We start from the raw sequence: 72,089 nt of genomic DNA on the forward strand, positions 1-72,089 counted from the left end.
GCCGTACAAACAGCCACGCCAGGCCCAGCGCAAGGCCAGGCCCAGCAGGCTGCGCGCAGCGCGCAGCGCGCACAGCGCGCACAGCGCGCACAGCACGCGCAGCGCGCAGCGCGCGCGGGCGCTGAGTGGGCTGCTGCTCGCGCGCACGCATGGGGCCCATCGTGGCTGCCGTGCGTGTGTGTGCAAGTGTTTGTGTTCGTGCACGTTTCCTAAAACATGCAGAGTTCGGTTAATGATTAAATTCCTAATTCTATTTGATAAATTAATTAAATTAGAGTTCTTGTAGGATTCTAGGTTTGATTAATTTGTATCTGAATAGGATTTCGATTCCCTTTCCATACCGCTATAAATATGAGGCTAGGGCTCACAATTTATAACACAAGTTTCAAAGTATTCAAAGTGATTTTTTGAGAGAAAAATTCAGTCACACATTTGCCTATAAAGTGCCGAAAATAATAGTACCTTAAGGGTGATTCTAGTTGGTCAATCTTAAGGCGGATCCGGACGTGCTGTGGACTATCTACGGAGGGACGACACTTGGAGTCCTAAAGACTTGTTCTTGTTCGGTTCGGGCGCAGCTAGGGAAGGCACGCAACAAAGAGTATGCATCTAATCTATGCTAAATGATTATGTGTAAATAATATGTTTTCCTGGGTTTATGGTTTTTCCGCATGATTTATGAATTGTCATATGAATCATAACCTAACAGTGGTATCACGAGCCCCTTATTATTTTCATAATCTAAATTGCATGAACATGGTTAAATATTACAAATTTGCAAGAATTAAAAGGGGTGATTAATTTTCGTAATTGTTAATTAATTGCAAATTGCGTTTATTTAATTATACGTACGCAGTTTTTCGGCAGTTTCTTCGTTACTCATCCGAATTGAGTGATTTTTGTGTCAATTCCGCATGTAAAAGGCATTCTAAAATTTTGACAAAAATAGTATTTTTCTGCCGAACCCAGAATTCTCAAATTCGAAGCCTAACTATGACTTTTCGAAGGTTTTAGTTTTTCGAATGCAAAATTTCGTAAATTTAAGATGTTAAATTAAATATTTGCGATTCTTGTTGATAAATCTTGAATTTTTGATTGACCTACTGCATATGTTTAACAAGTTTGAATGCCTAGTCTTGTTAATTATGCAATCTAATTTGTAATTATGATTAATTTGTTGAAAATTAGAATAATTTAGAATTAATTTGATTTTCATAATTAACTGTAATTTAATTAGAAACCTATGATTAAAAACCACCATAAAAATTGTAAATTTACGATAAATTTTAAATTTTTATGACCTAGACTTGAATCCATAACAATCGAAAATCAATTGGATAATAAATTTTCGATTTTTCGCCCTAAAATTATGAAATTAATATTATTTATTAATTTGTCATTAATTTTAAATATAAATTTTAAATTTTTATGCGATTCGTTCATATAACTTGCACGCACGAAGCAATGGACGCTTCGTGTTACCCTTAAGGGGTGTTGTATAATGCGGGCATGCGACGACGAGCAAGGGAGCTCGTCGCCCATGCGGCACGAATGCAATGAGCAAGGGCGTAGTGCACGAGCACAAGGCAGCAGCCCTGCCTTGTGTCGTGTGCCACGACCAATGGACGAATGGGCATGGGCGTAGGGCGAGCCAAGGCAGTCGCGTGTGGGCAGCAAGCGAGCTGCGCCACAACGCGCGCTGCCTCGCACAAGAGCGCGCAGCCTCGCGCGCAGCGAGCGCAAGCTCGCGTGCCACGAGCGCTGCGCCTAGCATTGCTCGCGCGCACAGCGAGCGATGTCGCCCGCCCAGCGAGCGATGTCGCGCGCCCAGCGAACGATGTCGCGCGCCCAGCGAGCGATGTCGCGCGCGCACTGCGAGCGATAGCCCGCGTGCGATGAGCGCTGGCGCGCGCAGCGAGCACCAATGCGTGCGGAGGCTTGCGATAGGGATGCAGCAGCTATGCGACGAGCGCATGGGCTGCGCGCACATGGCCAGCAATGGTTGTGTGCGTGCGGCCCATGGGCGTGCAACGCGTAGGGTGTTTGCGTTACGATTAGATCGTTTTGAATGTTTAATTTGAAAATTTCAGTTCACGTAATTTTAATTAATTTTAAAATTAATAATTTAAATTATTTTCTTGGATTTTAATTTTGAATATTATAATTATAATAAATGTTATTTATTCTAATTATTTTACTAAAATTAAAAATCATGAATTAATTTAAATGCGACTGAAATTAAATTAAATTTTTTGGATTCAATTATAAATTTATATGAGCTTTAAATTTTAATTAAATTTGTATGTTTCCGGTTAGACTAGAAATACATTTTTATGTTTAAAATTGGTAAAGCATATGAATTTATTGGTTTAAGTGGGAGCGCTTTTTAGTCATAAACTCTTGATTAGGTCTACAAATCCTTAAGGTTAAAACAACTTGATTAGAATTAATAAGGACTGAATAATTGGTAGATTATTGGTGCCCTTGATTAATTGCTGCAAATGTTTACGTGATGCATAATGTGTTTTACTAACCAGCTATGTGGGCCATTCATGATAATGAATGGGTGAATGGTATATATTGTATATGTACTGTTTTGCAGGTTATGAAGTGACTAGTATGGCCCAAATAGGATAGAAAATATGGTCTGCGTACCATTAATTTGAATGTAATTGGTCTAAAGTACCAAAGTTATTTTTCAATTCAAATATGGTCTGCGAACCATCAAATAGTTGTAATTAGTTATAGCTTATCCTATTTGAAGAAAATGGTGCCTCCCACGGAGATTTTCAAGACGGACTTTGAAGTCAAAGCTTCAAGATGAAGTCGGGCCATACTAGATCACAAATATCTTATGCATGTTTTAAGTTATTTATTGCTTTAAATATGTCTTAAAATGCATGAGATCAAAAGCTTGATTATGTTGCATGATTAAGGATTTTAGTTCACTTAAAATCTAACCAACATAGTAAGAGCCTTAAGTTCCAAACTTAAAAATTGAGTTAAAAGGTGCCATGCCAAAATATACACTTGCTTGGATATCCTTTACATCAATCTAGTAATAGTTTTCGCTCAGCGAGGTGTTACTTATTGGTCCTAAAGGGGCAAGGTACACAAATAATTGTGAGTACATGTTAGTTTTGGTGAAACTCAACGATATAAGTAAGGAGTCCTTTTATGTCGTGGCAAATTCGATAGGTTTACCTAATAAGTTCTTAGACGTACCTATCAACCAAGAATAGTTTCTAGACTATTAGCAAAAGGCTTTTGCTTACCTAAGATGTTCTAGGATTAAGTCGACAAACTGTGCTTAGTTCTTCAATGATTTTAGGATCTTGGAATCATTTTATTCACACCTGCCGGAACACATAATTTGAATAAAATGCTTAATAAACATTGAATTATGCATGTATGCTAGAATTTAAGTTTATTAAGTGAAACTGTGAATGGTTATTTATTTGTTTATTCTTTTCAATTGTAGTTTTTAATATGGCAAACAACAATTCATTCAACATTCGATCAATTCTCGAAAAGGAGAAGTTGAACGGGAAAAACTTCCTTGACTGGCAAAGGAACTTGCAAATAGTTCTTATGCAGGAAGAAAAGGAGTATGTCCTAGATGAGGCGATGCCCGAAGCTGCAGGCGACGGGGTCACTCAGGCAGCCCTCAATCGTTGGATTGATGCCAACAAGGATGTGAAATGTCTAATGCTCGCCACCATGAGTGCGGATCTGCAGAAAACGTTCATCAACTCAGATGCTTTCACAATCATCAGTGAGTTGAAGAACATGTTCCAAGATCTGGCTCGAGTCGAAAGATTCGAGACTCATAGGCAAATTCTTGAGACCAAGCTTAAGAAAGGCGAGCCCGTAAGTCCACATGTTCTCAAAATGATTGGACTCATTGAGAATATGAGTCGGCTGGATCAGCAATTTTCTCAGGAAATGGCTATAGACACCATCCTCCATTCTCTTCATAGCGGGTATGATCAGTTCAAACTGAACTACAGTATGAATAGTCTGGACAAAACGCTCACTGAGCTTCACGGTATGCTGAAGACCGCTGAAAAGACGCTCAAAAGTGATAAGCAGGATGTGCTTATGGTGCGTGGGGGCAAGTTCAAGAAATCTGGAAAGAAGAGGAATGCTAAGAAAGGTGGCAACAAAGCCAGCCCAACTAAGCAAACTGGCGCCAAATCTGCAAAGAGAAAGGTCAGTCAACCCACTTCCGAATCCGAATGCTTCTACTGCAAGAAGAAGGGGCATTGGAAGAGAGATTGCTTGAAGCTAAAGGAAGATCAGAAGAACGGAACAGTCGTTCCATCTTCAGGTATTTTCGTTATAGACTGTATACTTGCTAATTCAACTTCTTGGGTATTAGATACAGGTTGTGGCTCACACTTATGTTCCAATCCACAGGGACTAAGAAGAAGTAGAAAGTTAAGCAAGGGTGAAGTCGACCTACGAGTGGGAAATGGAGCACGGATTGCTGCATTAGCTGTAGGAACTTACTATTTGTCGTTGCCCTCCGGGCTAGTTTTGGAACTGGAAGAATGTTTCCATGTTCCAAGTCTTACTAAAAACATCATTTCAGTTTCTTGCTTAGATGCTAAGGGATTTTCCTTTATAATAAAAGACAATAGTTGTTCGTTTTATTTTAAAGAGATGTTTTATGGATCTGCTAGATTAGTCAATGGACTTTATTTATTAGATCACGACAAACAAGTATATAACATAAATACCAAAAAGGCCAAAAAGGATGATTCAGATCTCACCTATCTGTGGCATTGTCGATTAGGCCATATAAACTTGAAACGCTTAGAAAGACTTCAAAGGGAAGGAATTCTAGAACCATTTGACTTAGAGGATTATGGTAAATGCGAATCATGTTTACTTGGCAAAATGACGAAGCAACCTTTCTCTAAAGTTGGAGAAAGAGCAAATGAACTATTGGGTTTAATCCATACAGATGTATGTGGACCAATGAGTACAAGTGCTAGAGGTGGTTTCAGCTACTTTATCACTTTCACTGATGACTTCAGTAGGTATGGTTATGTCTACCTAATGAAGCATAAGTCTGAATCCTTTGACAAATTCAAGGAATTTCAGAGTGAAGTAGAGAATCAATTAGGCAAGAAGATTAAGGCACTGCGGTCTGATAGAGGCGGTGAATATCTGAGCTATGAATTTGATGACCATCTGAAAGAATGTGGAATTCTATCAGAATTGACTCCTCCTGGAACACCACAATGGAACGGTGTGTCAGAACGGAGGAACAGAACCTTGCTAGACATGGTCAGGTCAATGATGGGTCAGGCCGAACTTCCATTAGAATTTTGGGGACATGCACTAAATACAGCTGCACTCACTATAAATAGAGCTCCGTCTAAAAGCTGTCGAAAAGACTCCATACGAATTATGGTTTGGAAAGCCTCCAAATGTGTCTTTTCTTAAGATTTGGGGATGTGAAGTATACGTCAAACGATTAATTTCAGACAAACTTCATCCAAAATCTGACAAATGTATCCTTGTGGGCTATCCAAAGGAAACAAAGGGGTATTACTTCTACAATACATCTGAGAACAAAGTGTTTGTTGCTCGAGATGGTGTCTTTTTGGAGAAGGATCACATTTCCAAAATGACAAGTGGGAGAAAAGTAGACCTCGAAGAAATTCGAGTCGAACAACAAACTCTAGAGAATGCTCAAGATGACATTCAGGATGAAACTCAGAGATCTTTAGAAGAATCTGGTGAGAATCATGGTCAATCTAGAAATGTTACCCCGCGTAGATCGCAAAGATATAGATCTCAACCGGAAAGGTACTTAGGTATTTTGACGAACGAGAGCTATGACGTTCTATTACTTGAAAGTGATGAACCTGCGACTTACAAGCAAGCTATGACGAGCCCTAGCTCCAAGCAATGGCAAGAAGCCATGCAATCTGAATTAGACTCCATGTCTGAAAACCAAGTATGGGATTTGGTCGATTTGCCAGATGGCTACCAAGCCATTGGAAGCAAATGGGTTTTCAAACTGAAAAAGGACAAGGATGGGAAACTTGAAGTTTTCAAAGCTAGATTGGTTGCAAAAGGTTACAGGCAAGTCCACGGTGTGGATTACGATGAAACCTTTTCACCAGTTGCAATGCTAAAGTCTATTCGAATAATGTTAGCAATCGCTGCATATTACGATTACGAAATATGGCAGATGGATGTCAAAACTGCTTTCTTAAACGGCGTTTTAACAGAAACTGTGTTTATGACACAGCCTGAAGGTTTTGAGGATCCAAAGAATGCTAAAAAGGTATGCAAGCTAAAGAAGTCAATCTACGGATTGAAGCAGGCATCCAGGAGCTGGAATATACGTTTTGATGAAGCAGTCAGTGACTTTGGTTTCATCAAGAACGCGGACGAATCTTGTGTATACAAGAAGGTCAGTGGGAGAAAAATTGCTTTCCTAGTATTATATGTCGACGACATATTGCTTATCAGAAATGACATTCCTATGTTGAACTCTGTCAAGATTTGGCTTGGGAAATGTTTTTCGATGAAGGATCTAGGAGAAGCACAGTACATATTGGGCATCAAGATTTACAGAGATAGATCTAAAAAGATGATTGGACTTAGTCAAAGCACTTATATCAATAAGGTGCTTGATAGGTTCAAGATGGCGGACTCCAAGCGAGGCTACCTACCCATGTCTCATGGAATGACTCTAAGCAAGACTCAGTGCCCAAAAACACTTGATGAGCGTAGACGAATGAATGGGATTCCATATGCATCATTGATTGGTTCAATAATGTATGCTATGATATGTACACGCCCGGATGTTGCGTACGCACTCAGTGCTACGAGCAGATACCAGTCAGACCCAGGAGAGGCGCATTGGACTGCTGCCAAGAACATTCTGAAGTACCTGAAAAGGCACAAAGATGACTTCCTGGTCTATGGTGGAGATGATGAATTAATTGTTAAAGGCTATACGGACGCAAGTTTCCAAACCGACAAAGATGATTTCAGATCACAGTCTGGGTTTGTCTTCTGCCTCAACGGAGGAGCAGTAAGCTGGAAAAGTGCTAAGCAAAGCACCATTGCGGATTCTACAACTGAAGAGGAGTACATTGCTGCACATGAAGCAGCAAAGGAAGCTATATGGCTAAGGAAGTTCATAGGAGAACTTGGTGTAGTCCCCTCCATTAAAGGACCAATAGCCCTGTATTGTGATAATAACGGAGCTATTGCACAGGCAAAAGAGCCTAGACACCACCAGAGAGTCAAGCATGTACTTCGTAGATTTCACCTTCTACGAGAGTTCGTTGAAAGAAAAGAAGTCGAGATAAGCAAAATTGGAACTGATGACAACATATCAGATCCATTAACTAAACCTCTGCCGCAGGCGAAGCACAACTCGCACACTGCAGCTATGGGAATCAAGCATATTGGAGAATGGCTTTGATGTCTCTGTTTAATGTTTTAAAGTTTTAGAGTTTAAATCTTTGTAAAACATTATTGGTTAATCATTCACAATAAATGAAAGGAATTCATTTTTCCATTTAATTTGTGGTTTATTAAATGATGAGTCCCTTCAATTTGACGATATATTCAAGATAGACTGTCAGGACCAGTCCTGTGACTAAGAAATGTCTATCAAGTGAACTTGAATGTCAAAGGTTGAAAATGGTCCCTAATCGGAGTTTTCTATAAAATTGGACGCATAGAAAACGTTAGACGATTAGAATGCAAGATGACTAGTAGTTCTGTTTCTTGAACTATGTGGACATGGCAATGTCATAATCATTTGCATAGATACTTACTTTGGGAAGACTAGTATCGGACGAGACCTATGAAACTTTACTGTAAGAGATGAAAGTCTGTCATAAGTAAATTTCATTAAATTATTAGACACTAAATCCTCAATACCTGAGTGATTTGAGATTACTTGTTTGAGAACTGGTTGCTTTGACGTTGACCAACCGTCGCACCGTAAAAGGAGGCTATAAAGGCAACGCTCAGGTAATCACCTATCAAACGAAGTCTAATCTCAAGATCGCAAGATTGGGATTGTCCTCCCATAAATCGGGATGAGATGCTTAAAAGTTGTACAAGGCCACTCGGAGAGCTAGAAACTGTGAAATGCATGGCCGTGCTCGGATGAATCATAGGCTATGATTATCTGTTTATTTGATCAGTTGAACTCTGAAACCGAGGAACACCTCTGGACATAATAAGGATGACAACTCTTACCTTATGTTCAAGAGCAAGCATCGAGCGACAAAGGAATTAGGAAATGCACACTTGTCCCTAAGGACAAGTGGGAGACTGAAGGAAATAATGCCCTTGGTCCAAGTATGCATTCTATGTTAAGTCTAATAAATGCGGTTCAGTATTAATTAACAAGTTAATAATTCAGTGAGATCAAGTGAGCTGAATGCCTAGCTAGAGGCCGCTTCAGTTCAAGTGGAATTAATGATATTAATCCACAGCTTACTCTTGACTGAACCCGTAGGGTCACACAAATAGTACGTAAACAGATCAAGTATTTAATAGCATTAAATACTCCATCTATGAATATTCGGAACCGACGGATCTTGGTTTCAGTGGGAGCTAAGATCGTCACAGGCAAGGAATGAATACTCCGGAAACGATGATATTGCCGGAAACGGAAATATGGATCGTATCGGAAATATAAATATTATCCAAGTCGTAGATGTTGCCGGAAACGGAAACATGGTACGTGTCGAAAAATATTATCGGAAATGGAAATATTGCCAGAATCGGAAATATTGCCGGAAACGGAAATATTGTCAGAATCGGAAATATTACCGGAATCGGAAAATAATTCCGGAAACGGAAATATTAAATATTTGTTCGAAACGGAAATTAATTCCGGAATCGGAAATATTAAATATTGTTCGTATCGGAAATGAATTCCGGAATCGGAAAATTTAATCGGAAGCGCATCGTACGAATAAGCATCGGACGAGGCCTGCCGGACGAGGCCCAGCACGAAGCCAGGCCATCGCCCAGCAAGCCAAGCGCGCCGCACAAACAGCCACGCCAGGCCCAGCGCAAGGCCAGGCCCAGCAGGCTGCGCGCAGCGCGCAGCGCGCACAGCGCGCACAGCACGCGCAGCACGCAGCGCGCACAGCGCGCACAGCACGCGCAGCGCGCAGCGCGCGCGGGCGCTGAGTGGGCTGCTGCTCGCGCGCACGCATGGGGCCCATCGTGGATGCCGTGCGTGTGTGTGCAAGTGTTTGTGTTCGTGCACGTTTCCTAAAACATGCAGAGTTCGGTTAATGATTAAATTCCTAATTCTATTTGATAAATTAATTAAATTAGAGTTCTTGTACGATTCTAGGTTTGATTAATTTGTATCTGAATAGGATTTCGATTCCCTTTCCATACCGCTATAAATATGAGGCTAGGGCTCACAATTTATAACACAAGTTTCAAAGTATTCAAAGTGAGTTTTTGAGAGAAAAATTCAGTCACACATTTGCCTATAAAGTGCCGAAAATAATAGTACCTTAAGGGTGATTCTAGTTGGTCAATCTTAAGGCGGATCCGGACGTGCTGTGGACTATCTACGGAGGGACGACACTTGGAGTCCTAAAGACTTGTTCTTGTTCGGTTCGGGCGCAGCTAGGGAAGGCACGCAACAAAGAGTATGCATCTAATCTATGCTAAATGATTATGTGTAAATAATATGTTTTCCTGGGTTTATGGTTTTTCCGCATGATTTATGAATTGTCATATGAATCATAACCTAACAGAATTAGCATCGGACGAGGCCTGCCAGACGAAGGCCCAGCAAGCGGAAGCGCAACAAACACACGTCAGCCGCGCCAGGCCCTGCGCAAGGCCAGGCCCAGTAAGGCATGGCGCGCGCGCGGGCTGATGCTCGTGGGCTGCGAGCAGCGCCAGCTCGTGTGGGCCGCAAGGCCTGCGCGGGTTTGTGCGATGCTCGTGCTCGTGCAACGTTTGTGTTTCAATACAAATCCTAAAGCTAATGGAATTTGTTCTATGATTAACTCCTAATCCTAATAAAGATAGAATTTGTTTAATAGAGTTTTAATAAGATTCTAATTAAATAAATTAGTATCCTAATAGGATTCTAAGTCCTTTTCCATAACTCTATAAATAGGTGCCTAGGGTCACATATTTACATCGAGAATTGAAGTATTCAAAGGTAAGATTTTCAAGCAAAAATCAGCCACAGACACTTGCCCTATTAGCCGAAATTTATAGTACCTTAAGGGCGATTCTAGTTGGTCAAGCTTAAGGCGGATTCGGACGTGCTGTGGACTATCTACGGAGGGACGACACTTGGAGTCCTAAAGACTTGTTCTTGTTCGGTTCGGGCGCAGCTAGGGAGGGCACGCTACAAAGTGTATGCATCTGAATTATGCTAAATGATTATGTGTAAATAATATGTTTCCTGGCTTTATGGTTTTTCCGCATGATTATGTTTATTCATATGTACCATAACCTAACAGTGGTATCACGAGCCTCTTATTATTTTCATAATCTAAATTGCATGATGTGAGGGGGTCGAAAAAGCACAAGGCTAGTGCGTGACCTCGTCCCTCGTGGGCGTGACGTTTCTTTTTGTCAAATCAAGTGTAATTGGATTTCCTGTGAGTTTACACCCAATTGACTAGTAATATAGGAGTCGCCATTCAGTTTTTAACGACAATAAGAAAAACTGACAAAACCCGGTTATCGTGACATAAAGGGAGTGCAATTATGTTTGACCACGACGACCATAGGTTCCCTTGTGATCCTTGGTGTGGGGATCGCTCAATGTACACCCGCAGGGTAGAGATTGAGGGTTCGGGGGACTGTGACTACCGAGAGGAGTACTCGCTCTTCGATAACTCCAGAGGCAGGATATCCTTACTAGCTCAGCATAAATAATTGAAGGGACATGCGTTAATTATTAAACTAATCTGAATTGATTTTAGCAATATGCAACACATAATACTAGATCGATCGTGATTATCTGGTTTAGATTGATTTAAGGGACCTAGCATGATAGTTCAATTGTCCCAGATATTATCTTTGTTAGGCGTGATAGAACAATCAGATTAATAGTTTAACAATTTTATAAAAGGGCGAGGAAAGCGATTAAATCATGCGAAGGGACACATTACGACGCACCCTTGAGAGGTGCGTCATGGTTCTCAGAAAACTAACCACTTTGGCTTTGCTATTTCTCCTTTTATTTAAAGAATCTCAAGTTTCCGGTCTTAATTCTTCAGCTACAAGGGACAGGATACGTTCTGTTCGATTTTTGGATCGATTGCGACAGAACGCGGGATCAATTTCGCAGCGTGAGGCTTAGGCTTAGGGGTTGGAGTCAATACTCAGAACATGAATTGTGTGTGTTCTCTTCACGACGAATTTGGGGTTGTATTTATAGGGAAGAGTTCGTGGAAAGATAGAATTTTAGAGCACTAATCCAAGAATAATTAGGAGAGAATACGTACCCAGGTAATTTCAGCGCCCAGGGCTGGGCGCCGAAGATTTCGGCGCCCAGAGCCAGGCGTTGAAAATAGGGTTTGGGCCGTATTTCCTTGTTACATTTGACTCGTGGAATACGGAGTCTTTGAGACTTATCCGGGTTTTTTAGTGCGTATTAACTTTATGACGGAATGCGTCTTGGCCCGTTACGAACTCTAGGTTCGTTAGGATTTTAATTAATACGTAACTCTTATTTTCGAATTATACTAGGAACAGGATTCCTCTTGCAAATTCTATCTCTTTTAGAATTTATGTTGGAGTGCAACACCTAATTCTGACAGGTTTCTATCTTTTATGTCTTGCCACTTTTAGCAACTACCCGTTACGGCAGTTACTATTTTTAGCAGGTTTCTATAAATAGCAGGTTCGGGTGAAATGAAAAGGGTGATCGAGATTCGTTATTTTATAGGAGATGCGTTGCCAAGTGGAGATTTATGTTCTCATCATCGAACCTTCCCTTTCGGGAATGGGGACAAAAGTAGGTGTCTACACATGAACATGGTTAAATTTTACAAATTTCCAAAGAATTAAAGGGGTGATTAATTTTTGTAATTAATTGCAAATTGCGTTTATTTAATTATATGTACGCAGTTTTTCGGCAGTTTCTTCGTTACTCATCCAAATCGAGTGATTTTTGTGTCAATTCCGCATGTAAAAGGCATTCTAAAATTTTGACAAAAATTGTTAATTTATGTTAAATTTTAATTTTTTATGACCTAGATTTGAATCCATGTTAATCGGAAATTAATTGATTAATAAATTTTCAATTTTTCGCCCTAAAATTATGAAATTAATATGATTTATTAATTTGTCGTTAATTTTAAATTAAAAATTTTAAATTTTTTTATGAAAACACTCATAAATGTTGCACGCACAAAGCAAAGGAAGCTACGTGTTACCCTTAAAAGGGGTGTTGTATAGTGCGGGCACGCGACGACGAGCAAGGGAGCTCGTCGCCCGTGCGGTACGAATGCAGCGAGCAACCTAGCGCATGGCGCGCGCACGAGGCAAGGCAGCCTGTGCGTGTGTGCTGTGTGCTATGGGCGATGGGCGAAGGGCGATGGTGTGGCACATGGAGAGGCGCGCGCACGAGGGCGAGAGCTGGGTCGCCCAGCGATCGCTGCTCAGCGCACCAACACGCGATGCCTCGAGGGCTTGCTTGCGCGCGAGCGAGGGAGCGCTCCTTCCGTAGCTGTTGCGATGCATGCGGGCAAGCAGGCTGCGCGCAAGTGTGGTTTGGCTTGCTGCGTTTGCGCGTGGCTGCTACTGCGATGTGCCATGGGCCAGCGATTGGTCGTGCGCATGATGGGGCTTGGGCGCAAGCCCAAGTGCTCGTCGTGTTACGATTGACGCGTTTTGAATTTTAATTTCAGATTTTCAGTTCGGAAATAATTTTAATTAATTTTAAAATTAATAATTTAAATTGTTTTCTTGGATTTTAATTTTGAATATTATAATTATTATAAATTTTATTTATACTAATTATTTTACTAAAATTAAACCTTGAATTAATTTAAATTCATTTAATTCAACTGAAAAATAAATTAAATAAAATGGATTCAATTATAAATTTATATGAGCTTTAAATTTTAATTAAATTTGTATGTTTCCGGTTAGACTAGAAATACATTTTTATGTTTAAAATTAGTAAAGCATATGAATTTATTGGTTTAAGTGGGAGAAATTTTAGTCATAAACTCTTGATGAGGTCTACAAATCCTTTAAGGTTAAACAACTTGATTAGAATTAATAAGGACTGAATAATTGGTAGATTATTGGTTCCCTTGATTAATTGCTGCAAATATTTATGTGATGCATACAATGTGTTTTTACTAACCAGTTATGTGGGCCATTCATGATAATGAATGGGTGAATGGTATATATTGTATATGTACTGTTTTGCAGGTTATGAAGTGACTAGTATGGCCCAAATAGGATAGAAAATATGGTCTGCGTACCATTAATTTGAATGTAATTGGTCTAAAGCACCAAATTTGTTTTTCAATTCAAATATGGTCTGCGTACCATCAAATAGTTGTAATTAGTTTAATTATAGCTTATCCTATTTGAAGAAAATGGCGCCTCCCACGGTGAAATTCAAGACGGAGTTTCCAATCCATTTTCAAGACGGACTTTGAAGTTGAAGCTTCAAGATGAAGTCGGGCCATACTAGATCACATTTATCTTATGCATGCTTTAAGTTATTTATTGCTTTTAAATATGTCTTAAATATGCATGAGATCGAAGCGTGATTATGTTGCATGATTAAGGATTTTAGTTCACTTAAAATCTAACCAACGTAAGAGCCTTAAGTTCCAAACTTAAAAATTGAGTTAAAAGGTGCCATGCCAAAATAACACTTACTTGGATAACCTTTACATCAATCTAGTAATAGATTACGCTCAGCGAGGTGTTACTTATTGATCCTAAAGGGGTAAGGTACACAAATAATTGTGAGTACATGTTAGTTTTGGTGAAACTCAACGATATAAGTAAGGAGTCCTTTTATGTCGTGGCAAAATCGATAGGTTTACCTAATAAGTTCTTAGACGTACCTATCAACCAAGAGTAGTTTCTAGACTATTAGCAAAAGGCTTTTGCTTACCTAAAATATTTTAGAATTGAGTCTAAATACATAATGTGCTTAATTCTTCAATGGGTTTTAGGATCTTGGAATCATTTTATTCACACCTGCCGGAACACATAACTTGAATAAAATGCTTAATGAACATTGAATTATGCATGTATGCTAGAATTTAAGTTTATTAAGAGAAACTGTGAATGATTATTTATTTGTTTATTCTTTTTCAATTGTAGTTTTAATTATGGAAAACAACAATTCATTCAACATTCGATCAATTCTCGAAAAGGAGAAGTTGAACGGGAAAAACTTCCTTGACTGGCAAAGGAACTTGCAAATAGTTCTTATGCAGGAAGAAAAGGAGTATGTCCTGGAAGAGGCGATGCCCGGAGCCGCAGGCGAAGGGGTCACTCAGGCAGCCCTCAATCGTTGGATTGATGCCAACAAGGATGTGAAATGTCTAATGCTTGCAACCATGAGTGCATTCACGATCATCAGTGAGTTAAAGAACATGTTCCAAGATCTGGCTCGGGTCGAAAGATTCGAGACTCATAGGCAAATTCTTGAGACCAAACTTAAGAAAGGCGAGCCTGTAAGTCCACATGTTCTCAAAATGATTGGACTCATTGAGAATATGAGTCGGCTGGATCAGCAGTTCTCTCAGGAAATGGCTGTAGACACCATCCTCCATTCTCTTCATAAGGGTATGATCAGTTCAAGCTGAACTACAGTATGAATAGTCAGGACAAAACGCTCACTGAGCTTCACGGTATGCTGAAGACCGCTGAAAAGACGCTCAAAAGTGATAAGCAAGATGTGCTTATGGTGCGTGGGGCAAGTTCAAGAAATCTGGAAAGAAGAGGAATGCTAAGAAAGGTGGCAAGAAGGCCAGCCCAACTAAGCAAACTGGCGCCAAGTCTGAAAAGAGGAAGGTCAGTCAACCCACTTCTGAATCTGAATGCTTCTATTGCAAGAAGAAGGGGCATTGGAAGAGAGATTGCTTGAAGCTAAAGGAAGATCAGAAGAACGGAACAGTTGTTCCATCTTCAGGTATTTTCGTTATAGACTGTATACTTGCTAATTCAACTTCTTGGGTATTAGATACAGGTTGTGGCTCACACTTATGTTCCAATCCACAGGGACTAAGAAGAAGTAGAAGGCTAAGAAAGGGTGAAGTCGACCTACGAGTGGGAAATGGAGCACGGATTGCTGCATTAGCTGTAGGAACTTATTATTTGTCGTTGCCCTCTGGGCTAGTATTGGAACTGGAAGAGTGTTTCCATGTTCCAAGTCTTACTAAAAACATCATTTCTGTTTCTTGCTTAGATGCTAAGGGATTTTCCTTTTTAATAAAAGACAATAGTTGTTCGTTTTATTTTAAAGAGATGTTTTATGGATCTGCTAGATTAGTCAATGGACTTTATTTATTAGATCACGACAAACAAGTTTATAACATAAATACCAAAAAGGCCAAAAAGGATGATTTAGATCTCACCTATCTGTGGAATTGTCGATTAGGCCATATTAACTTGAAACGCATGGAAAGACTTCAAAAGGAAGGAATTCTGGAACCATTTAACTTAGAGGATTATGGTAAGTGCGAATCGTGTTTACTTGGCAAAATGACAAAGAAACCTTTCTCTAAAGTTGGAGAAAGAGCAACTGAACTATTGGGTTTAATCCATACATATGTATGTGGACCAATGAGTACAAATTCTAGGGGTGGTTTCAGCTACTTTATCACTTTCACTGATGACTTCAGTAGAAGCATAAGTCTGAATCCTTTGACAAATTCAAGGAATTTCAGAGTGAAGTAGAGAATCAATTAGGCAAGAAGATTAAGGCACTGCGGTCTGATAGAGGTGGTGAATATCTGAGCTATGAATTTGATGACCATCTGAAAGAATGTGGAATTCTGTCAGAATTGACTCCTCCTGGAACACCACAATGGAACGGTGTGTCGGAACGGAGGAACAGAACCTTGCTAGACATGGTTAGATCAATGATGGGTCAGGCCGAACTTCCAATAGAATTTCGGGGACATGCACTAAATACAGCTGCACTCACTATTAATAGAGCTCCGTCTAAAGCTGTTGAAAAGACTCCATATGAGTTATGGTTTGGAAATCCTCCAAATGTGTGAAGTATACATCAAACAATTAATTTCAGACAAACTTCATCCAAAATCTGACAAATGTATCCTTGTGGGCTATCCAAAGGAAACAAAGGGGTATTACTTCTACAATACATCTGAGAACAAGGTGTTTGTTGCTCGAGATGGTATCTTTTTGGAAAAGAATCACATTTCCAAAATGACAAGTGGGAGAAAAGTAGACCTCGAAGAAATTCGAGTCGAACAACAAACTCTAGAGAATGTTCAAGATGACATTCAGGATGAAACTCAGAGATCTTTAGAAGTATCTGGTGAGAATCATGGACAATCTAGAAATGTAACCCCGCGTAGATCGCAGAGATATAGATCTCAACCGGAAAGGTACTTAGGTATTTTGACGAACGAGAGCTATGACGTTCTATTACTTGAAAGTGATGAACCTGCGACTTACAAACAAGCTAAGACGAGCCCTAGCTCCAAGCAATGGCAAGAAGCCATGCAATCTGAATTAGACTCCATGTCTGAAAACCAAGTATGGGATTTGGTCGATTTGCCAGATGGCTACCAAGCCACTGGGAGCAAATGGGTTTTCAAACTGAAAAAGGACAAGGATGGGAAACTTGAAGTTTTCAAAGCTAGATTGGTTGCAAAAGGTTACATGCAAGTCCACGGTATGGATTACGATGAAACCTTTTCACCAGTTGCAATGCTAAAGTCTATTCGGATAATGTTAGCAATCGCTGCATATTACGATTACGAAAAATGGCAGATGGATGTCAAAACCGCTTTCTTAAACGGTGTTTTAACAGAAACTGTGTTTATGACGCAGCCTGAGGGTTTTGAGGATCCAAAGAATGCTAAAAAGTTATGCAAGCTAAAGAAATTAATCTACGGATTGAAGCAGGCATCCAGGAGCTGGAATATACGTTTTGATGAAGCAGTCAGTGACTTTGGTTTCATCAAGAACGCGGACGAATCTTGTGTATACAAGAAGGTCAGTGGGAGCAAAATTGCTTTTCTAGTATTATATGTCGACGACATATTACTTATCGGAAATGACATTCCTATGTTGAACTCTGTCAAGATTTGGCTTGGGAAATGTTTTTCGATGAAGGATCTAGGAGAAGCACAGTACATATTGGGCATCAAGATTTACAGAGATAGATCTAAAAAGATGATTGGACTTAGTCAAAGCACTTATATCAATAAGGTGCTTGAAAGGTTCAAGATGGCAGACTCCAAGCGAGGCTACCTACCCATGTCTCATGGAATGACTCTAAGCAAGACTCAGTGCCTAAAAACACTTGATGAGCGTAGACGAATGAATGGGATTCCATATGCATCATTGATTGGTTCAATAATGTATGCTATGATATTTACACGCCCGGATGTTGCGTATGCACTCAGTGCTACGAGCAGATACCAGTCAGACCCAGGAGAGGCACATTGGACTGCTGCCAAGAATATTTTGAAGTACCTGAAAAGGCACAAAGATGACTTCCTGGTCTATGGTGGAGATGATGAATTAATTGTTAAAGGCTATACGGACGCAAGTTTCCAAACCGACAAAGATGATTTCAGATCACATTCTGGGTTTGTCTTCTGCCTCAACGGAGGTGCAGTAAGCTGGAAAAGTTCTAAGCAAAGCACCATTGCGGATTCTACAACTGAAGCGGAGTACATTGCTGCACATGAAGCAGCAAAGGAAGCTATATGGCTAAGGAAGTTCATAGGTGAACTTGGGGTAGTCCCCTCCATTAAAGGACCAATAGCCCTATATTGTGATAATAACGGAGCTATTGCACAGGCAAAGGAGCCTAGACACCACCAAAGAGTCAAGCATGTACTTCGTAGATTTCACCTTCTACGAGAGTTCGTTGAAAGAAAAGAAGTCGAGATAAGCAAGATTGGAAATGATGACAACATATCAGATCCATTGACTAAACCTCTGCCGCACGCACAACTCGCACACTGCAGCTATGGGAATCAAGCATATTGGAGAATGGCTTTGATGTCCTTGTTTAATGTTTTAAAGTTTTAGAGTTTAATACTTTGTAAAACATTATTGGTTAATCATTCACAATAAATGAATAGAATTCATTTCTCCATTTAATTTGTGGTTTATTAAATGATGAGTCCTTTCAATTTGACGATATATTCAAGATAGACTGTCAGGACCAGTCCTGTGACTAAGAAATGTCTATCAAGTGAACTTGAATGTCAAAAGTTGAAAAAGGTCCCTGGTCGGAGTTTTCTATAAACTTGGACGCATAGAAAACGTTAGACGACTAGAATGCAAGATGACTAGTAGTTCTGTTTCTTGAACTATGTGGACATGGCAATGTCGTAATCATTTGCATAGATACTTACTTTGGGAAGACTAGTAACGGACATACCTATGAAAATTTACTGTAAGAGATGAAAATATGTCATAAGTAAATTTCATTAAAATTATTAGACACTAAATCCTCAATACCTGAGTGATTTGAGATTACTTGTTTGAGAACTGGTTACTTTGACGTTGACCAACCGTCGCACCGTAAAAGGAGGCTATAAAGGCAACGCTCAGGTAATCACCTATCAAACGAAGTCTAATCTCAAGATCGCAAGATTGAGATTGTCCTCCCATAAATCGGGATTAGATGCTTAAAAGTTGTACAAGGCCACTCGGAGAGCTAGAAACTGTAAAATGCATGGCCGTGCTCGGATGAATCATAGGTTATGATTATCTGTTTATTTGATCAGTTGAACTCTGAAATCGAGAAACACCTCTGGACATAATAAGGATGACAACTCTTACCTTATGTTCAAGAGCAAGCATCAAGCGACAAAGGAATTAGGAAATGCACACTTGTCCCTATAGACAAGTGGGAGACTGAAGGAAATAATGCCCTTGGTCCAAGTATGCATATAATGTTAAGTCTAATAAATGCGGTTCAGTATTAATTGACAAGTTAATAAATTCAGTGAGATCAAGTGAGCTGAATGCCTAGCTAGAGGCCGCTTCAGTTCAAGTGGAATTAATGATATTAATCCACAGCTTACTCTTGACTGAACCCGTAGGGTCACACAAATAGTACGTAAACGGATCAAGTATTTAATGGCATTAAATACTCCATCTATGGATATTCGGAATCGACGGATCTTGGTTTCAGTGGGAGCTGAGATCGTCAAAGGCAAGAAATGAATACTCTGGAAACGATGATATTGCCGGAAACGGAAATATGGATCGTATCAGAAATATAAATATTATCCAAGTCGTAGATGTTGCCGGAAATGGAAACATGGTACGTATCGGAAAATATTATTGGAAATGGAAATATTGCCGGAATCGGAAATATTGCCGGAAACGAAAATATTGTCAGAATCGGAAATATTATCGAAATCGAAAAATAATTCCGGAAACGGAAATATTAAATATTTGTTCGAAACGGAAATTAATTCCGGAATCGGAAATATTAAATATTGTTCGTATCGGAAATGAATTCCGGAATCGACAATTTAATCGGAAGCGTATCGTACGAATTAGCATCGGACGAGGCCTGCCAGACGAAGGCCCAGCATGAAGTCGGGCCATCGCCCAGCAAGCCGAAGCGCAACAAACACACGCCAGCCGCGCCAGGCCCAGCGCAAGGCCAGGCCCAGCAAGGCATGGCGCGCGCGCGGGCTGATGCTCGTGGGCTGCGAGCAGCGCCAGCTCGTGTGGGCCGCAAGGCCTGCGCGGGTTTGTGCGATGCTCGTGCTCGTGCAACGTTTGTGTTTCAATACAAATCCTAAAGCTAATGGAATTTGTTCTATAATTAAATCCTAATCCTAATAAAGATAGAATTTGTTTAATAGAGTTTTAATAAGATTCTAATTAAATAAATTAGTATGCTAATACGATTCCAAGTCCTTTTCCATAACTCTATAAATAGGTGCCTAGGGTCACATATTTACATCGAGAATTGAAGTATTCAAAGGTAAGATTTCAAGCAAAAATCAGCCACAAACACTTGCCCTATTAGCCGAAATTTATAGTACCTTAAGGGCGATTCTAGTTGGTCAAGCTTAAGGCGGATCCGGACGTGCTGTGGACTATCTACGGAGGGACGACACTTGGAGTCCTAAAGACTTGTTCTTGTTCGGTTCGGGCGCAGCTAGGGAGGGCACGCTACAAAGTGTATGCATCTGAATTATGCTAAATGATTATGTTTAAATAATATGTTTCCTGGCTTTATGGTTTTCCCGCATGATATATGTTTATTCATATGTATCATAACCTAACACTAAGTTGGGAAAATATTTTCAATATGTTATAGGGCATAAAAAATTTCACCAACTAAAAAATACACTTTTCAACGTGTATTTTGATAAATATTACATATTTTTGTTCTCTTCTGGAGATCAACATTGATTATGGGGAGTAGACATAATATGCAGTTATTTTCTTCATATTTTCTCTTTTCGTGCTGATGTATGATTGCCCCAATCAGGAGATTTGTGATGCTTATTTATGATACTTAAATCAATCAAAACACTTGTAAACTTATTGGTGATCTTCAAGTCACCTACTACCATTCGGGTGAACTTTGGGTCACTTACTATCATGGTGAACTTTAAATCACATATCATTATACAATTTTTCAAAATCATTAATATCTCTTGTATTTATTTTCTCAATCGATTCTTTATAACTATTCGATTGAAATAAAACTCAACCTCATCATTTTGTCCTGCCTTTGAATATATACAACATACGAGGGAGTGTCAGCACATAAAATTTTATTAGACAAGAATTTTCAAGTTCTCATAACGGGTGTTCTTAAACCCGGATGGCCTGGATTATCACATCATGCGTATATAATATCATATAAAATATTTCATTCGATAACTGCTGGTTATCTTCTCAAAGTGATCACTATAATTATAAAATACTATAATTTAAACATATTGTGATGTGATATAACGACACAAACTGGTGTCTCAATTTTAACAGCAAGACAATCTAAACAAAACTTATGGAAGATAGCTTGTACTCTTCAAGAGTATCCATTACAACTTTGGTACATATCACAAAAGTATACATCTTCATAATGTAGTATAGTACTCATGCTCATAGAGCGAGTCAATAAGACATGATCAAATATTTGTACCAAGTTTAACATATTGTATTATAATCCTGATCATATACTAATAATTTTATTATGTTGAGAGCTATCTCCCCCTTATCCTTGCATGTATATAAATTTGGTTCGGAGGGCATGCTACAATGTCTATTAGACATATGTTTTCATTGTCTTTATACACCACGTTTATCTATAATTTATTCCCTTGTGATGAGTACTAATAAAGCTCAACAAGATGTTTTGGTGTAATGGGCCCAACTTTTATTTAACATTTTCTCCGCAACCAACCGAAAATATAAAGTTTGAGTTTTCTCATCATTAACTTTTACCTGATTTTCATCATTTACAATCTCACTTCTGGTGTATTTTGAATTGCATTTATACTCATTTATTCCGCCATGATTATACTATGTTTTACTTTCACATTCGATCTCGATCATGACTATTGACATTATCTTTACCATTTTTATTCATACATTTCTCATTCACTTCTGGGAATGGTTTACCTAGTTGAATGTGAGAATAATATTTTTCTTCAGGATTTCGGTATTTTGTTCATCCATCAAAAGACAATATATGAACTATCTTGTCTGCAGGACCACACTAGTTTCATGAAAGAAATGTAAGGTATCTTGACAACAAGATTTAGAAACTATTATAGTTTTCTAGGTCATATTTTCTTGTACATCTCCAAAAGAATTCGTAGGCCTTTAATGGTCAAATGTCCAAACTTAAGTCGTGAACCTATTTCAACTTATAAACAAAAGTCAAAGCTATATATTTGCATTTCAATCTATAATAGCTTTGATTATAATTATCCTCAAAGAAAAGCAAGACCCACTAATTTATGTTTTCAACAATATATAGTAAATTCTTATAAATTCTTCCCTTGTTTCCATAGACCAATGCCCTTTTCCTCCACAGCGGTAAAACATACATTGGTCACATTCTCAATTTATCTTTCTTTTGTTTGTTATCATCTTTGTCCCACTTCTGGTAGGAATATGAGTTATTGAGAGGACCACCTCGACCTCGACCTCGACCATATTCATATCAACGTCTACGTCCTCGACCACTACTGTTGGCATGATATTTTTCTTTTCCATAATGGGATGTCGCATTCGCTTCAGGGAATAGAGTAGAACCAGTTGGGCGTGATTCATGATTTTTCATCAATAGCTCGTTATTTTGCTCCCACAAGGGGACAGGATATAAGTTCAGAATATTTCTTAAATCCCTTTTCACGGTATTGTGTCTGCAGGACAACATTATTTGCGTGAAGGTAGAGTGTGTTTTTTTTTTTTTTAGTATTTCTGCATAGGAGATTTTCTCTCCACGTAGTTTCAATTGTGAAGTAATTCTGAACATAGCTGAGTTATATTCACTCACAAACTTAAAGTCTTGTAGTCTTAAATGTAACCAATCATAACGAGTTTTGGGTAATATAACGATTTTCTAGTGGTCATATCTTTCCTTTAGATTACTCCAAAGACATGTGGATCTTTTACGGCCAAATACTCAATCTTAAGACCCTAATGGAGGTGATGACGAAAAATTATCATAGCCTTTGCCTTGTTTTGACTTGTTGACTTATTTATTTCTTTGATTGTATCAACGAGCTCCTTTACATCTAGGTGAATTTCACCTAAGACATAATATTTTTCAATTATATCAAGAGCCGCAAATTCATGTTTTGTAAGGTTTGACATAGTACACACTACAATTGAATATTCCAAATTAGGACTTAGATAATAAACATATATTCCCATATCAAGTTGTAATTCAATACAATAATTCAAAAGATCGAATTTATACACATAAATTATTTAAGGTAGTGACTGCAAAAGAAATATAATTCGAAACGTAATAAACTATAATATGAGTGTATCTCACATATTGCAACGGATCAATATTTCGGGAAAAATAAAATTCCGGCGGACCAATTTCTTTGCCCATCAACTAAAATATATACTAAAAGTTAAAACGGATCAATCACTGATTCACTGTACACTAATCATAATATATGCAAAGAAAGCAAGTGACTGTGACTAATTCATACGAAGTAATAGATTATAATTAATGCATACGAAGCAATTATCATCTAAAGTGTGATATCATCTAACGCGTGTTAGTGCGGAGAAAATAATAATAAGGTATAAGAAACCAATGAATCATGAATCATGGTGGATACGGATATGTATCCTTGAATAATTGGCCCACAAAAAGTAATAGCCATGAAACTAGTGGGAATGAGTAAATAGGTCTGGAGGTTCCTTAACTTTGCCAAAAGGAGCAGTTAAGTCTCTCAAGTTTCAAAAGGAGCATTTAGGTCCCTCAAAATGGATGGAATAAGCTATTTTTATTAACACCGTTACATTTTCCGTTAAGTTCAATTAAATAATAATAAAACTGATTTTAAATAAAGGGAAATCAATTTACATGTGTATAAATGATTTAAAATAGCTTCTTTTGATTTTGACTTAGCTTTTTCAAGTTCCTTAGCCTTTTCATTTGCTTTTTCACCCTACACATTTCATAATAACAGAGCAATTTAACCCTATACAACTACAATAAAAAGTAACAAAATATATTAAAAGAGATGCTAAAATATTTGATCTTGATTAATTCCGAGAAAGAAAAAACTGAGATCTAATCCCCCCAAACAAATAGATTGATCATTTGGTGGAAGATGGCAGTGTATTCCATTGAACAATGATATAGGGATTACAATATGATCGAGTCCTAATTCATTAATATGACTAGAAGTCTAATATACATCAAATATCCCAAGGCAAAATCCTATGAGATATCTAAGTAGTTAAAAATCAAGTGTCGATGTGATTACAAATAGTTCTTACACTTAACTTATTAAACACAAAATCACAACATATATTAATAAAGGATAATCTAGTTACATGACAATGGTCCTTCCCCACTGTACAAGGCTAGTAAATACCCGTTGCCAACCCAATCCTCAAAAGGGTAATACACTTGAACCATAACATAAGACCAACCGAGTAACGGATACCATTTATGCACAATTTGATCCGACTCACGTTTGTTCGGCCCGGGATACAGACATTTTGGGATACAGACATTCTGGGATACAGACCAACTGCCTCGCGTACCTTATGTTCACATGCCATCCATTCGTTTCATGTACTGCTTGAAGCCTTGGTTTGATGGCCATCATCTAGAACTCTCGAGGTGAGGCCCCACGAGGTGGATCCCTTCACAACACGCCTTTGTCGAACCCAAGCTTCACTTCATCGAAAAATGATTTCCTCACCATTCGATGATCTGCTTTTCAGGATTCTCCAACATTCACAACCCCTTTGAGAATGACTCAACAAGGGGTCATGGAAGCATGACATTGGAAGGCTACTTAGACAGAGAAACTACGGTCGTGTTTTTTTTATGACTAATTTTTATTTTCTGATATGGGGGGTGATATTTGTATACGAAATCTTCTATGGTTAAGAAGATATTCATTGTGTTGTGATGAATTGAAAGGAAAAAAAACTGGGTTGTTGAGTAGAAGAAGAAATATATATGGAGTATTGAATACAAACCAAGATATAAGAGATGAATATTGTTGTAATGCTTTAAGCCAACCCCCTTGTGTTTATATAGTCAAGGAAGACCAATGGAAGATAAACTGTTTCTCACATCTCAATGCTCCTCATTAAATACTTAGGAGTAGTTAGTAGACCAAGGAAGACCAAATTAAATATAGTCTTGTTGTAATGCTTTAAGCCAACCCCCTTGTGTTTATATAGTCAAGGAAGACCAATGGAAGATAAGCTGTTTCTCACATCTCAATGCTCCTCATTAAATACTTAGGAGTAGTTAGTAGACCAAGGAAGACCAAATTAAATATAGTCTTGTTGTAATGCTTTAACCCAACCCCCTTGTGTTTATATAGTCAAGGAAGACCAATGGAAGATAAGCTGTTTCTCACATCTCAATGCTCCTCATTAAATACTTAGGAGTAGTTAGTAGACCAAGGAAGACCAAATTAAATATAGTGCGTCTGAAATGCAACTTGTATCTAATACAAATGTTTAAATTTCCAGAACAGTGGATACATACTCCGTATATGTGCCTAGTTTGAACACATACTCCGTATTAAGGTTCATTACCTTACTCGGACGAAGCTCTTTTACGTCCTCTTATCTAACGAGTATGACCATTAATTGAATTTCGTTAAATAATACTCTGATGAGCGAGCTTAGCTTTGAGACGAGATAGAACACAAAATGAGGCTCATTAAACAAATCAGTTTGGACATGATCTGAACACAAACATGCTCCTTCATGTTACAAGCTCGTGAACAAGCTCGTTTATGTTCATTTATTTAATTAATTAGACGGGCTTGAACACACATCTAAACTTGATAAATAAATTAGATTCAGGAGCATGAAATATTGGACATATCGGTAAGTGCAACGTCTAATTGTAAATTTTAACAAAATTCATAATTCACGTTCTACAAAATTTTTAAGTGTTTTATTTGCCATGGAATGTTAAATACTCTGTTTTTTGAGAGCCTCAACGGCTATATTTTTGTAAAAAGCTAACTGAAATGAATTTCCCTTTATTTAATTATTGGTAAATGGTAAATGTAACTGTTTTTTTGTCGTTTAGTGCCTTTTATTTAGTTTCCTTTTAATTTAATTGAATTTTAACGGCCGTTAGTAACAGAAGTCAAAAAGCAGCGGTTTCCATCCATTTTGAGGGACCTAAATGCTCCTTTTGAAACTTGAGGGACCTAACTGCTCCTTTTGGCAAAGTTTAGGGACCTGCAGATCTATTTACTCCAGTGGGAATAGAAATCTAATAACTTTACTGCAAAACACCAAGTATTATTCATCAAGCAAATCAATGAATTATGAATCACTAAATATCAATACTTGCGGCGCATCCATCAATCCAATCACTAAATATTACCCATCCAGCAAATAAAAGAAATCATGAATCGCTAAATATTGATACTAGTGGCAGATCAATAATACGTACCTCAGTGATGGATGACTTTATTTGTTTCTCACTCACTCGGTTAGGGTCTAGGGCTGATAATGTGTTGTGAAATACATTGAAATTGGAGGTGAAATCGGGAGAAAACAACTGTGTGTTTTATTCCATGAACAACATGCTATATATACATACAATAGAATAGGGTTTGCTTGATGAACAATAAACCCTAAGATCTAGAATATACTAGGGGTATAATGGGCATCCACATAATATTCATAACAAATAAGAATAATATTGATATTAACAAAAGTATTTGGCAACAGTACTAGGAGATACTAGCTGACCAAAGTGACCATATTAAAAAAGAGTAATAAAAGTGAAAAAGATGTAGGGTGCTAGTTTTCAAACCTAGCTCAATTAAGTCAGACAGGTAGCAAACCAACTCAGCTAGCTAAATGAAAGTATTGTCTATTGTATGAAAAACTAATTTTTAATTAGGATCGGGGGGGGGGGGGGGGGGGGGGGCATGGTCCCCGCCAGCCCTTTGGTTCCGCCCCCTGTATGTGGGTTCATATTTGTCTGTATCTTCTCGACTTCCTTGTATACTAGTTCTCCTATTTTCGACCAAGTATTAACCAGCATGGCAAATTGACAACATCAAATTTAGATCATTAACAAGGCAACCCACTTACAACCAAACTCGTGAATGTAAACTATCTTAGTTGGTAAGACTTGAGATTGAGATTGAATCTCATCTACACCATTTATCGCATTGCATTATATACCGCTTGACCTTTGTACAACAAAATTAAAAAAAAAATTACAACCAAACTCGCTACTCCCTCCTTCCCGGAATACTCGACCCGGTTTGACCGGCACAGAGTTTAAGGGACTTGAATTGACTTATTTAATTTAATATGCAGTAGTTGATAGTGAGGTATTATTTTAATGTAGTTAGTGGGAAATGTGTAAAGGGGTGGGGTTGGAGGAGAGTAGGGGTTGAATTTTTAATTATTATTTGTATGGAATAGGGGGTAGGTGGGTTAATAGGGGTGGAGTGAGAAATAATATAATATTGTTAGAATATTTCCATTTTTAGAAACAGGTCAAGTATTAAGGGACGACCCGATAAGGAAAACAGATCAATTATTCCGGGACGGAGGGAGTATTACGGAGTAAGTATTAACCCTCACCGGCCCCGCCTAATATCAAAGTTAAGCCACCCCAAACGTTTTGTGGATTAGTTGGTGACCTAAAACTGTAAAAGGCTCAAATTGGCAATTACGGCCAACTTTGCACCCAAATATGGGCTAAACAACCCAAAAACCGCGTATTAAAAAATTATGCGCTCAAGTTAACCTAGCCCAACAACGTCCTTGATAAAATCACCCAATATAAATACGAGGAACACACCACCCTAATATTTCACTCTCAACCCTAAATGGGTACTTCGTCTTCTTCGAGCTCTCTGCTCACTGTTGTCATTAACACAAATTCATTCTTTTAATATTATTTTTCTTTAAATTTAGTTTGATTTTGATTTTGATTGTCCAACAAAATATTGAAAAAAGTGAATGCTATATTGTACCAAGAGAAGAGTTTAATGAATACTCTGCAAATCTCTTGATTTGCCAAAATGGCTGTAGCAATATGAATATTTGAAGCTATCTGGCCGTTTGTTGTTAATTTAGTCAACATTTCTGCTTACCGAGCTTCTTACATTTCTTTAATTTAAACATTTTCATTTTTCAAATCTTCAATTTCAGTCTATTTTCTCTGTCCTCTAAAGTTAGATTTGTTTTTCCTGGGATTGAGAAGGGAGAGAAGAGGAGATGGCACAAATAAAAGCCATTTTAAGAGACCCTTCTCGTCACATTAAATATTTTCCGTCACTTTCCAGGCATTGCTGCGCTGATTTTCCAGCTGCTTTGCGTCTATAAGTGCCTACATTTTAATATTTCTAATCTGCTTATTTTAACATAATGTTTGATTTTTTTAAAAAAAATTGGTTATTTTATTATTAATGATTTTAATTGTTGGAGAAATTTCTTTTTGATTAGGTTTTTTTTGTTGAAGGTGATTTTGACAAGAACGATGAACTTGGGTTGAGGCTGAGTTTGTTTTCAACTGTGTAAGCTAAATTAAGAACACCTGGTGACGTGACAATTTAATAACAAATATAAATCACATCAAGAATACAATGAATATTTGTAACTCCTGCTAAATTGCTGGAAATTATCCTGAGAACACATGATTTACTTCTTCAGATGATTAAAATAAAATGAGAGTATACGGAGAGGAAAAAAATATACTCTTGTTGGACCCGATTGGTACTGAACTACTCGTATTGATTTAGGAGTAACCCGTAACAACAAATAATACGCTCTGGTCCATTTGAACGAACTACATGTTGAGACTATAGAACACGGAAAAAAGCACTCTGTAAGTGAGGGTGTGAATTTTTAAATAATTTTTTATAGGGAGTGGAAGTGTAAGTGGATTAGTAGGTAAGTGTGAAAAATATAAAAAAGGTGTATGTATTAAGGGACGACCCGAAAAAAAAAGCTGTGTATATTAAGGGATGGAGGGAGTATTTTTTGACAGACTCAATCAGAATATCTGATAAGTTTCAAGGGGAAAATAAACTTGACATGGTAATTAACAAAAACAGTCAAATTTGATAAATGATCGTTAGAATTGCCATAAGTGTGATAGGAGGAACTTGATTTTCAGATTTATGAGATACTGAAATGTGCATTACAAAGTGCCTCACAATTTGCTCAAGAATCAACTCGTCAAAATTTGCTCTCAAATCGGATACATAAAACGGAAATCATTACATTGTCAACCAGCAAAGAACAAGGAAAAAATACGGATCTAAGCCAGAGAATGGCATAGAACTTCCTTTTTTGGTTTATTTTTTAGCTTTTCGTCATCATTCCTTAGCAGCCACAGGTTCCCCCTCTTGGAAATAATCGTTCCTGAGATTTCATAAAAATTACAAATTAGGACTTGAAAGAATGATTTGAGTATTCATATAAAAACCAAACGTGCATGAATGATGGTAATATTTGAACTTCCAATTTGAGATATGATATGGGGCATATGCCAGTTGTAAGTTATTGCTACAGTTTTTTCAAGAAAAGTAACAATAAATCTGAAATCCATATTATAAAGGAGGTTGAACCAAAATAGACTTACTTGATCTTTCGGGAAAGTTGGTAGATACCAGTTCCCGCCATAGCCACATTTACACTAAAAAGATTCCAATTTTTCTGTAACCATGAGTTAAAGATATGTCAGCAAAATTTAGGCATGGATAAAGAACAAGGTAAGAAAACTCCATCATTTCCACAGAAACTACATCCTATATAGCTTTCAGCACAATTTAAGCAAGAAACAAGATATAATTCAACCAATTCCACAGGTTGGATAGAAAACTTTATCTGATAAAATTAAACTAAAGGTTAGCTTTAGTTATGGGCCATTTGATTTGAGTTTGAGATTGAGGGCATGTGTACGGTAGTTCTCAGGTTCGAATCCCCTCCCCGTTTGTAATTTATTATTGCCCTTGTGGCTCATTTGCACCAAAAAAAAAAAAACATAAATAAAGCTAACCTTTGCACGCAAGTTTCTGACATAAATAAACAAGGTATACGGTAATACACCCATATCCTCAGTTACAGCACATCAAAGGCGTCCTTGGATCAAAGTCTAATATATTTGTAGATCAAAGACACTACTCAGTGACCCCCAACTCCCCAAGTGCCTGACTAGGCAACTTTCATTTCCCTTAATTAGTCGCATAGCTCAAAGAACAGTCCTAAAATTTTAATAATTTAATGCAAAGAAGTACCAAGTTGGACCAATAACCCTCACAGCGTTACAGCCAGAGCAAACCAAACCAGCGTAATTGTCAATCTACACCAAATAACCAGGGCACCAGGCTACTTTTAAGAGTAATACAAAATACAGTAGTCATATTGGGTCCTTAAGGTTCAACCATGGCTGCAATTCATAAAGGTGCTAGCACTTTACCATCAACCTAGGTCTACAATAGTGAGATATAAGGCTAAAAGATGTTAAACATTTAAGCAATCTATAAACATATATTAAGTATATAGGCATATAACACAGTTAGAACTTGCAACCAAAGTCATCATACTAACATAAAGTTTATTCTTAATACCGTAAAAAAGACAATAAGAAGACAAAAGAAAATAGTACAGAACATTATGTATAAGCAGGAATTTGGATGCCAAAAAAAGAAAGAGTGAAAGACTACTGCCCACAAAACAAGAGCCATATCAGGAGTTGTTTACATACTTCGTATAATGTTAAGGGAAGTCTTATGTAAAGAACATTGTACTAAATAAACACAAACAGGACATTTTTAGTAATAAACAAGCTAAAGTCATACCAAGTATTATCTATAAACTATACGATGAAATTGTCTTTTAAATAAACACAATCACTAAATTTTATTTTTTTCTATAGAGTAAAAAAGGAAAAGAAGAACTCACTGGAGTAATTACAGTACTGTAGCGAGACCATATTATTCCAGTGGCCGTGACCGCTGAGCACAAGGAAAAGGACAATAGAAACTCATCATAAAAAAGAAAAGAAAAAGGAACGACAGAGAATGGCAACAAAACTGTCTTTAAGAGAAAAAACTATTCATATCATAAGGAATGTACAGCAGACTGCCTGCCGCTGATATTGTCAGACATAGACACGTACCTATTTGCTGAGGATATGATATATTCTCTGGTGGTTTAGCAAAGTCAGCAATATTAGCTATACTAATGCCCCATTTGAAAGTCGGGGCCCAAAAATGAACTGCAATGGCAAATAAGTCATTGGATGAATTAGTCAAACGCAAACTATAGCGATATGTAAACTACTGATCATAAGTATCAAGAAACATGAGATATTCATCACATTCTGGTCACCACCTTCTAATTAAAACTCATTTCCCAGGCTCCCAGCTCCAACTTTGGATACCTAACATTTGAATATAGTTCTAATCAGAATCTCTACTCGTTAATTAAGACACATCAATTTCATATTCAAGTTCATTTCCAGGAAGTTTTCATATTCCTCTTGTCATATGTGGATCTAATTTCCATGTAGAATGCCCTCAATAGATGTCAATAGGCATGCTCTATTTCTCATCCATCAACCATTACAAACAGAAGAAAACAGAGCTTCTATTTATGAAATTGCTATACACCTCAATTCGGAGATAACTACAGAGTATCTGTCTATCTCTATAATAGAATTTAAACTAGTGTTAAAACTTATGAGAACTAAATCTAGAACGAGAGAGTCAAGAGATTGCTTAAAATCCACGCTGACTGTTGTAGCCCCTAACAAGAGAGTGCCTCTTTGTTGCTTTCCTCTGCTTGTTTATGGTCACCTTTAATCTTCATGGAAACAATATAACTATATAAACTATACGCCTACACATGCATAGCAGCCATAGCTTTGTTCCTCAATATTTAAGCTTACTTTGTGGGGAAATGAGGGTTTGGTCAATAAACTTTTAAATTCTAAGCCAACCACTAACCATTTCTCTTGTTTCGAAAGGAAGTCATATATTGTCTCTAATCATGGAAAAATTTGACATTCAACATGTTATTTTAGCATCATATATCACCCCGAAATCCAGAAGCCCATGTCATTACTCAAGAATAGTAATACACATGCTCAGTTCATGTTATCATTGCTCGTGCTCGGACTATTTTCTCCGGACAAATCGTTCGAAACTAGAGAATCCTCTCACATTTATTCAGCTAAGCTCCTTTGACAAGATTCTTTTGGCGGAATACCACCCTAAGCGGGCAGAATTTGACATCAACACACTTTGTATACCCTATATTAAAAGACTTTCAGTTTGTCTAGCTTAAGAATGAACTCTATATACTAAATCACAATTTTTTTGATGGCCATATCTGACATGTATTCCAATTCCAAAAGTATAAAACCCACAAATATATGAACATACCACCATATCAATGTTACTCCTCTTCATATCACCTCAAGTATCCGTGTCAAATTTGCACAATGCACTTCATTTGAACAAAAGGATGCAAATTTATCATAAAACGGTCAAATTCAACGCTGGTAGCACAGTCAGTCAGCCACATATTATCCCAATCTCAATCTAAATTGCAGTTTCAGACCACTATCGCAGCCTTTATTAACTTAATCCACACCGAGTCATCGAGCCACTAACCATATGAAACAGAACCACAGTGAATTCTGATCTAAGCTTCCCTTCACTCCAGGGTTTCTATAAACCAAAATTGAGCTCAAGAATCTTACATTACCCATCAAAATCCTTTTTTTTCAAAGGTCAACTCTCATCATATTTTGAAAAATATGGCTAATTAAATCGGAGATACTGTTAATTGAATCAATAAGCACAATTCAATCGAACATATAATTTTCGACAACAAACGTTTGTAATCAATGTTTAAATTTCCGGGACGAGACTGACAGCCAAAATTCTTATAAAATTAGTAAGACCAATAAAAAAACTGGGAAATCAAGAAAATTCAACTCCACAAATCTGAAATGGGGAAAATCAAAGAAATAAGAAGGATGAAATTGAGAAATAATCTTTCTATATTTGTGCAGAGAGAAAAGAAGATTACTGGTTTTAGGGCCGGCAGGATGGTTCCAAAGAGCTTGAAGCTTTGAAGTCGCCATGGATTCTCTTTCTCTCTCCTCGCCTTTTGGGTGTCTGGGTTTTGTTCTTCGTAGAATTGAGAACCAAAGAGTGTTGGAGAAGAGAGCGGTTCGCCTGTGACTATTCTACGGCCGCATCAGTGCTCCTGTTATATCACGACCAATAGGATTTTTGCACCTTCTGGCCTTGTGGGCCTACGCTTTACCTCCCAGGTTTTTGTAATCATTTTTAACAACTTCAGCAAACCAATTGCTCGATTGGAAAAAGATGAAATTCAGAAATTTTGACTATTTTCTTTTGATTTTAATTATACCGGATCTGAAATAATTGGTACTACATGCAACCGGAATCATTTATAAATTTAACCACCAACAAACACACATTTTTATAGTTCAAAAACAAATTTTTACATTTTAGTTTAGAAGCACATGAATTTTTTAAAATATATTAATAAATAAAATACAATCACTAAAATAAAAAGAACATATCTAAAATTAATAATAACTATTTGTAAAATAAAAGTTACATTCGCCCAATCGATATAATATACGTTAAATTAACAAATAAATAGTATACAGAGTATGTAATTTAATGTTGGAGATAAGTGCTGAAATCAAAGTAAGACAGAGTACATGATTAATTGAACTCGTAATTGAATTACTAAGGATAAAATAGAATTGTCGTCTACCAATTTACATAATAATCAACCCAACAAGGTAAAAAAAGTTAACGAAATATAATCCAAAATACAAAATTCCTTGATAAAATAGCATACAATTACCAAAAGACATGCAATCTATACTAATATTTTAAAACACAATGATTTTCTTGTCACGTGTCATCTTCTTATTTTTATATATTTTTCCTTTTTTAATTGTTCTATTTATCCTTTAATTTAATTTAAATAAATAAAAAGTCTTACGTGACTCTCCATATACTTTTAATTAATTTTATTTCATATAAATATCATCCTAAATTATTAATTCATCAATGGTGAAATAATTAATTAGTTAACTTTCATTTTAACTTTTATATATCATACACATTATGTAGATTTCATAAACGGTTTTTTCATGAAATGCCCCTGAGGTTTCACGAAATTCACCAAATACCCCTGCGTGTTTTAAAATACATAGTATACCCCTATTTTTTTCGTACTGTTCACCAAATACCCCTATTATGACTTTCCGTTAGTCCTCCGTTAAGTCATGTTTATAATTCACCAAATACACCTAATTATAAACCTATTGCACAATATACACCTATTATTAAAATTATTTGTACCAACTACCCAAACTGCTTTTAAATTACAGAATTTAATTCTAACTGCGTATGCTATCAGTAATTTTGTGTTTACATCAAAATCTAAATATGCAGGAAGTTCATTATAAGAACCAAGATCAATGGCCATAATAAAATGACAAAACCAGAGATCATCAGCTTTGGGTGTTGCCCTGGCAACTGCAAACAACACCCTTAGAACACAAACAAAAATGGCAAACCAATGTTTATCAAAGAGAATTGGCAAGCAGCTTTTGAGACATGATTTTGTGAACCTAACATTGAAATCAAGCTATCACCTATTTTCAATTCACCAAAATTCATCAAAACTTTGTGTTCTAATAATCCTATAACAAAAGCCAACCTATCCAGCACAAACACCCACCACAATATAAGAAACTATTACAGAAATCAAACCCAATTACAAAGCTTGTTCCTCATCTGTACGGAGTATCATCTAAAATACACTCCTCATCACTCAAACCCCTGAACTCAACTGTAAAATCCAAGAAATAAAACAACACAACCAAACATATACAACTACAGAACATAGGTATAGGACCAAATATCCAAAGAAACAACTGCTTATGAGAAGTAGAAGTGACAAATACCACTCAAATTCTGTTAATTAATGTTTAGGCAACCAGAATATATAGTACAAGTATGAGAGTTCTAACTTAACTCAAACTAGGAATATCACAGTAGTATAATCCTAGGCTAATTCAACTAACGTACAATCTTAAATCTATTATCCTAGTTGCACTAGTATTCTACTTAACAAGAAGGCACGCAATCCAAGAGACCAAAAGTAACCTCCCCTGTTAACAATCCTCCCAACATAATTTGCAGTCATGGAGATGAAATCCTCTTGAAAGGCACATTGATCAGAATATTGGCATGGCTGTAATCCCTTATTGACTGCACATTCAGAAGGAAGGCTAACAGGAAGCATACATCGATGCTGAAGAACTTAATAGAGAACCCCATTTGGCTCGCGTCACCTAAAACAAGACCGAACATGGTACCACTTGAAGGAAATAATGCCCTTGGTCCAAGTATGCATTCTATGTTAAGTCTAATAAATGCGGTTCAGTATTAATTAACAAGTTAATAATTCAGTGAGATCAAGTGAGCTGAATGCCTAGCTAGAGGCCGCTTCAGTTCAAGTGGAATTAATGATATTAATCCACAGCTTACTCTTGACTGAACCCGTAGGGTCACACAAATAGTACGTAAACGGATCAAGTATTTAATGGCATTAAATACTCCATCTATGAATATTCGGAACCGACGGATCTTGGTTTCAGTGGGAGCTAAGATCGTCACAGGCAAGAAATGAATACTCCGGAAACGATGATATTGCCGGAAACGGAAATATGGATCGCATCGGAAATATGAATATTATCCAAGTCGTAGATGTTGCCGGAAACGGAAACATGGTACGTATCGGAAAATATTATTGGAAATGGAAATATTACCAGAATCGGAAATATTGCCGGAAACGGAAATATTACCAGAATCGGAAATATTGCCGGAAACGGAAATATTGTCAGAATCGGAAATATTACCGGAATCGGAAAATAATTCCGGAAACGGAAATATTAAATATTTGTTCGAAACGGAAATTAATTCCGGAATCGGAAATATTAAATATTGTTCGTATCGGAAATAGATTCCGGAAATGGAAATTTAATCGGAAGCGTATCGTACGAATTAGCATCGGACGAGGCCTGCCGGACGAAGGCCCAGCACGAAGCCAGGCCATCGCCCAGCAAGCACGCACGCCACAGCCCAGCGCGCACAAGGCCGCGCATGCGTGGGCCGTGCTGCGCGGGCTGCTGCTCGCACGCGCATGGGCAGCCCTTGTGGCTGCCGTGTGTGTGTGAGTTTCAGCTCAAGCGAGATTCCTGAATCTGCAAGAGTCAGTGTATGATTAAATGTCTATTCCTATTGGATAAATTGATTAAGTAGAATTCATGTAGAATTCTAATTCCAATTAATTCGCATCCTACTAGGATTACGATTCCTTTTCCATAACTCTATAAATAAAGGCCTAGGGCTCATAATTTATACACAAGTTTTCAAGTATTCAAAAGTGAGTTTTTGAGAGAAAATCAAACACACATCTTGCTCAAAAGTGCCGAATTTTCTGAGTACCTTAAGGGCGATTCTAGTTGGTCAATCTTAAGGCGGATCCGGACGTGCTGTGGACTTTCTACGGAGGGACGACACTTGGAGTCCTAAAAGACTTGTTCTTGTTCGGTTCGGGCGCAGCTAGGGAAGGCACGCAACAAAGAGTATGCATCTAATTATGCTATATGATTATGTGTAAATAATATGTTTCCTGGGTTAATGGTTGTTTCCGCATGATCTATGTATATGTCATATGAATCATAACCTAACAGTGGTATCACGAGCCCCTTATTATTTTCATAATCTAAATTGCATGAACATGGTTAAATATTACAAATTTGCAAGAATTAAAAGGGGTGATTAATTTTCGTAATTGTTAATTAATTGCAAATTGCGTTTATTTAATTATATGTACGCAGTTTTTCGGCAGTTTCTTCATTACTCATCCGAATTGAGTGATTTTTGTGTCAATTCCGCATGTAAAAGGCATTCTAAAATTTTGACAAAAATAGTATTTTTCTGCCGAACCCAGAATTCTCAAATTCGAAGCCTAACTATGACTTTTCGAAGGTTTTAGTTTTTCGAATGCAAAATTTCGTAAATTTAAGATGTTAAATTAAATATTTGCGATTCCTGTTGATAAATCTTGAATTTTTGATTGACCTACTGCATATGTTTAACAAGTTTGAATGCCTAGTCTTGTTAATTATGCAATCTAATTTGTAATTATGATTAATTTGTTGAAAATTAGAATAATTTAGAATTAGTTTGATTTTCATAATTAATTGTAATTTAATTAGAAACCTATGATTAAAAACCACCATAAAAATTGTAAATTTACGATAAATTTTAAATTTTTATGACCTAGACTTGAATCCATATCAATCGGAAATCAATTGGATAATAAATTTTCGATTTTTCGCCCTAAAATTATGAAATTAATAATATTTATTAATTTGTCATTAATTTTAAATATAAATTTTAAATTTTTATGCGATTCGTTCAAATAACTTGCACGCACGAAGCAATGGACGCTTCGTGTTACCCTTAAGGGGTGTTGTATAATGCGGGCATGCGACGACGAGCAAGGGAGCTCGTCGCCCGTGCGGCACGAATGCAATGAGCAAGGGCGTAGTGCACGAGCGCAAGGCAGCAGCCCTGCCTTGTGTCGTGTGCCACGAGCAATGAACGTATGGGCATGGGCGAGGGGCGAGCCAAGGCAGTCGCGTGTGGGCAGCAAGCGAGCTGCGCCACAACGCGCGCTGCCTCGCACAAGTGCGCGCAGCCTCGCGCGCAGCGAGCGCAAGCTCGCGTGCCACGAGCGCTGCGCACAGCATCACTCGCGCGCACAGCGCGCGACGTCGCCTGCCCAGCGAGCGATGTCGCGCACCAGCGAGCGATGGCTCGCGCGCGCGCAGCGAGCGATCTCGCGCGCCAGCGAGCGATCTCGCGCCCCAGCGAGCGATCTCGCGCCCCAGCGAGCGATGGCTCGCGCGCGCGCAGCGAGCGATCTCGCGCGCCAGCGAGCGATCTCGCGCGCCAGCGAGCGAGCCAGCGCGCCCAGCGAGCGATCTCGCGCGCGCACTGCGAGCGATAGCTCGCGTGCGATGGGGCGCTGTGCGGAGGCTTGCGTTGGGACAGCAGCAGCTATGCTACGAGCGCATGGGCTGCGCGCACATGGCCAGCAATGGCTGTGTGCGTACGGCCCATGGGCGTGCAACGCGTAGGGTGTTTGCGTTTCGATTAGATCGTTTTGAATGTTTAATTTGAAAATTTCAGTTCACGTAATTTTAATTAACTTTAAAATTAATAATTTGAATTAATTTCTTGGATTTTAATTTTGAATATTATAATTATAATAAATGGAATTTATTCTAATTATTTTACTAAAATTAAAATCATGAATTAATTTAAATGCGACTGAAATTAAATTAAATTTTTGGATTCAATTATAAATTTATATGAGCTTTAAATTTTAATTAAATTTGTATGTTTCCGGTTAGACTAGAAATACAATTTTATGTTTAAAATTAGTAAAGCATATGAATTTATTGGTTTGAGTGGGAGCGTTTTTAGTCATAAACTCTTGATTAGGTCTACAAATCCTTAAGGTTAAAACAACTCGATTAGAATTAATAAGGACTGAATAATTGGTAGATTATTGGTGACCTTGATTAATTGCTGCAAATATTTACGTGATGCATAATGTGTTTTACTAACCAGCTATGTGGGCCATTCATGATAATGAATGGGTGAATGGTATATATTGTATATGTACTGTTTTGCAGGTTATGAAGTGACTAGTATGGCCCAAATAGGATAGAAAATATGGTCTGCGTACCATTAATTTGAATGTAATTGGTCTAAAGTACCAAAGTTATTTTTCAATTCAAATATGGTCTGCGAACCATCAAATAGTTGTAATTAGTTATAGCTTATCCTATTTGAAGAAAATGGTGCCTCCCACGGAGATTTTCAAGACGGACTTTGAAGTCAAAGCTTCAAGATGAAGTCGGGCCATACTAGATCACAAATATCTTATGCATGTTTTAAGTTATTTATTGTTTTAAATATGTCTTAAAACGCATGAGATCATAAGCTTGATTATGTTGCATGATTAAGGATTTTAGTTCACTTAAAATCTAACCAACATAGTAAGAGCCTTAAGTTCCAAACTTAAAAATTGAGTTAAAAGGTGCCATGCCAAAATATACACTTGCTTGGATATCCTTTACATCAATCTAGTAATAGTTTTCGCTCAGCGAGGTGTTACTTATTGGTCCTAAAGGGGCAAGGTACACAAATAATTGTGAGTACATGTTAGTTTTGGTGAAACTCAACGATATAAGTAAGGAGTCCTTTTATGTCGTGGCAAAATCGATAGGTTTACCTAACAAGTTCTTAGACGTACCTATCAACCAAGAGTAGTTTCTAGACTATTAGCAAAAGGCTTTTGCTTACCTAAGATGTTTTAGGATTAAGTCGACAAACTGTGCTTAGTTCTTCAATGATTTTAGGATCTTGGAATCATTTTATTCACACCTGCCGGAACAATAAAATCGAATAAAATGCTAATAACTTGTTTGAATTGCATGGTTGCTTTAATTTCAAGTTATTATTCATGATAAATGTTTAGACTTTGCATGCTTCAATGTATGTTTTAATTATTGTTTATAATTAAATATCTTGCACTGCAATAAATCCTTTTAGAAAGGTAACAGTAAATTTCCTCGATTGGTAGTGAATCCAAGAACGATTCACGGAAAAGAGAGAAAGTGAGCAATTTAAAATGTACGTTTCTTATAGCGACTTTTATGGTTGTTTTCGAATATCAAAATCGAATGGCAAACCAATTGGTGCTTGTGAATTCAAAATACACTGTAGTTTTGAGATCATGAAGCATTGAGTTTAACACGCTCAGCTTTACCAATGGTTAACAACCTAATATCTTTTTCCATTTAATTCTCGAATGAGTCTAGTCCCTAGACATTCGAATAGATCGATGCTTAGAGAACTTTAGAAGCTTCTGGTAAGATCATCTAGTTGAAACAAAATATTCAACATAAATGGTAAAGAACCTTGTTGGGGTGACATTGGACATGTCTAACAAAGTATAAAAGTCAACACTAAAGAATTCAATTCTTAAGACTATAAGAAAGGGTACAAGAAATAGGAAAACAAAGGAACAAATGAAAGGAATTTACGATTCCGGTTCTACCTATAAGTTTAAAGAGAAGTGACCTAGCAATCAAACTTCCTTGGTATCATATACCGCTTGAGGTTCTTACTTCGGTAATAACTCAAACAAATGAAGCTAGGATACACTGATGACCTACAAGTGGGAAATGAAGCATGGAAATGCTACATTAGTTGTAGGGTCATCTAGTTTGTTTTAAGTCCTTTCAAAGGCTGGAACTAAATGGCTATTTTATTCCATAATCAGCATACCTAAATTTCTGCTTCAAACACAGAAAGACTCACATTCAGAAGAACAAAAACAATGTTTGTTTGTTTATTTGAATGAAATGGTCAATTACAGGTTGAGTCAATATGCTTGATTAAAACAAACAACTCTTTAAAGAACTTTACTAGGTTCAAATCAAACCCTTGATTTGAGTTCCATTAAATCTTTGGCATTGTTGCTTAGACCATATCAACAAGTTAACATTCATAAGCTCTATTTTGATGGACTTTTGAAAGTTGGTTGATTTCTAGATCAACTTAAGACAAGCTAGTCTTACGTGTTGAAAGTAACAAAGAATATGAACTATTATTAGAACGCCTAGACGATAGAGTTCAAAGCTAAAGAAAGGTTTTATGACTTTATTATTTCACATGGATTTGAGTGAATATAGGTTTATTTACTCAAATGTGATATAAGTTGAATCTGTTTGGCTAGTTCAAAGATTCAGAAGTATAAAATCCACTTGGCAAGAAATCATAAAGATCTAGGTTAGATCATGTTGATGATTACTTGAGACCAAATATGATCATCAATGATTGTGTGTTGTAATTTCACAATCTAGCTCCATAAGATATGGCATATCTACGTTGGAATGATCGGAGTCAATTAGTACTTGATTCGATCAAATGATGAATCATAAAGACTTTTCCTATAATTTCTAAAACAAAATGCTCAACTACCACCAAACTAAACCAAATTCGTCAAAGCTATTGAAAAGTAATCTCAGGATATCTTTTCAATTATATATATCTAAAGAGTTGCTAAACTCAGTGGGAGCTTAATGTTGGTTATTCAACAAACTAAGGCCCAAGTCTAGATATATGTTTCATTGTGATTTATTCAAATGAGACACAAGGGTATTGTTTCTACCACGAATTTTTGAGAACATAATGTTTGTTTGCTCGAAATAATGTCCTTTTGGAAATTCGTTTCCAAAATAACAAGTGGGAGAAAATAGACCTCGAAAGTTTTCGAGGCGAACAACAAACATAAACGAACATTCCGGAGGCTTTTCGAAGTGCTTCAGAAAAACCGAACTTATTCTTTAAGGACTTTAGAAGTGGCTTTAAAGAATAGATATCTCTTAGAAGACTTTACAAGTGCTTCAAAGAGAACAGAATATTCAAAGGACTTTCAAGTGGCTATTGATATTCTAATGTTTGATGTTCTATACCCAAGTAGGCATAGAATTCAAGTCACTGAAACTATGAGATTCTTCTATTAGATAGTAAAGAAACATAGAGATCAGGTCAATGAAACTATGAGATTCTTCTATTAAATAGTGAAGAAACCTACAACTTGCAGTCAAACTATTATCATGTAGATTAATGAGTTTGTGACTTGTAAGAAAGCTATGACGAAACCTAGATTCCCTAAAACGGTTAGAGGCCATATATAGACTCAAATGTTTTAAATGGTTAGAGGCCATAAAACATACTCAATGTTTTGATGACAAAATTGAAATTTTGTTGATTTGCAAGAATAGTTTCACACCTATTGGTTGCAAGTTTGTTTTAAGGATAAAAACCATCAAACATGGAATTGTGTTCACACACAAAGCTAGATTAGTTGCTAAAGGTTACAAGCAAATTCATGGCATGGATTGTGTTGAAACCTCATGCATAATCGTAATGCTCAAGTCTATAATTCAAGCAATGATTGCATATTGGTACATATAGCAATTGGATGACAAAACGTATTCCTCAATCAAATGTTGGAATAAACTATGTACATGGTATGTCATAGGATTTGTGGATCCAAATAAATGCTTGAAAGAGAAAGCTAGCTTATAAAATCTAAGTACAGATTTAAGCAAGCAATTGGGAGTTGGAACTGTATTTTAGTGAAGCTAATAAGTATTTTAGTTTCATAAAATGTACATGATTCTTATAGATGTATAAGAAGTTTAGTGGGAGTACATAAAAACTTATTTGGTCCTATGTGTATCACACACATATCTCTCTATTGTGAAATAACATTCAAATGCTAATGACTTAGATTTGAAATTATTCATCAATGATGGACCATGGCGAAACTTAGTACATATTGGGTATTAAGATCTATTTACAAAGATCTTATAATATTGTTTTAGATTAAGTAATGGCATTTACTAAATCAAACACGAAAGTCTCCATTGGAGATATTCGACCCATGTGAATAAATCTAAGTAAAGAATGTTTGAACTATGTATAAGCATTTACTAAGTTAAACATCAAAGAGTCTAAATGAGATTCTTAACCTATATTATATGTCAAAGAATTTAGCTGGATTCAGTATCTACTAAAATTGAATGAGCTAAAGTTACATGAATAGAATTCAATTGGGAATTATTCTGCAAAAGAATTTATCATGTATGATATAATATGAGGATCGCCAAAAACGTATCGTATGACTTTAAGGCATGACGAACATATACCAATCTCTATTGATCTAAGTGAAGATCAACTAGATTGAGACCAAGAATACTTATGGTACTTGAAAAGGTACATAGGAATAGTTCTTGATTCAAGGAAATAAAGATACGCTAAATATTGATGCTACACGCATAAACACTGGCAAAGGATCAAGCAAGACCCTTTGGAGTTAACCATTGATAAGGACGAGCTATAGAGCATCGTGTTTTGAAATGGCAACATGGGTTGGAGACCATGAGTTGTTGCGTGGGAAATTAAAATAATGATTTCTATGTTCTAAGATATAGTTGAGAGTATTCCACATATCTGTGAACTGCTTGGATAAGTAATTCCAAACAAAGCATCACTAGCAACCTATGCAGTTGAAGTAAAAGTAATTATTGCCTAAGAAGCAATAAAACAGGGTTGTTTAAAGTTCTTCACTGAACTTGGGTAGATCACCTATCTGCTGGCTTGATGGTTCTTCATTGAAAAATGCGTGGAACCACTCTTGAAGCAAGAAAAACGTCTGCTAACTTAATGGTTCTTCATTGCAAAATGAGTAAAACCACCATCGAAGTAAGAAAGACTAGATCACATAATAAACAAACTCGAAAAGATCTTATCATCATATCTCGAAGAACATTCGATGAAAAGGATATTAAGATTGGCAAAGCATGATAACTAAACCTATGCAACAAGTGAGAAGCAACACTCACATTGTAGCACTGGAAATCAAGCATAGCTTTGAATTCCATGAACTGTTTTAGAAGATGGGTTTGAGGCCCATGCTTGTAAAACATTGGTGTTGAACATTTATCATATATGAAATGTATTTTCATATTCCATTTAATCTTGGTTTAGTATTAAATGATGAGTCCCTTCAATTTGACGATATATTCAAGATAGACTGTCAGGACCAGTCCTGTGACTAAGAAATGTCTATCAAGTGAACTTGAATGTCAAAGGTTGAAAATGGTCCCTAATTGGAGTTTTCTATAAAATTGGACGCATAGAAAACGTTAGACGATTAGAGTGCAAGATGACTAGTAGTTCTGTTTCTTGAACTATGTGGACATGGCAATGTCATAATCATTTGCATAGATACTTACTTTGGGAAGACTAGTATCGGACAAGACCTATGAAACTTTACTGTAAGAGATGAAAGTCTGTCATAAGTAAATTTCATTAAATTATTAGACACTAAATCCTCAATACCTGAGTGATTTGAGATTACTTGTTTGAGAACTGGTTGCTTTGACGTTGACCAACCGTCGCACCGTAAAAGGAGGCTATAAAGGCAACGCTCAGGTAATCACCTATCAAACGAAGTCTAATCTCAAGATCGCAAGATTGGGATTGTCCTCCCATAAATCGGGAAGAGATGCTTAAAAGTTGTACAAGGCCACTCGGAGAGCTAGAAACTGTGAAATGCATGGCCGTGCTCGGATGAATCATAGGCTATGATTATCTGTTTATTTGATCAGTTGAACTCTGAAACCGAGGAACACCTCTGGACATAATAAGGATGACAACTCTTACCTTATGTTCAAGAGCAAGCATCGAGCGACAAAGGAATTAGGAAATGCACACTTGTCCCTAAGGACAAGTGGGAGACTGAAGGAAATAATGCCCTTGGTCCAAGTATGCATTCTATGTTAAGTCTAATAAATGCGGTTCAGTATTAATTAACAAGTTAATAATTCAGTGAGATCAAGTGAGCTGAATGCCTAGCTAGAGGCCGCTTCAGTTCAAGTGGAATTAATGATATTAATCCACAGCTTACTCTTGACTGAACCCGTAGGGTCACACAAATAGTACGTAAACGGATCAAGTATTTAATGGCATTAAATACTCCATCTATGAATATTCGGAACCGACGGATCTTGGTTTCAGTGGGAGCTAAGATCGTCACAGGCAAGAAATGAATACTCCGGAAACGATGATATTGCCGGAAACGGAAATATGGATCGCATCGGAAATATGAATATTATCCAAGTCGTAGATGTTGCCGGAAACGGAAACATGGTACGTATCGGAAAATATTATTGGAAATGGAAATATTACCAGAATCGGAAATATTGCCGGAAACGGAAATATTACCAGAATCGGAAATATTGCCGGAAACGGAAATATTGTCAGAATCGGAAATATTACCGGAATCGGAAAATAATTCCGGAAACGGAAATATTAAATATTTGTTCGAAACGGAAATTAATTCCGGAATCGGAAATATTAAATATTGTTCGTATCGGAAATAGATTCCGGAAATGGAAATTTAATCGGAAGCGTATCGTACGAATTAGCATCGGACGAGGCCTGCCGGACGAAGGCCCAGCACGAAGCCAGGCCATCGCCCAGCAAGCACGCACGCCACAGCCCAGCGCGCACAAGGCCGCGCATGCGTGGGCCGTGCTGCGCGGGCTGCTGCTCGCACGCGCATGGGCAGCCCTTGTGGCTGCCGTGTGTGTGTGAGTTTCAGCTCAAGCGAGATTCCTGAATCTGCAAGAGTCAGTGTATGATTAAATGTCTATTCCTATTGGATAAATTGATTAAGTAGAATTCATGTAGAATTCTAATTCCAATTAATTCGCATCCTACTAGGATTACGATTCCTTTTCCATAACTCTATAAATAAAGGCCTAGGGCTCATAATTTATACACAAGTTTTCAAGTATTCAAAAGTGAGTTTTTGAGAGAAAATCAAACACACATCTTGCTCAAAAGTGCCGAATTTTCTGAGTACCTTAAGGGCGATTCTAGTTGGTCAATCTTAAGGCGGATCCGGACGTGCTGTGGACTTTCTACGGAGGGACGACACTTGGAGTCCTAAAAGACTTGTTCTTGTTCGGTTCGGGCGCAGCTAGGGAAGGCACGCAACAAAGAGTATGCATCTAATTATGCTATATGATTATGTGTAAATAATATGTTTCCTGGGTTAATGGTTGTTTCCGCATGATCTATGTATATGTCATATGAATCATAACCTAACACCACTTCCACGGCACTAAGGTTCTGCTTATGAAATCGCTGCTTATGAGAAGCAAAAGCAAGAAACGTGAGTATATATATATGTTTAACATCAATTATACATGCCCAATTACATTAAACAAATAACAAATTAAAACCCCCAAATTCGAAATCAAGGGTTTGGCTTGCAAAATCGACTCAAAATTCAACAAATTCGAACGAAATCGAGCTAAATTTGAACGGAATTATGTAACGGATTGAATTTAAATGGTAAGAAATGACTCTCCCACAAAATTTCTAGGTTCAAGGAGAAAATAGAGTTTCTGGTTCATGATGATGATGATGATGATCGACGATGATGATGATCGACGATGATGATGATATGAGGAAGATAGTGCACTGGGTTTTGGGGAAATAGATTTATGATGATATGAGGAAGATAGTGCAAAATCTCAAAAGAATTGTGCAAGTTTTTTTTTTCTGTTGAAATGATTAAAAAGAAGAAGAAGAAGAAGAAGAAGAAGAAGAAGAAGGAACCGGTGGAAGATGGGTCGACTAACAGAGAGGGGAGGAGAGAGAAAAAACTTTTTTAAACTTTTTTTTTTTAAAAATAGTTAAATGTAGAATATTGGGTGAGTAAGGGTATAAAGGTAAAGTAACACTAACGGAGTCCTAACGGCCGTTAAGTCTAGGGGTATTTGGTGCACTTTAAGTTTAAATAGGGGTATACTATGTATTTTGAAACACGAAGGGGTATTTGGTGAATTTCGTAAAACCCCAGGGGCATTTCATGAAAAAACCGTTTAATAAAATATATAACCCGTGTATTGCACGGGCTAAAAACTAGTTAAAATAACTATACATAAAATGTGTATGCTTTTAAACGATAAAAATTTGTTTTTGGATGTTAAAAATACATAACAATAGCTTTATTTTTCAACCGGCACATGTTCTAATTTGTGGATATAAAATAACTCGATTAGAACCAACTTATTCGAAATTATATGATTTGAAGCTAACCAAAGTTTGAAATGGATTTTAGCTACCCAACACTCGAAACTGAATGACTCAAAATGAAATTGACCCAATCGAAGTCAAATGTATAGTGTAGTTAAAGAATTTGTTTTCCACGGAAACTTAATTTCAAAATTTCAATACACCATATCCTGCACTAATGATTTTCCACAAGCTTATCCTTGTAATGTCAAAGATATCATTTACTCCCTCTTTGAATGTTGGTGTATCTGGTTGATGATCAAGAGTATTCCCTTTTCCACATCCTGGCAACAGATATCCACATAATCCGAGGTTCCCTGCATATGAATCACTCAAAAATGTACTGAATTGAGTGGCTTGAGGGATCATCCCCTGACCCTCCAAATGGTTTTTAGAGACATTGAATTTTGCAAGAAATGTTAGTGCTCCGAATTGTGGTGGAATATTTCCTTCAAGCTAGCATGTTGCACGATAGGTCTAGAGTCACTCTAGAGACTCGAGTGAAGTAAGAGTGGCTAGTGATGGAGGTATATGACCTGTGAGGCGGTTATGTGAAATGTTTAGGCTTATTAGTGCAACAAGATTCCCAACAGAATCTGGGATTTCTCCACTGATCGAATTTGTTATTCCAGAAATCTAAGGCAACGAGAACGATTAAGATTCTGTCATAGTAAAGTTTTGATCCTTTGGCAGTTAACACAAGAGAGTCATGATAATAATAAAACAAGTCGCCTATGTATTGGCCATTTTTGTCTTCATTATTTACTACCATCATTGCCTTGAATTTTTTGATGCATCCCCCTGGAAGTTTCCTACAGAACTGGTTCCCGGAAAGATCGAGAATTTGCAGCTTGGGAAACGGAGTTTTATTAACCTTGAGATTATCACTTATCGAGCCCTGAAAATTGTTTGATCCAAGGACAAGGACAAGGACTTTTAACTTTGGAAGAACATCTAACCAGTGAGGAAATGTATCAATCAAGTGGTTTTTCCCAATATCAAGTACCTCCAAGCTCCGACACATGTTCAAAGTTTGTGGGATTTTTCCCAATATCAAGTACCTCCAAGCTCCGACACATGTTCAAAGTTTGTGGGATTTTTCCTTCAAATCGATTGTTATTCAAGTTAATGCTTTTCAAGGCACAATATTTTGTAAACTTGATAGGAATATCTCCATGAAACATGTTGGATTGCAGATCCATGACCTTTAGCTTGCGGCTCAACTTTCCCAAACACTTGGGTATTTTGCCATTCAACTGGTTGTATGATAGATCAAGATATTGCAGTTTTGTCAAGTTACAAAACGACGAGGTGATTTCACCATGAAATTTGTTTCTCGAAGCCATAAACACGTAGGTCTTGGATGGTGGCAAAGAAAGCAACCCTTGCAGAGAGTTAGAGCGAATATCAATTTTAATAGAGGATACTAAGGGTATACTCGTAATTGTACTACTGTACAATATTATTATATATATGAGTCCCAGACACCCGTATTAGGGTAAGCTGTATCATTATATTCACATGGTATCAAGAACGTAGGTTTTCCTTTAGATCCAAAAACCCAATTACTTTTAACCTTCGTGATTTTGTCGCCATTCTCTTTTATCAAAATTAATTGCAGGTTTTGATTTTTGTGCACACAAACACCATCTTTTATCAAAGTTATTTGCAGACTTTGTTTCTTGTGCACACAAATCAGTTGGAAAAGTCAACCCATAATTTTGATAATTGCTACGAAAGAAAAAAAGCCCGGTTCTTTGTTTCTTCGTCAAACGTCTTTACGTTCTTCGCTTCCGCAACAAATTACCAAACCTCGAATTTGCAATCAATAGCTTCCACCCCACCTCTAACAAATTCGACACCCACCAGGCACCGCCCGGTTCGCAGCCACGCCCCACCTTTGGCGCACCGGAGATTGGTGTCACACAACCACAACACGTCGGCGAACACCAATATGCAACCACCTTGACATGGCACCCCTCAAACCCGACCCTACGCCGCCTATTTGAGGTCAATTCGACACAATTTGGTAGTTACCCTTCCGGTGGACACGGTGGTCGGACCGGTGGCTTCGGTCTCGGCAATTTTGGCCGCGGTGGTTTTCAACGGACTCATGGCAACCAGAACCAAGGCTCTACGAGTGGATGGCTCCACTTTTGTGGGAAGTCCGGGGTATAGATTATTCTGAGACTTTTCGCCCTGTTGTTAAATCAACCACTATTCAGTTGGTTTTAGGGGTGTGCAGAAATAACCCGGGTCCTGAATCCGATCCGGATCCGGACCGGAATTGTCCGGACCGGTCCGGTCGTTGGATTCAGAACCGAGTAACGGACATCAAAAATTGGGCTTTCCGGATTCAGGACAGGTCCGGACAAAAATCGGATAAATCCGGTTAGATCCGGTTTACCCGTTAAAATTTGAAAAAATAAAAATCCCACCAAAAACGCAAAATGAAGGGGTTAAGGAATTAGGGTTATGACTTATGCGTTCTTTCACTCTCCTCAGTCCTCTCTCCCTCCTCCCTCCTCCCTCAATTCTAGATCTGATTACCTGACTATCACTCACGCCGTCACGCGACCCTCCGACCGTCCACGCACGGTCACGAGACTCACGACAACGACCGCAACCGGGACGCACCTCGAGGCTTCGACTGCGACAAGCCGACGACTGACGAGTCTCCGGCGAATCTCACGCAAGTTCTTGGTATTCTTCTCCTTCTTATTATTTCAATTATCTATTTGATGTGAATTTCTAAATATTTTTCAAAATTATGATATTTTAATTCTAATTACATCAACCGTAGATTTTTGCACCATTCACTCACTAACCGACTCGCCGGAGCAAAATCACCGGCACTTAACCACCATCGAACGGCGCACCACTTCTAGCTCGAACTTTTCAGACTTCCGCTAATTCCCTGGTAAGATATATCTCCTGATTTTTTCTCAAATTAATGTTGCTTTAATCATAAAATTACCAGAAAATGGTAGTTTTGGTTTATGTTTGCTCAGTTCTTGATTTTGGCTTCATAATTTAGAAAATAAGGACAAAAATTAAAGTTGATAATGTCGAAATTGAGCAATGTCAGTTACAAAATTTGGAAGGCCTCATGCCCTCAAATTCTCAATAACAGAGATTCTAAGGAGACATAAAAGACAAACAGAGTTACAGAAGCATGTTTTTACATTTTTGTTAGTTTCTATTTTGTAAATTTTCATGTGGGGATATGTTTTTGACCTAAAATATAATAATAACAGTAATAATTTTCCATCAAAAAAATAAAATAAAATACTTATAGTAATTATTAATTATCCAAGAAAGATTAGTCTAAATTGGAGTGTTGAATTAAATTTAAATAAAACAATGTCAATGAGTGGTGTAAAAGAGTTTGAAATTTCCTAGTGTGCAAATGTGTTGTTCATAATACTAACCCTCTGCCATATTTTTTTAGAACACCAACAAGAATCAACAACGGATTCTTATTCTTGTAATGTAAGATGCTTGATTCATTGTTTTGTACATTATTTATTTTTCACTTTGAGTCCTCACTTAATCCCTTAAATTGCATTATTTGTATATGTTTTGTAGATGGAGAGCTCTCAATCCAAAATGCCGGTCTTTTCAGCAGAAAGTGTACAACCACTAACGGAAGTGGAATTGGAGGAATTGTGCAAGTCCTTGCCTCCGGATAAGAAGCTAAAAGAGGGACGTCAATATCTCTACAAAAGAAAAAGTAAGAAGAGAGGACCTTTTTGGCAGCACTACATTGAGTTTGTTGAGGGTGGTACCCTAAAAGCTGAATGTAAGTATTGTGATACAACTTTAGCTTGTGATGGGAATAAAAATGGTTCAAAAAATGTGAAGTATCATGCTGAAAGGTGCATTGGTAATCCTGAAAACAAAGATAAGGGTAAAGGACAACAAACTGAATTGTTTTTTGAGAAAGAAAATGATAGTGGGAAATTGAACTATGGGAGTGGGACTGTTAATCTAAAAGATGTAAGGGAAGCATTAGTTCGTATGATCATCATTGATGAGCTTCCATTCAAGCATGTGGAAAAACCTGGCTTTAAGGCTTTTGTGCAAGTAGGGATACCTAGATTTGTTATTCCATCACGTACTACCATTGCTCGTGATTGTTTGAAACTTTATTATAGTGAAAAGGAAAAGTTAAAAGAAGTGTTTAAGAGTTGTCAAAAAATTAGTGTGACCACAGATACTTGGACATCAATTCAAAGGATTAACTACATGTGTCTCACGGCTCATTTTATTGATAATGATTGGAAATTGAATAAAAAGATTATAAATTTTTGTCCAATATCTAGTCATAAAGGTGAGGCCATTGGTAAAGCAGTTGAGGCATGTCTAGAGTATTGGGGTATTGAAGATAAGCTATTTACCGTCACAGTTGACAATGCTAGTTCTAATGATGTTGCTTGTGCATACTTAAGAAGAATGGTTCAAAGAACAGGTTGTGTTAGTCAAGGTAAATTTATTCATGTTAGATGCATTGCTCATATTGTCAATCTTATTGTGTGGGATGGTATTAGAGAGCATGGTGTGTGCATTGATAGAGTTAGAAATGCTGTGGAATATGTTAAGAACTCTCCTGCAAGAATAGATAGGTTCAAAGAACTTGTGCAAAAGGCTAACATTGATAGTAAATGTTCCTTATCCTTTGATGTCCCCACTCGTTGGAACTCCACTTACACCATGTTAGACACGGCTGTAAAATTTCAGCGTGTTTTTAGTGGATTATCTCTTCCTCATGGAGAGGGTTTGAAGGAAAATGAGAAGCCTCCTGAATATGATGATTGGAAGAAAGTAGAGAGGTTGATTACGTTTTTGAAGGGGTTTTATCTTTTGACTCGTCGTATTTCTGGTTCATTTTATGTGACGAGTAATACAGGCTTAACTGAGATTGCCTCTATGTATGATATGTTGAATAAGTGGGAAAAAAGTCTAGATTTGGATTTTCAAGCTATGGCTGTTGCAATGAAAAAGAAGTTTGATAAGTATTGGGGGGGGGGGAATGTGGAGAAAATGAATATGCTTGTTTATGTTGCCGCTATTCTTGATCCTCACTCCAAGTTCTTAGTTGTTGAATTGACATTATGTGATATGTATGGAATTGAAAAGGGCAAGAAACTTGGTTGTTATGTGAAGGATTACACTTATAAGTTATTTGATGAATATAGAATGATGTATTCCTCTTATATGCCTAAAAATGGAAATAATGGAGATCCTATGTCACTTGATGAAATAAATGATGGAGATTATAAGAAAAATCTTTTTGATAGAGCTAAAGGATTGAAGGAGACAACTGGATATGTGAGTGAGTTGGATAGATACATAAATGACCAATTAGGGCCTCTAGAAGAAGAAATGGATGCATTAACTTGGTGGGGTAATAATGGACATCGTTATCCTACTCTTCAACGCATAGCACGTGACATACTAGCTATCCCATTGTCCACCGTTGCATCGGAATCTGCTTTTAGCACGGGAGGTCGTCATCTAGATCCATTTCGAAGTTCTTTGTCCCCTTTGGTAATGCCTCTTCATCTTTTTAATTGGAAAATTTAACTTTATTGCTCTTACTTATAACTTTATATAACCTTGTGTAATGTTTTTACATGTGTAAAATATGGTTCAAGCTCTAATTTGCGCAAATGATTGGCTTAAAGCAAGGGGATTACCATGTGTTGATGTGGAAGAAACTTTGAAAGACTTGGAAGAAATGGAGAAAGGTAATGCTTTTAACTCTTTTTATTTATTTATTTTTACAATTACTCCTAATTCTTCATTCTTATCATTATTTATCTACATATTTCTCTATGAATAGAATTAGAAGTCGATGATGAGGATCATGAGGTCGTTTTTGTGGACTCACTTGGTGTGATTTAATGCAAAGCGGAGCAAGAAAGAATGTCAAGTTGTATCATTTGGAGAAATATGTAACCTATTTCTTTTGTTTGCACTTGTCATTTTTTTGGGATTTTAAGATGTAATGTGTTTTTGGAACCATTGTGTTCTTGATTGATGTAACTAAATTACTCCGTACTCATTCTACTCCGTACTACCGTAGACCGTAGTGATTTGCATGAAAAAATGCAGGTTTATAATGCTTAAAAACAGCAGATTTATGCTTTAAAAATCAGCAGGTTCATGCTTTAAATATAAGCAGTTTCGTACTTAAAAAAAACAGCAGGTTTTTTCTTAATTGGTAAAACCGGACAAACAGGGCAAAATCCGGTCCGGTATTTTCAGGACAGGACCGGTCATGTCCGGTAAGATTTAGGACAGGACACCGGACACGGAAAAAGCTTGATTCCGGATCCGGTCTATTCCGGATCTGGTCCCGACCGGGCCGGATTTTGTCCGGTGCACACCCCTAGTTGGTTTTGTCTTTAGCTCTTTCCTCAAATTGGGTCATTCGTTAATTCGACGTTAAAAATGCATTCTTACATGGTGATTTAATTGAGGAGGTATACATGAAACAACCTGCAGGTTTTATTTATCCTGATTTTCCTAACCATATTTGTCGTCTTAGGAAAGCAATCTATGGTTTGAAACAGGCTCCGAGAGCTTGGTATCTTCGCTTCAGCATTTTTTGTTTTTTGTTACAACAGGGCTTCTTTTGTTGTCAATCAGATAATTCTATGTTCATTTTTCGTTGTGACAAATTCATTGTTTATCTTCTTCTTTATGTCGATGATATCATTGTTACGGGCAACTCGACTCCTTTGATCACCAAATTCATATCCCTTTTGCCTGCCGAGTTTGCTATGAAAGATTTAGGTGGAGTGCAGGCGATACGTACTTCCAAAGGTTTATTTTTGTGTCAGAAAAAGTATGTCCATGATTTACTTCTAAAATTCCATCTGCACACTGCTAAACCTGTGCGTACCCCTCTTCCTAGTCGTACCACACTTTCTATTACAGATGGTGATTTATCATCCGATCCTACTGAGTATCGCAGTATGGTTGGAGCTTTACAGTACTTGATTATGACAAGACCTGGTATTACATATGCTGTGCATTTAGTTTTCCAATTTATGCATGCACCCCGCACATCTCACATGTTGGTTGTTAAGCGTATATACAGGTACTTGCAGGGTACTGTGGACTACGGTTTATGCCTTCGCCCCGGCCCAGACATGTCAATCATGATTGCCTACTCAGATGCGGATTGGGCAGGTTGTCCAGATAGTTGTCGTTCCACCACTGGTTATGCAATTTTTCTTGGTGGCAACCTCATTTTCTGGCGCTCGAAGAAGCAACCCACTGTCTCCAAATCTTCCACAGAAGCAAAGTACCGCGTTGTTGCATACACGGTACAGGATACTCTCTGGATTCGTTCCTTGTTAGCTGAGTTGAGAATAGTCATCCGCGCACCCGTAAAGCTCTTTTGTGATAATGTTTCTGCATCCTATCTTGCGGTCAATCCGGTTCAACATGATCGTAGCAAACATATCAAAATAGATTATCATTTCGTTCGGGAGCGTGTTGCTCATGGTGATTTAGTTGTTCGTTATGTCCCTGATGAGTTACAAATTGTTGACATTTTTACGAAAGGTTTGTCGGATCAGCGTTTTGTGTTTTTAAGGTCCAATCTGCACGTGGTTCCCCCTGCACAGATTGAGGGAGTGTAATAGAGGATACTAAGGGTATACTCATAATTGTACTACTGTACAATATTATTATATATATGAGTCCCAGGCACCCGTATTAGGGTAAGCCGTATCATTATATTCACAAATTTCATTCAAGTTCTTCCAAGAAAGAAGGTCCAAACCTCCTGTATTGTTGTTGTGAGAAATATTCAGATTATTCAATGTATCCTTTCCCACATCGTACAACCAGGTCGGGATCTCACCTTGAATTCTATTGTTAGAGAGATCTAATTCAAATATATTTTATTGGGATCTTAAGAAATTGGCCATACTAGTCACTTTGAGTACCTGCATTACATAAAATATACATTTTATGCATTCATCCATTCGTATCCTAAAACGAATGGCCCATATAAATATGCAAGTATTTACGTGATTTATTTAAAGATCACGTTCACATAAAACGCGTCCTAAAAGATTAATCAATTCCGAATTATTAATCCTCAGAATTTATTCTAATCAAAATTTAATTTAATTAAAATAATAGTGCCCTACGAAAATAATTAAAATAATTATTTCATTTTAATTTCATTAAGCGGCTCCCACTCAAACCAATATTTTATTTCGGATAATTTAATTAAACTCACGGCCCGACCCAAGTTAAATAAAATAATTAAATAATTATCCACCGTTAGCCATTTCATGCAAATATAAAATTTAAAGCCCAAACGAACAAAATGCCAATTTTTGTGCAATACAGGCTAGGGTTGCGCCCAGCCCAACATTGCCAAGTACGTTGGGGCCGTACGAGGCCACGGGGAGCAAAGCCCCTCCCTCGCAAGCCCATCGCACACGCACCGCAGCCATCGCTGCTGTTGGCCCGTCGATGTGCTCGTCGCTGCTCGCAAGCCAAGGCAGCAATGCTGCTTGCTTGCTCGCTGCTCGCAAGCGAAGGCAACATCACTGCCTTGCTCGCTGTTGTGGCCAGCGCGCGCTGGCACGCCCAGCTCACTGCTGGCTGCCTCGCGTTGCTGCGCCATGCTGCGGGGAGGCAGTGCGCATGGGCTACGCCAAGCCACACGCAGCGCACACCCCTTGTCTCGTGCCTTTGCCTCGTGCCATACGAGCCAACTAATTAAAAAAAATTATTTTTAATTTCACGAAACCATATTTGCATCAGGTTTTTTTCTGGATATTAACAAAATTAATCGTTTTTATTTTCGAAAAATAACAAAGTGGGTGATTTAATTAATTTTTACGACAATCCAATTTTGCAAAATTTATTAAATCTTGGCTAACAATATTCAAATTTAACGAACGAACAATGTCAACAAAAATTTGAACATTTTGATAATCGAATCCAAAATTTTAAATCGTTCTAAGCATTCAAATTTCAGATTTCTACCAATTTGGTTTAAGTAACGATTGAAATTAACGAATCTAATCAAAATTTTAATCCAATAATTTTTAAAAACTTCCACTTTATATGAAATTATATTCCCTTTCCCAATTAACCAAATTTCCAGATCTAAATTATTTTAAAAAATCAATTTGCGATCTAAAAATTACAAATTTAGGGAAAATAAAATTAGGGTTTATACTTAACATTTATGGCCGAAAATTTTACCATATTTTTAAAATATACCCAAGAACAGCTAGTAGGGCAAAATTTCAATCAATTCCGAGTAGTTTAGGTCGTGCAATTAATTGAAATACTTTCTGAAATTGTTAATTTAATTCGTTAATTAACAAAAACGCTCAAAAACTCATACTTCGAGGCCTGTTTTTGCGATTCTGTTCCCATAAGTTGATCTTAGAAAATCGTTTTCAATCAGATAAGGGATAGAAAAATTGAAATTTCGACACTTTTTGAATTCAGAACATATTATACGATTCTTCCTGAAGGAAATAATGCCCTTGGTCCAAGTATGCATTCTATGTTAAGTCTAATAAATGCGGTTCAGTATTAATTAACAAGTTAATAATTCAGTGAGATCAAGTGAGCTGAATGCCTAGCTAGAGGCCGCTTCAGTTCAAGTGGAATTAATGATATTAATCCACAGCTTACTCTTGACTGAACCCGTAGGGTCACACAAATAGTACGTAAACGGATCAAGTATTTAATGGCATTAAATACTCCATCTATGAATATTCGGAACCGACGGATCTTGGTTTCAGTGGGAGCTAAGATCGTCACAGGCAAGAAATGAATACTCCGGAAACGATGATATTGCCGGAAACGGAAATATGGATCGTATCGGAAATATGAATATTATCCAAGTCGTAGATGTTGCCGGAAACGGAAACATGGTACGTATCGGAAAATATTATTGGAAATGGAAATATTACCAGAATCGGAAATATTGCCGGAAACGGAAATATTGTCAGAATCGGAAATATTACCGGAATCGGAAAATAATTCCGGAAACGGAAATATTAAATATTTGTTCAAAACGGAAATTAATTCCGGAATCGGAAATATTAAATATTGTTCGTATCGGAAATAAATTCCGGAACTGGAAATTTAATCGGAAGCGTATCGTACGAATTAGCATCGGACGAGGCCTGCCGGACGAAGGCCCAGCACGAAGCCGGGGCCATCGTCCAGCAAGCACGCGCGCCACAAGCCCAGCCAAGGCAGCGCCCAGGCCTACCGCAAGGCAGGCCCAGCGCGCGCCAAGGCCACGGATGCGTGGGCCGCGCTGCGTGGGCTGCTGCTCGCACGCGCATGGGCAGCCCTTGTGGCTGCCGTGTGTGTGTGTGAGTTTGTGCTCATGCGTGATTCCTAAATCTACAAGAGTTAGTGTATGATTAAATTCCTATTCCTAATTGGATAAATTAATTAAATAGAATTCATGTAGGATTCTAATTTCAATTAATTCGTATCCTACTAGGATTACGATTCCTTTTCCATAACTCTATAAATAAAGGCCTAGGGGTCATTATTTATACACAAGTTTTAAGTATTCAAAACAAAGATTTTTAAGCAGAAAAATCAGCCAATATTCTTGCCTACCTAACCGAAAATATTAGAACCTTAAGGGCGATTCTAGTTGGTCAATCTTAAGGCGGATCCGGACGTGCTGTGGACTATCTACGGAGGGACGACACTTGGAGTCCTAAAGACTTGTTCTTGTTCGGTTCGGGCGCAGCTAGGGAAGGCACGCAACAAAGAGTATGCATCTAAACTATGCTAAATGATTATGTGTAAATAATATGTTTCCTGGCTTTATGGTTTTTCCGCATGATTTATGAACTGTCATATGAATCATAACCTAACAGTGGTATCACGAGCCCCTTATTATTTTCATAATCTAAATTGCATGAACATGGTTAAATATTACAAATTTGCAAGAATTAAAAGGGGTGATTAATTTTCGTAATTGTTAATTAATTGCAAATTGCGTTTATTTAATTATACGTACGCAGTTTTTCGGCAGTTTCTTCGTTACTCATCCGAATTGAGTGATTTTTGTGTCAATTCCGCATGTAAAAGGCATTCTAAAATTTTGACAAAAATAATATTTTTCTGCCGAACCCAGAATTCTCAAATTCGAAGCCTAACTATGACTTTTCGAAGGTTTTAGTTTTTCGAATGCAAAATTTCGTAAATTTAAGATGTTAAATTAAATATTTGCGATTCTTGTTGATAAATCTTGAATTTTTGATTGACCTACTGCATATGTTTAACAAGTTTGAATGCCTAGTCTTGTTAATTATGCAATCTAATTTGTAATTATGATTAATTTGTTGAAAATTAGAATAATTTAGAATTAATTTGATTTTCATAATTAATTGTAATTTAATTAGAAACCTATGATTAAAAACCACCATAAAAATTGTAAATTTACGATAAATTTTAAATTTTTATGACCTAGACTTGAATCCATAACAATCGGAAATCAATTGGATAATAAATTTTCGATTTTTCGCCCTAAAATTATGAAATTAATATTATTTATTAATTTGTCATTAATTTTAAATATAAATTTTAAATTTTTATGCGATTCGTCATAAAACTTGCACGCACAAAGCAATGGACGCTTCGTGTTACCCTTAAGGGGTGTTGTATAATGCGGGCATGCGACGACGAGCAAGGGAGCTCGTCGCCCGTGCGGCACGAATGCAATGAGCAAGGGCGTAGTGCACGAGCACAAGGCAGCAGCCCTGCCTTGTGTCGTGTGCCACGAGCAATGAACGAATGGGCATGGGCGAAGGGCGAGCCAAGGCAGTCGCGTGTGGGCAGCAAGCGAGCTGCGCCACAACGCGCGCTGCCTCGCACAAGAGCGCGCAGCCTCGCGCGCAGCGAGCGCAAGCTCGCGTGCCACGAGTGCTGCGCCCAGCATTACTCGCGCGCACAGCGCGCGATGTCGCCCGCCCAGCGAGCGATGTCGCGCCCCAGCGAGCGATGGCTCGCGCGCACAGCGAGCGATGTCGCGCGCCCAGCGAGCGATGTCGCGCGCCCAGCGAGCGATGGCTCGCGCGCCCAGCGAGCGATGTCGCGCGCCCAGCGAGCGATGTCGCGCGCGCGCACTGCGAGCGATAGCTCGCGTGCGATGAGCGCTGGCGCGCGCAGCGAGCACAAATGCGTGCGGAGGCTTGCGATAGGGAAGCAGCAGCTATGCGACGAGCGCATGGGCTGCGCGCACATGGCCAGCAATGGCTGTGTGCGTACGGTCCATGGGCGTGCAACGCGTAGGGTGTTTGCGTTACGATTAGATCGTTTTGAATGTTTAATTTGAAAATTTCAGTTCACGTAATTTTAATTAATTTTAAAATTAATAATTTGAATTATTTTCTTGGATTTTAATTTTGAATATTATAATTATAATAAATGTTATTTATTCTAATTATTTTACTAAAATTAAAATCATGAATTAATTTAAATACGACTGAAATTAAATTAAATTTTTGGATTCAATTATAAATTGATATGAGCTTTAAATTTTAATTAAATTTGTATGTTTCCGGTTAGACTAGAAATACATTTTTATGTTTAAAATTGGTAAAGCATATGAATTTATTGGTTTAAGTGGGAGCGCTTTTTAGTCATAAACTCTTGATTAGGTCTACAAATCCTTAAGGTTAAAACAACTTGATTAGAATTAATAAGGACTGAATAATTGGTAGATTATTGGTGCCCTTGATTAATTGCTGCAAATGTTTACGTGATGCATAATGTGTTTTACTAACCAGCTATGTGGGCCATTCATGATAATGAATGGGTGAATGGTATATATTGTATATGTACTGTTTTGCAGGTTATGAAGTGACTAGTATGGCCCAAATAGGATAGAAAATATGGTCTGCGTACCATTAATTTGAATGTAATTGGTCTAAAGTACCAAAGTTATTTTTCAATTCAAATATGGTCTGCGAACCATCAAATAGTTGTAATTAGTTATAGCTTATCCTATTTGAAGAAAATGGTGCCTCCCACGGAGATTTTCAAGACGGACTTTGAAGTCAAAGCTTCAAGATGAAGTCGGGCCATACTAGATCACAAATATCTTATGCATGTTTTAAGTTATTTATTGTTTTAAATATGTCTTAAAATGCATGAGATCAAAAGCTTGATTATGTTGCATGATTAAGGATTTTAGTTCACTTAAAATCTAACCAACATAGTAAGAGCCTTAAGTTCCAAACTTAAAAATTGAGTTAAAAGGTGCCATGCCAAAATATACACTTGCTTGGATATCCTTTACATCAATCTAGTAATAGTTTTCGCTCAGCGAGGTGTTACTTATTGGTCCTAAAGGGGCAAGGTACACAAATAATTGTGAGTACATGTTAGTTTTGGTGAAACTCAACGATATAAGTAAGGAGTCCTTTTATGTCGTGGCAAATTCGATAGGTTTACCTAATAAGTTCTTAGACGTACCTATCAACCAAGAATAGTTTCTAGACTATTAGCAAAAGGCTTTTGCTTACCTAAGATGTTCTAGGATTAAGTCGACAAACTGTGCTTAGTTCTTCAATGATTTTAGGATCTTGGAATCATTTTATTCACACCTGCCGGAACACATAATTTGAATAAAATGCTTAATAAACACTGAATTATGCATGTATGCTAGAATTTAAGTTTATTAAGAGAAACTGTGAATGGTTATTTATTTGTTTATTCTTTTCAATTGTAGTTTTTAATATGGCAAACAACAATCAAAACATCATCATGGGTTCTGAGCTTATGGTCAAGCTGAACCTGACAAATTTTCTTGAATGGGAAGCTAAGCTAGTTGAAATAGTCAAACTCAATGGACTTGAGTATGTACTGTCACATCCCATGCCAAGCTACTATGCCAGAGACATGACCCCTGAGAGATTTTACGACTGGGATGCGGATCTCAAAAAGGTTATGAGTCTCATGCTGAACAATATCCCTGATGATTGGGCTAGAAGGTTTGTAGCCTATGAACCTTTTACGCTCATCAAGAATCTGAGGGATATCTGTCGTGGAAGTACGGAGGACAGGGACCTGAACGTCCATGAGTTGATTGAATCAATGTCTGGTCTAAAGGTTAGTTCTCCCAACAGGTGTTATAGGATGGAGGTCCAAGAAACACATGTTCAGCTCCTTCGCACTAAACAGAGGGTAGGCGTCCCACTGAGGTTCCATGTGGATCTTATGTGTTCATATTTTGATCGCCTAAGTCTACTAGGAACACCAATAAGCGAAAGGATGGCAGTCTCTGTCTTGCTCAATTCACTACACAGTGGGTTTGGTCGCTTCAAGCAACTATACCTAAGTGAACCAAGAGAAGAAACAGTTGCAGAATTTATTCACCTTGTCAGAAAGGCTGAAATAGTACTGGACTGTGAAGCCAAAGATTTACTCAAGGCTAGAAAGAGACCATTCAAGAAAGGTGGAAAGTCCAAGGGCAATGCTAAATCAAAGCAGGACAAGTCCACATCAAGCTGTCTTTATTGTGATGGAATAGGCCATTACAAAAGAGAATGTCCAAAGCTAAAGGAAGATCAGAAGAACGGAACAGTCGTTCCATCTTCAGGTATTTTCGTTATAGACTGTATACTTGCTAATTCAACTTCTTGGGTATTAGATACAGGTTGTGGCTCACACTTATGTTCCAATCCACAGGGACTAAGAAGAAGTAGAAAGTTAAGCAAGGGTGAAGTCGACCTACGAGTGGGAAATGGAGCACGGATTGCTGCATTAGCTGTAGGAACTTACTATTTGTCGTTGCCCTCCGGGCTAGTTTTGGAACTGGAAGAATGTTTCCATGTTCCAAGTCTTACTAAAAACATCATTTCAGTTTCTTGCTTAGATGCTAAGGGATTTTCCTTTATAATAAAAGACAATAGTTGTTCGTTTTATTTTAAAGAGATGTTTTATGGATCTGCTAGATTAGTCAATGGACTTTATTTATTAGATCACGACAAACAAGTATATAACATAAATACCAAAAAGGCCAAAAAGGATGATTCAGATCTCACCTATCTGTGGCATTGTCGATTAGGCCATATAAACTTGAAACGCTTAGAAAGACTTCAAAAGGAAGGAATTCTAGAACCATTTGACTTAGAGGATTATGGTAAATGCGAATCATGTTTACTTGGCAAAATGACAAAGCAACCTTTCTCTAAAGTTGGAGAAAGAGCAAATGAACTATTGGGTTTAATCCATACAGATGTATGTGGACCAATGAGTACAAATGCTAGAGGTGGTTTCAGCTACTTTATCACTTTCACTGATGACTTCAGTAGGTATGGTTATGTCTACCTAATGAAGCATAAGTCTGAATCCTTTGACAAATTCAAGGAATTTCAGAGTGAAGTAGAGAATCAATTAGGCAAGAAGATCAAGGCACTGCGGTCTGATAGAGGCGGTGAATATCTGAGCTATGAATTTGATGACCATCTGAAAGAATGTGGAATTCTATCAGAATTGACTCCTCCTGGAACACCACAATGGAACGGTGTGTCAGAACGGAGGAACAGAACCTTGCTAGACATGGTCAGGTCAATGATGGGTCAGGCCGAACTTCCATTAGAATTTTGGGGGCATGCACTAAATACAGCTGCACTCACTATAAATAGAGCTCCGTCTAAAGCTGTCGAAAAGACTCCATACGAATTATGGTTTGGAAAGCCTCCAAATGTGTCTTTTCTTAAGATTTGGGGATGTGAAGTATACGTCAAACGATTAATTTCAGACAAACTTCATCCAAAATCTGACAAATGTATCCTTGTGGGCTATCCAAAGGAAACAAAGGGGTATTACTTCTACAATACATCTGAGAACAAAGTGTTTGTTGCTCGAGATGGTGTCTTTTTGGAGAAAGATCACATTTCCAAAATGACAAGTGGGAGAAAAGTAGACCTCGAAGAAATTCGAGTCGAACAACAAACTCTAGAGAATGCTCAAGATGACATTCAAGATGAAACTCAGAGATCTTTAGAAGAATCTGGTGAGAATCATGGTCAATCTAGAAATGTTACCCCGCGTAGATCGCAAAGATATAGATCTCAACCGGAAAGGTACTTGGGTATTTTGACGAACGAGAGCTATGACGTTCTATTACTTGAAAGTGATGAACCTGCGACTTACAAGCAAGCTATGACGAGCCCTAGCTCCAAGCAATGGCAAGAAGCCATGCAATCTGAATTAGACTCCATGTCTGAAAACCAAGTATGGGATTTGGTCGATTTGCCAGATGGCTACCAAGCCATTGGAAGCAAATGGGTTTTCAAACTGAAAAAGGACAAGGATGGGAAACTTGAAGTTTTCAAAGCTAGATTGGTTGCAAAAGGTTACAGGCAAGTCCACGGTGTGGATTACGATGAAACCTTTTCACCACTTGCAATGCTAAAGTCTATTCGAATAATGTTAGCAATCGCTGCATATTACGATTACGAAATATGGCAGATGGATGTCAAAACTGCTTTCTTAAACGGCGTTTTAACAGAAACTGTGTTTATGACACAGCCTGAAGGTTTTGAGGATCCAAAGAATGCTAAAAAGGTATGCAAGCTAAAGAAGTCAATCTACGGATTGAAGCAGGCATCCAGGAGCTGGAATATACGTTTTGATGAAGCAGTCAGTGACTTTGGTTTCATCAAGAACGCGGACGAATCTTGTGTATACAAGAAGGTCAGTGGGAGCAAAATTGCTTTCCTAGTATTATATGTCGACGACATATTGCTTATCGGAAATGACATTCCTATGTTGAACTCTGTCAAGATTTGGCTTGGGAAATGTTTTTCGATGAAGGATCTAGGAGAAGCACAGTACATATTGGGCATCAAGATTTACAGAGATAGATCTAAAAAGATGATTGGACTTAGTCAAAGCACTTATATCAATAAGGTGCTTGATAGGTTCAAGATGGCGGACTCCAAGCGAGGCTACCTACCCATGTCTCATGGAATGACTCTAAGCAAGACTCAGTGCCCAAAAACACTTGATGAGCGTAGACGAATGAATGGGATTCCATATGCATCATTGATTGGTTCAATAATGTATGCTATGATATGTACACGCCCGGATGTTGCGTACGCACTCAGTGCTACGAGCAGATACCAGTCAGACCCAGGAGAGGCGCATTGGACTGCTGCCAAGAACATTCTGAAGTACCTGAAAAGGCACAAAGATGACTTCCTGGTCTATGGTGGAGATGATGAATTAATTGTTAAAGGCTATACGGACGCAAGTTTCCAAACCGACAAAGATGATTTCAGATCACAGTCTGGGTTTGTCTTCTGCCTCAACGGAGGAGCAGTAAGCTGGAAAAGTGCTAAGCAAAGCACCATTGCGGATTCTACAACTGAAGCGGAGTACATTGCTGCACATGAAGCAGCAAAGGAAGCTATATGGCTAAGGAAGTTCATAGGAGAACTAGGTGTAGTCCCCTCCATTAAAGGACCAATAGCCCTGTATTGTGATAATAACGGAGCTATTGCACAGGCAAAAGAGCCTAGACACCACCAGAGAGTCAAGCATGTACTTCGTAGATTTCACCTTCTACGAGAGTTCGTTGAAAGAAGAGAAGTCGAGATAAGCAAAATTGGAACTGATGACAACATATCAGATCCATTAACTAAACCTCTGCCGCAAGCGAAGCACAACTCGCACACTGCAGCTATGGGAATCAAGCATATTGGAGAATGGCTTTGATGTCTCTGTTTAATGTTTTAAAGTTTTAGAGTTTAAATCTTTGTAAAACATTATTGGTTAATCATTCACAATAAATGAAAGGAATTCATTTTTCCATTTAATTTGTGGTTTATTAAATGATGAGTCCCTTCAACTTGACGATATATTCAAGATAGACTGTCAGGACCAGTCCTGTGACTAAGAAATGTCTATCAAGTGAACTTGAATGTCAAAGGTTGAAAATGGTCCCTAATCGGAGTTTTCTATAAAATTGGACGCATAGAAAACGTTAGACGATTAGAATGCAAGATGACTAGTAGTTCTGTTTCTTGAACTATGTGGACATGGCAATGTCATAATCATTTGCATAGATACTTACTTTGGGAAGACTAGTATCGGACAAGACCTATGAAACTTTACTGTAAGAGATGAAAGTCTGTCATAAGTAAATTTCATTAAATTATTAGACACTAAATCCTCAATACCTGAGTGATTTGAGATTACTTGTTTGAGAACTGGTTGCTTTGACGTTGACCAACCGTCGCACCGTAAAAGGAGGCTATAAAGGCAACGCTCAGGTAATCACCTATCAAACGAAGTCTAATCTCAAGATCGCAAGATTGGGATTGTCCTCCCATAAATCGGGATGAGATGCTTAAAAGTTGTACAAGGCCACTCGGAGAGCTAGAAACTGTGAAATGCATGGCCGTGCTCGGATGAATCATAGGCTATGATTATCTGTTTATTTGATCAGTTGAACTCTGAAACCGAGGAACGCCTCTGGACATAATAAGGATGACAACTCTTACCTTATGTTCAAGAGCAAGCATCGAGCGACAAAGGAATTAGGAAATGCACACTTGTCCCTAAGGACAAGTGGGAGACTGAAGGAAATAATGCCCTTGGTCCAAGTATGCATTCTATGTTAAGTCTAATAAATGCGGTTCAGTATTAATTAACAAGTTAATAATTCAGTGAGATCAAGTGAGCTGAATGCCTAGCTAGAGGCCGCTTCAGTTCAAGTGGAATTAATGATATTAATCCACAGCTTACTCTTGACTGAACCCGTAGGGTCACACAAATAGTACGTAAACGGATCAAGTATTTAATGGCATTAAATACTCCATCTATGAATATTCGGAACCGACGGATCTTGGTTTCAGTGGGAGCTAAGATCGTCACAAGCAAGAAATGAATACTCCGGAAACGATGATATTGCCGGAAACGGAAATATGGATCGTATCGGAAATATGAATATTATCCAAGTCGTAGATGTTGCCGGAAACGGAAACATGGTACGTATCGGAAAATATTATTGGAAATGGAAATATTACCAGAATCGGAAATATTGCCGGAAACGGAAATATTGTCAGAATCGGAAATATTACCGGAATCGGAAAATAATTCCGGAAACGGAAATATTAAATATTTGTTCGAAACGGAAATTAATTCCGGAATCGGAAATATTAAATATTGTTCGTATCGGAAATAAATTCCGGAACTGGAAATTTAATCGGAAGCGTATCGTACGAATTAGCATCGGACGAGGCCTGCCGGACGAAGGCCCAGCACGAAGCCGGGGCCATCGTCCAGCAAGCACGCGCGCCACAAGCCCAGCCAAGGCAGCGCCCAGGCCTACCGCAAGGCAGGCCCAGCGCGCGCCAAGGCCACGGATGCGTGGGCCGCGCTGCGTGGGCTGCTGCTCGCACGCGCATGGGCAGCCCTTGTGGCTGCCGTGTGTGTGTGTGAGTTTGTGCTCATGCGTGATTCCTAAATCTACAAGAGTTAGTGTATGATTAAATTCCTATTCCTAATTGGATAAATTAATTAAATAGAATTCATGTAGGATTCTAATTTCAATTAATTCGTATCCTACTAGGATTACGATTCCTTTTCCATAACTCTATAAATAAAGGCCTAGGGGTCATTATTTATACACAAGTTTTAAGTATTCAAAACAAAGATTTTTAAGCAGAAAAATCAGCCAATATTCTTGCCTACCTAACCGAAAATATTAGAACCTTAAGGGCGATTCTAGTTGGTCAATCTTAAGGCGGATCCGGACGTGCTGTGGACTATCTACGGAGGGACGACACTTGGAGTCCTAAAGACTTGTTCTTGTTCGGTTCGGGCGCAGCTAGGGAAGGCACGCAACAAAGAGTATGCATCTAAACTATGCTAAATGATTATGTGTAAATAATATGTTTCCTGGCTTTATGGTTTTTCCGCATGATTTATGAACTGTCATATGAATCATAACCTAACACTTCCAATAATCTACAATATTTCGTAAATTCAATAAAAAATCCGAAAATTTTCGACAGCATACAAAAACATATTAATCATGCTAAAAATTACTTTAATACATAAGGCTCATGATACCACTGTAGGGGAATACAGTTAAATACATATTAACATGTGCGGAACAATCCCTAAAGCAAGGAAACATGTATAAAGCATAGATTAAGCAAACTTACATTCGAAGCGTGTTTTCCCTAGTTTATCGATTCACGAACACGAACAAAGAACTCCAATCTTCGTTCCTCTATTTGGTTCACCGACACGTTCAAATGCGTCTTGAGATTCGTAGCTTAGACAATGCTCAAGAGTGTTTAGCTTTTGGGAAGAGCAGTATGAACGGAGGCCAAACTGAACTTACGTAATATTAGAATTAAGTTAGGGTTGGAAAAACATTAATTGTGTGTTGTGTGTTATAACCCTTAGGTTATAATGTGACCGGCCAAGGCACAAGGCCTCAACCGGCCACAACACACGCACACCCGAAGCCCACAGCAGCACGCGGGCATCGCAGCCGTGGGCCTTGGGCCTCGCTGCTTTGCCTGCTGCCTTGCTGCACTCCGCGTGCGCACACAGTAGCCTTGCGGGCTGGCTCCTCGCTGCACGCGAGCTGCTGGCTTGTTGGGCCGGCAGCTTCGTTGCGGCTCGTATTCTTGACCAACGCCTTACGACTATTATTTATCGTATCGTACTTGACGAATCACCGTCGTACGATACGATTATTCGTTTCGCCTAGCTTACGAATATTCGCGATACAATATACGATTACGATCCAATGTCATATCGTATATTTATGTTTTTCCGAACTAATTCCCGAAAAGCTATTAAATGAATTTCCGATTCATTTAATCCGGTGATCTGTTACATGCCATTGGTGTGACCTTATAGGTTCAGTCAAGAGTAAGCTGTGAACCTAATATAGATTAGAACTCACTGATCGGAAGCATTGCTCCAGCTAGCTGTTTCGATCACTTGATCTCACTGAATTAATTGTTCGTAATTAATCTGAACCTTGGTATTAGACTAATGCACCTTGGGTGAATGACACATTTCCTTCAGCAACATCTTATTAATCCTCAGTAGCAACATAAAACACTGATTTAGTGCATGACAAAGAAGGTATGCAGGAAAAAAAGAGAATGATAATTCAGAAGAAAAAAAATCGAATAAAATTATAGAAAACAAAACCCATGTGTTACTATGTTGGGCCAGGCAGCACGCGGGTTGTATATATATATATATGTCAAAGAAAACATATGTTGTCAACAAAAAACATTGATTCAGTGCATGGAAAAATAGGTATGTAGGAAAGAAAGAGTGATAATTCAGAAAAAACATCGAACAGTTTATAGAAAACAAAACACATGTGTTATTAATATGCAATTATTAAAGATTTAGTCTTATTTAATACAGTATCAAAGTTATCTTTAGTCTCGCATGAATGCATCAAGTTACAATTACTTTTTCTTTTTTCTGTTTTCTTAAATGCATGCTTCATCCATTTATCATGTTGTCCTAGAGGGTCGAAATCCTTTATCCCGTTCCCATGTCCCATACAGTGTACCACTATTTTCTATTGGTCCACATCACATACTTGCTTCTTTTTTCAGTTTATTGTTGGGTTCAAATTGGAAAATACTCCAAAATATATCGTCTCCGATCATCCACAATTCAGCGCTCCACTTCCGTCAATAAATGAGTACAACTATCTCCATCTCCATCTCCGACAAATCGTGGCCACCGCCAATCTTCCATCCTACAAATTATCTCCAAATCTACCCCTTTCTACAAAAACAAAAATCTAATGTTAATTATAAAATCCACAATCTCCCCTATTTTTCTATTTTTCCAGATTACCAACCACGATCGTCACCAAGGCCGACCGTACTCGAACAACCTCTAGATAAGGCATCGGAAATTATGGAAGAATCATGTATTCGTGTGTGAATTTAGAGCGAAGTTGTGATGGAAACTATGTATTCTAGATAGTTCCGTAGATAGCATATGTTTTTTGGTGCTAAATTATACATTCAGATTATTTTTTGATGTGAAAAATTAAGAAGGAATTAAATAGGTTTATAGGTTTGATGGTGGTGTTGGCCTGAGATTTTAAGAACGCAAGTACTAAATGCAGTATAAAAATAGCTAAATATAGGATGACTTAATGACCTTAATTTAAATCGAAGACCAAAACCTTTCCTGTTTTAATTCTTGTACCTCTCAAAGTCTCCATCCACGTTCTTCACTCTTCAAATAAACAAAACTCCTTCTTCGAATGACCTTTATGCCTCCATTGTTCTAAGTATTAATATTAGTTAATAGCATATGTCAAAATATTTCCGAATCTGCGTTGCATTTGCGCGCGCACACACACACAAATATTAAAAAAAAAAAAAACAATTCGGAAGTCGAACAGTGGTTCCGGGAATATCTTCCGGAAGTCGAGCAGGGGTTTTGGGAATAACTTCCGGAGGTTGAACAGATGTTCCGGGAATATTTTCCGGAGATTGAACATGGATACCGGTTGACTGTTCTCACAGCCCGCAAAAGGTTCCGACTATTGCTTCCGGCAATTAGGACGCCATTTTCAATTCACATCCTCTCCGTCTTCTTTCTCTCTTCCGCTCATCTTTATGATCTCACTAGCTTAGTACACTTCTGCTCAACTCCATATGAAGACACTTAGACACCTAATAAACAACCCACCCTCTTCCTTCTCTTCTCTTCTCTTCCCTCCCCCGATGGCAACCTTACCTCCATTGCTAAAACATCCATTGTCCACACTTTTCCAAAATTTCAATACATATTAAAGCAATATTGGAAGAAAGGAGTTTGGATTCTTGGCCAAAAAAGGTCTTGCGTTATAAATTTTATTTCAATTTTTTATCGTTTTAAAGTAGTTAGTATGTTTTTTATTCTAATTGGAAGAAGAGGAAACTAACTAAAAAAATGTGTAGATTAGAAAAGGTCAATTTAGGAAGAAAGAAAATTTAAATAATATTTAGTTATCCTACATTTAGGGAAAACTCTATATGCATTTACGCTCCGTTTGGTAGGGCGTAAACGTTTTCATTGAAAACGATTTTCCCCTTTTCAATCATTTTACGTTGTTTCGTTGGGTAAGGGATGGAAAACAATTTTCCATGACTCTCTCAAAGGTGGAAAACCCTTTTCCATTTGAATGGGAGGGAAACCACTTTTTCTTCTTTCCTCCTTACCTCCCTCTCATTTCTTCCCCTCAATCTTCACCATCTTCTCCCATTTTCCTTTAAGGTACCAAACAAAGGAAAACTAGTTTGGAATTGTGTTTTCCCTTGAAATATGTTTTCCATGGAAAATCATTTTACAATGAAAACGTTTTACGCCTTACCAAACAGAGCCTTAGTACCCAGAATGCAGAAAAGAGAGAGAAAATATGACAACTTTGTTATTTCATTTATTAATTAAAATATAAAGCGGGATAAAGTTGATGATCGATATGGACCAATAATATCAAGTGGTATATGAAATGGGACAAAAGAATGTCAAAGAGGATAAAATAAAGTTTGTTTGTGAATTCTGATCGATCGTTAGGGAATTTATTAATGCCATATAATCTAGGAGTGTTAATTAGACGAGATGAGACGGTACTCGCATTTCTTCGAGCTCGACTGGGTCAAGAGAAGAGTCTCTAGTGAGCTTGACTAGAACTTCATCTATGCTCGAGATAGAGCAAGTCAGACTTGATCAACTCATAACTAGACTTTAAAAACAAGTGAATAAATTAAAATTTTAGATATACATTTTCACATTTTTTTTAGGAGTTACGATTACTATTTCTAAAGGTACTTTATTAGGAGTTACAATTCCATTTTTAGTAAATTTTACATACCACTCCCTAATGTTTTTTATTATTTCCTACTTCCTACTTCATATGAGACCCATTTTTTGTTACTTTTACACCCCACTCCCATTTTCTTGATTAAAAAATTTGCACCACTTACTTTTCTTCTATTTCTTTATTGTCAACTATCTCACTTCGAAAATGATAAAGGTCGCAACATGCGACCTTTAAGGCGTGTCACAATGATGACATGGCATGCTTATGTGTCATGATTTAAATTGGAAACTAAAATATTTAACTTATATAATCTATTATACATGTTACAAAAAAGGTAGAAAAATCTTAATATTCTGATTTGTTTCCTTCTTTATATCGATAATCTCATTTACATATTTTCATAGTAAAAATATTGAATTGGTAGTAAAAATATTCTGATGACGTATAGCCTACGTGGCGCCTAAATGTGCCAATTAAATTGCGACACATAAGATTGCGACAACTAAAAGTTGTCGCAACTTGTGACCTTTATCATCACCCATCTCACTTAAATCATTATTATATCAAATTCAACTAATCTTCCTTAATATTTGTGCCGGTCAACGTCAACGTAAACTCCTAAAAAAGTATGGAGGGAGTACTCCGTAATATTTTTTAATTTTCCTTTCAATTCATCGTTTCGTTTAGTTTTGTTTACTCATCGTGGGTGGTTTTTGCGCACTTGTTACTGTCCTTTTCTGATGACGAAATATAATTTCTTACATATGTCTTAGCGACTTGTTGAAGACGCGTTAACTGTGAGATTATCTGTATGAAAATTGTGAGAAATGTGGTTGTCATTGAGGAGAATTACTTGTACATCAAAGTTACATTTCCTTTTCGTTTTTCTAGTTTTTTAGTGCTGGAATGTTCTCAAAGTAGCCCGAGGTCTGTAGATAAGTTTGATCACGTTTTTTCTACCTTATCATTTAGCCAAAAACAGAAGGCAACATAAACAAAAGTAAAGTGTGATTGTGTTCCATTATTAGGGTATTAAATCTTTCATCATATCAATTCAAATTTGATATCTAATCTAAAGATTACTCCCTCCGTCCCGGAATACTTGACCTGTTTTCCTTATCGGGTCGTCCCTTAATACTTGACCTGTTTCTAAAAATGGAAATATCTAACAATATTATATTATTTCTCACTCCACCCCTATTAACCCACCTACCCCTACTCCATACAAAAAATAATTAAAAATTCAACCCCTACTCTCCCCCAACTTTACCCCTTTACACATTTCCCACTAACTACATTAAAATAATACCCCACTATCTACTACTACCTATTAAATTAAATAAGTCAATTCAAGTCCCTTAAACTCTGTGCCGGTCAAACCGGGTCGAGTATTCCGGGACGGAGGGAGTATAAACAAAGGAAGCATACCTTTGATTTGTTGATCACCTTCAAGAGAGGGGAGTCCTTTATTTTACTTACTTGAGTTCATGATTGCTAGTTTCCCGGTG

General features: G+C 37.7%; 2 protein-coding genes and 1 non-coding gene across 3 annotated transcripts; 2 read left to right on the plus strand and 1 right to left on the minus strand.

The window, feature by feature from the left end:
• The first annotated feature begins 27,939 nt into the window (after positions 1 to 27,939).
• On the plus strand, positions 27,940 to 28,026 carry LOC130462303 (small nucleolar RNA snoR109). The gene has a single exon (XR_008922399.1). It is a non-coding gene; the product is annotated as a small nucleolar RNA snoR109 (small nucleolar RNA).
• Positions 28,027 to 29,011: 985 nt separating this feature from the next.
• On the minus strand, positions 29,012 to 33,129 carry LOC110786162 (mitochondrial pyruvate carrier 4). The gene is made up of 5 exons (XM_021990698.2): positions 32,962 to 33,129; positions 31,043 to 31,141; positions 30,826 to 30,878; positions 29,504 to 29,577; positions 29,012 to 29,283 (listed from the first exon to the last, which is right to left on the minus strand). The coding sequence occupies exons 1-5, from the start codon at positions 33,014 to 33,016 to the stop codon at positions 29,238 to 29,240; spliced, it is 327 nt and encodes a 108-aa protein (XP_021846390.1). The 5' UTR covers positions 33,017 to 33,129; the 3' UTR covers positions 29,012 to 29,237.
• Positions 33,130 to 52,473: 19,344 nt separating this feature from the next.
• Positions 52,474 to 54,388, plus strand: LOC110777474 (uncharacterized mitochondrial protein AtMg00810-like). The gene is made up of 3 exons (XM_021982080.2): positions 52,474 to 52,483; positions 52,579 to 52,607; positions 53,366 to 54,388. The coding sequence occupies exons 1-3, from the start codon at positions 52,474 to 52,476 to the stop codon at positions 54,386 to 54,388; spliced, it is 1,062 nt and encodes a 353-aa protein (XP_021837772.2).
• Positions 54,389 to 72,089: the final 17,701 nt, after the last annotated feature.

The sequence above is a fragment of the Spinacia oleracea genome, chromosome 5 (genome assembly GCF_020520425.1).
Source record: "Spinacia oleracea cultivar Varoflay chromosome 5, BTI_SOV_V1, whole genome shotgun sequence".
NCBI lineage: Eukaryota > Viridiplantae > Streptophyta > Magnoliopsida > Caryophyllales > Amaranthaceae > Spinacia > Spinacia oleracea.

Coding starts and splice junctions, on each gene's coding strand:
- LOC110786162 (XM_021990698.2), bottom strand. CDS start 33,016: ATGGCGACTTCAAAGCTTCAAGCTCTTTGGAACCATCCTGCCGGCCCT. Junction 30,879..31,042: donor ATCATATCCTCAGCAAATAG/GTACGTGTCTAT, acceptor CCTTGTGCTCAG/CGGTCACGGCCACTGGAATA. Junction 29,578..30,825: donor ACAGTACTGTAATTACTCCA/GTGAGTTCTTCT, acceptor TCATGGTTACAG/AAAAATTGGAATCTTTTTAG.
- LOC110777474 (XM_021982080.2), top strand. Junction 52,608..53,365: donor TCGATGATGAGGATCATGAG/GTCGTTTTTGTG, acceptor TTGTTACAACAG/GGCTTCTTTTGTTGTCAATC.